This window comes from Mauremys mutica, chromosome 5 (genome assembly GCF_020497125.1).
Source record: "Mauremys mutica isolate MM-2020 ecotype Southern chromosome 5, ASM2049712v1, whole genome shotgun sequence".
Taxonomy (NCBI): domain Eukaryota; kingdom Metazoa; phylum Chordata; order Testudines; family Geoemydidae; genus Mauremys; species Mauremys mutica.
In genome coordinates, this window is record NC_059076.1 from 92,976,096 (window position 1) to 93,042,903 (window position 66,808).

General features: G+C 39.8%; 1 protein-coding gene across 1 annotated transcript; it reads left to right on the forward strand.

Annotated features, from left to right (window-relative positions):
- The first annotated feature begins 14,948 nt into the window (after window positions 1-14,948).
- CHIC2 (cysteine rich hydrophobic domain 2) lies at window positions 14,949-60,139 on the forward strand. Its single transcript, XM_045018164.1, has 6 exons — window positions 14,949-15,459; window positions 35,198-35,252; window positions 35,443-35,598; window positions 55,066-55,122; window positions 55,289-55,348; window positions 58,542-60,139. Exons 1-6 carry the CDS (start codon window positions 15,341-15,343, stop codon window positions 58,590-58,592), a joined length of 498 nt encoding a protein of 165 aa, XP_044874099.1. The 5' UTR covers window positions 14,949-15,340; the 3' UTR covers window positions 58,593-60,139.
- The last annotated feature ends 6,669 nt before the right edge of the window (window positions 60,140-66,808 follow it).

Here is a 66,808-nt window from a genome sequence, read left to right on the forward strand (position 1 = left end):
TGAGGTAATGATTTGGCATTGTACATTTGTCATTTTTAAAGGACTTCTTAAAATCTTGAACTTGCATTAGGACTGTCGCATGTTTGCCTTTAAAAATATATTTTATACTTTGCAAACCTAACATGAACAAAAATATATGAAAACATGTCAAGGTGATGAACATTTTTGCAAGAACACCTAACATTTCATAGGTGCTTTTTTGTGTGTGCGCATAATATGGTGTGATCACAAACAAAGTAAGCAAGGACTCTGTCATATTATAGCTCTCTCTCATGAAATAAGTGACCACACACATTTCCTATTTCAGTGATTCTTAGTACTAAGAACAGGAAAAAAAAATCAGTGGAATGCTTAAAAGCATCTGAGAGTTTATCTTGGCAGCATATAACGTGGAACACAAGTAGTTCTTTAAGTCAGGCATATTACACATTCTTTCTGGATTAGGGGATTCTACCCTCAATAATGTGTTGTGTCATGTGGTCCTTAAGAGCGGCAGCATCCAACTGCACCAGTCCACAGATCTGAAGTTACAAGGGATCTATTCTTCACTATACTTTACTATATTTTAAGGCAGGGATCAGCAACCTTTCAGAAGTGGTGTGCAGAGTCTTCATTTATTCACTCTATAATTTAAGGTTTTGCATGCCAGTAATACATTTTAACATTTTTAGAAGGTCTCTTTCTATAAGTCTATAATATATAACTAAACTATTGTTGTATGTAAAGTAAATAAGGTTTTTAAAATGTTTAAGCTTCATTTAAAATTGAATTAAAATGCAGAGCCCCCCGGACCGGTGGCCAGGACCCAGGCAGTGTGAGGTTGCCTACCCTTGTTTTAAGGGCATTGAAAAGGAGGATATCTGCTTTTTTGCTTTGTAAGCGATCTATTCTTTACTGTACTTTACATGGGGCTTATAAAGAGTCTCTTTCAAGAAGAGACGACACCTCTACATAAATACCTTTTGAACCCTCTCCTCATTAGTGTGACATACAAGGTCTAGCTTCTTATATTATAAAGGAAAAACAAAATAAATGACTTGACCAGAGCAAAAAGGACAGAGAAAAACATGAAGAAAATTGAATCTACTCTCATATCTTTTTGCTGTAAGGGCCCAGTTCTGCACCATTAAAGTGAGTGACAAAACACCTGTAAACTTCAATGGTTCAAAATCAAGCCTCAGTTGAGAGTATCTCTTCCCTTTTTTGTTTACAAAGAGCATTTTTATACACATAACTGTAGATTCATAAGGAGATTGCAAACTAAAGGATGCATCAACATAAACAGCTCAGCAAACCTAGACAGGGAAATTACATCAATTCTAATTAATGACATGGATTCTTTTTACTGGGCTAATAGTGAATTGTATCTACTTTTCATTTCTTGACTGTGCCCTTCCATGTCTTTATTAATACCTTAAACTCAACCCTTTTTACTTTTCTGCTCATGGTTTGGATTTTTTGTTTGTTTAATGTTATATAATTAAACTACATTGACTGTTAGCTCCTTTTCCTGTTTTCCCTATTTTGGATTGTTTTTGTTGGTACCTTGAGAAGAAAACCGTCAGACCCCTTTGATGATCAATTTCTTTCTCCATGGGACCTTACGCATTAAGTTTTCCTATTTTTCATTAGTCTGCCTTTTCAAGTCTATTCTTCTTTCCTGCTGCTTTCATCCTTCCCCACGCCTAGTGTTATCACTCTGACATTTTGTGAGCACTGATGCCCAGCTATTACCCAACCAATTAATTCATGTTCATTTGTATCTGATCTAAAGTAGTGTCTACTTTCTCCTTCTATCCTTTTAAACAAAATGATGTTGATAGCATTTGAGATGTACTGCAGGCCTTGAATTTTGCTATCCTACTTTTCAATTCAGATAGCTAGATAAGTAAAGTCTCTCTTCCAACATCACTATCATTTCTTGGGGTGTGGGCACTGTTTATCTTTCTCCCTAGACATACTTTGTCCACCTCTTTTTTCTGATTTGTTGACTTTCATAGTTTATCCCCTTAATGAATTCCCTTCCATTCCTTATCTTAACTCAGATACTTGCTATATTTTGACTAGGCAACATGAGCCGTCTTTTCTTTCTCTGCCTCTGTGACACAGACTTTTCTTCTTGTAGATTTTCTAGCTCTCATCCCCCACACTTCTGTCCTCTAGTGTCCGTGCCTTGTTGTGGCGGGACAGCTTGCGTGCTCTAACAATCCCCAGAGTCTGTATCGGCGGGGACTTTTTGTTCCTGGTAGGTTTTACCATGCCGGATTGGTCTGTGGGGGAGAGGCCAGACAAAACAGACACCCTGGTCCTCTAGGTTGGGGGTTAGGCAGAGTGCTAACAACCCTGTCCTATAAAAAAACAAAATATGTTATGGAAATAGCGACGGAGCAATCGACCATTATTGTGTATGATGGCCTTCAGGAGTCAATGACCTGTATAAACTGCCAGTGGTGAAAGCCGAAAAGAAGCTACTGGCATGAAAACTGAAGTGCTCAACACCAAGACAAAAACCAAACTTGTTTTTTGGAACATATGGACAATGAATGAAGCAGGGAAGCTAGCTCAGGTCACAGCAGAGAGGAGACGCTACAGCTTACACATCCTGGGTGTCGGCGAGAGCAGACGGATGGGATCAGGAAGATTAACAACAGCCTCGGGAGAAACTTTTCTGTTTTCTGGACGGAATGATGGACAACACCATGAGGGTGTTGCCATCCTTTTGAAGATGGGAGTGGAGCATTCCCTGCTTGAATGGAAATCCATCAGCAGTAGATTTATGAGAGCCAGACTGAAAGGGAAACATAATATCAACCTGATTCAATGTTATGCGCTGACAAATGACAGTGATGAAGAAGTAAAGGACAAATTCTATCTTACATTACAGGCGGCATTAGAGAGAGTACCATGCCATGACCTAACTATCTTCATGGGAGACCTGAATGCCAAGGTTGGTAAGGACAATACAAAACAATGACAGAGCAATGGGAAGATATGGGTGTGGCACCATGAATGAAAACGGAGAAAGGCTTGTTGATTTCGGTAATATGAATGACCCAGTTATCTGCGAAAGCCTATTTGAACATCATGACATTCACAAGCTGACATGGTGTTCTCCAAACGGCAGAGATAAGAACCAGATTGACCATATCATGATCAATGGCAAATGGTGACGCTCACTGACAGATGTTAAAGTGAGAAGAGGTGCAGATGTTGGCAGCGAACTCCACCTTGTGACAGCCTCCATCAAGCTAAAACTGAGAAGTGTGGGTCCACCGAACAAGGGACATAGAGTGTTATGATATTGACAAGCTAAAGTCCCTTGAAATACAGAAAGCCTTCATTCTGCAGTTAAAAAAACAGGTTTCAAGCACTTGCAGACCTTGATGAAGAGGAGGGGAATGCAGATGAGGAGATCAACAAGAAGTGGGACAAAGTAACAGTAATTTATAAACAGAGCAGTGAAGCCTGTCTAGACTACAGGCAGAAGAGACGGAAGGAGTGGATTACACCCAGCACATGGAACGTCATAGAAACCAGACGAGCCCTGAAAAAGAAAGTTTTAAACACAAAATCCCAGAAGCTAAAGGACGAATACCACAAGCAGTATAGCAAGGCACACCAGGAGGTCAAACACCTTGTGAGAGCAGACAAACAGCATTATATTGATAATCTGGCAACACAAGCAGAGGATGCAGCTGCTCGTGGTGAATAAGGAACCATCTACAAAATGACGCGGCTTATCAGTGGTAAACGGCAGACACCAACAAACACTCTCATCAGGAACAAACAAGGACACCTACTAACAACCAAAAAAGAACAAGAAATGCGCTGGACAGAGCATTTCAAAGAATTGCTGAACAGGAAGCCACCTAAGGAGGAAGCAAACAACCAGGAGGCAGAAGAAGATCTTGATATCACCACAGGCACCCCAACTAAGGAAGAGATAATTCAAGCCATGAAATCCTTAAAAATAGGAAAGTTCCTGGCAAGGATAACTCGAATACAGAATTGTTCAAAGTAAATCCTAAATTAGCAGTATCTATCCTGGCTCCTCTATTTACAGCAGTCTGGTAAAGGGAAAAAGTGCCAGATGAGTGGACCAATGGGGTTATAGTGAAGATACCAAAGAAAGGCACTCTCAGTGACTGTAATAACTGGCGTGGTATCACACTTTTATCTGTGCCAAGCCAAGTACTATATAAGATCATAGTCCAGCATATATCAGAAGCAGTTGATAGCATTCTCAGAAAAGAGCAAGCTGGTTTTCAGAAAGGGGGTGGATGCACAGACCAGATCTTTGCTCTACGAAACATAATAGAACAGTACTTATACTGGCAACGGCAACTCTACATAAATTTCACAGACTTTGAGAAGGCTTTTGATAGCATTCACAGGACCAGCCTATGGCACATTCTGCAGGCATATGGAATTCCTTTCTCTATAATCAATGTAATCAAAAGCTTCTATTTCAACTTTACATGCAGCGTTGATCACAGTGAGCTCAGTTTAGAAGTCAAAACAGGAGTATGTCGGGGTGTGTCATGTCTGCAATCCTCTTCAACGTTGCCATTGACAGGGTAATGCAGTGTACAACAGAAGACAAGCCAAGAGGCATTAAATGGACACTCTTCTCATCCCCTGAAGACCTGAACTTCGCAGATGATGTCGCTTTCCTATCACATACCCAATACCATATACAAGAAAAAACAACTCAACTCAACACATTCAGCCAGTAAATTGGACAGAAAATCAACCACAATAAGACAGATATCATGACCTTTAATATTGCCTCACTATCACCAGTACGGATAGAGGATTATGTTCTCACCAATGTAGAAACATTCACATACTTGGGCATCACCATCAGCCAGGATGGTGGAACAAGCCAGGACATCCGGAACAAAATCAGTAAAGCCAGGAACACCTTCAGGAACTTAAATACAGTCTGGAAATCATCAAAATACAACACCAAACCCAAACACAAGATGTTCAGAGCTATGTACTTTCAACACTAATTTATAGTGCAGAATGCAGGGGAATGAGAAAGTATGACATGTCGAAACTGTGTTCATTCCATACAACCTGCCTCGGAAAAATCATCCTTATCTTTTGGTCCAGAACAATCTCAAACCAAGATCTATTGACACAGTGCAGCCAAGAGGATCTGAGCACCATCAGTGCCAGGAGGCGCTGGAGATGGATCGGTCATGTGCTTCGAATGGAAACTGATTTCATCACCAGAGTAGGAATAAGATGGACACCTGAAGGCAAGCGAAAATGAGGCAGCCCAAAAACAACATGGCGAAGAGCTGTGGAAGCTGAGCTGAAAAACCTGGGGAACAGCTGGGGAACCATCGAAAGACTTGCCAGAAACAGACAGGAGTGGAGGAGCTTCGTCACTGCCCTAAATGCCAGAGGCGTAATAGGAACATGATGATGATCCCCCACACTTCTCATCTCACTCCTGAATAGAAGCTATTTTAGTTTTTGGGGGGGGGTGTTATTTTTTGTTTTTACACATCTTTCATCATCTTATCCCTATCATTCCTCTTTCTCTCTTCCTTTTGATATCTCTCAGTTCCATCCTGAAAATATCTTTGAGGATCTGGGCCATATATTTTATGTTGAAGGCTATCCAAAACCAATGCAAGTAATCAAGGCAAGGAAGTTTAAATAAGTATCAGTGACACTTTGAATAGGCTTGTGGGGAGCTGTGTAAGAATTAGGGAGGCCAGAGATGCCTAGGGCATAGGCCAGGGTTTCAGCAGAAGAAATGGCAGGGGAAAGGATGTACAGTGAAACCCTGCTATAACGTGATAATTGGGGTCCAAAAAATTCGATTGCAATAAATGCAAGGTTGCTTTATAGTGGGGTTACGAACATTTACCATTTCAAGCCGGTCAGTTTAAGTCTTGTAAAAAACAACAACAACGGTTATCCCAGTGTGTTTTAAATACAAAAGTAGTAATTTAGTTACATGTACATGAAAGAAACATGTGAAATCGACTATACCAATCATTGCGCAGAGTGCAAAGTTAATCTGGTTGCATGACTCCATAATTTTAAATTTCATCACTTCTTAAAAAAGCTATCTAGTGTAGTCTGCTTATTTGCTGTGGACTGTTGGCTTCTAGCAAAGTCAAGAATGCTTCTGAGTTGGAGGATTTTGACACTGTCCATGTCTTGAGTTTCCAGCCACCTCAAACTGGCTTCTAGGTGCTGTACTGCCTCGGACACTTTTGATAGGGGAGTTGAGGTGCCATCATTGTAGTTGTCGTCATTAGCGCCACTGGTTTCGGGCTCTGGTGGTGCAGTTTCATTCTTCTTGCTGACATTTGCAACAATTTCATCATCTGAGATGTGTTCATATATGAGGCAGATGTCATCTGCTGAAAACCAGTTGAGGATATCATGATGACTGTGCTCATATTCTCTGATTGCTTCTTCGGCTAAACGTACGTCGTCTTCAATGAATCTTGTAAATTCAGGCTTGTCGTTGTTACCATCATCGTGTGTAGATGATGGAAAAGCTGGACCAAGCCCCTTTATGCAGCATTGTTCAATGCAACATGCAGAGATAGCGTCTCAGGCTGTCTCGCCGAGGTGACAGACTTCTTTCAAGTTGAGTGATGCCAGTGATGTGTCGATGGAGGAGTTGTTATCCACTACCATCCGCTTGATCATTTCGCGACGATCGATTTGCTTAAATACCGATATGATGCCTTGGTCCAGTGGCTGGATTTCTGACGTAGTCTTCTTCAGGAGATAAGAGACTTTAATCTTGCAGTCATGACTGACAAGATTTTCCGCTGGGGGGGTGGGCAGGGCAATTATTCAGTAGGAGGAGAGCTTTTTCCTCCTGCTTGAGTTTTTGCAAATGAGCCCGAATGGCTGGCACGAAAGTTTTATGGAACCAGTCTTTAAATATGGACCTATTCATCCATGCATTCTTGCTGTTAGTGTATTCAGAGGGAAGGGCCTTCATATTAACATAACTATTCAGGGTCAGGCCTGAAAAAAGAAGTTGTTGCTGACAGCTTTGCTCTGCTGCTTGGCAGTAGGAGGAGTTTAAAGTACAGGTTTACTCCTGGACCTGCTGTTTGTTCTTTCATGCCCTTCTTGAATGAAGCAATTTATCTTTAGAAGCCCGTATCCTTGCTAATTAGCAAGAAAAATGATAGGGAGAAACAAAGGAAAGGGGAAGATCTTCACAAGTATGGGAGAAGGAGTGAGGCAAAGAAAGAAGAGGCAAGGGGGAGGTAAAGAGGAAGAAGTTAAAGATGAGTATGGCGGAAAGCATGAAGGAAGGGAAGGAATAAGGAGAAAAATGGAAGAAGAAAGGAAAGCAATAAGGCACAGAAACAGAAGAAAAAGAAAGAGAAATCACGGAGCAAGAGAAGAAAAGAGGGCAATAGAAGTAAGGAAAGGAGCACAGGAAAAGAAGCAAAACAGGGGGAAGGGAACAGGGAGAGGAAAAAAGAGGGAAGAAGAAAGGAGGTAACCACTTATTGGTAGTTAAGATCTTGGTAGGTGGGAAGACAGCTTACTGCAGCAACTCACCCCCAGATACAAAGATAGATGTTGAAAACAAATACATTGGGTGTTGGAAAGGGAAATGCTAGTAATACCTAAGTTATCACATGTATATTTTTGCCATAGGCCCTGCACCTTTACACAGGATTTCCAGTCCAACTACTGTCATTTAGATACCAATGTAGTAGGTGCCTTATAGATATAAGATGCTAATACAAAACTGTAGTTGTTCATAGTGTTCCCAGGGGAGTGACAGGTCTGAGTTGCTTGCATTTAACCTACTGAAAGTCATTGTAAGCAGGGCCAGTAGTGGAAAAATGGTCAGGTGGTTAAGGTGCTAGCATAGAAGTCGGCAGATCCAGGTTCAATTTCCTGCTCCATTAGATATCTTGGGCAAGTCACTTAGCCTCTCTGTGCCCCAGTTCACCATTTGTAAAATGGGGATAATAGCAATTCCTTATGCACAGGGGTGTTGTGAGAATAACTACATAAAAGATTGTGAGGTGCTCAGATACCATGTTAATAGGGTCACAAGTACTTTATATTAAGGTTGCCCAACACTCCCAATTAGAAGACTGTTTTCAGTTGTCTAAAACTTTGCCCAATTTTAAGTGTTTGGGATAAAATTTTCCGTGCCAAGTGTCTGCCACTGACAATTATTTTGAAGTTTGTCAAAAAGGTTAACACTTTTCCAAGAATGAGGCAAGGAAAAATAGATTGTTTTGACATTTAAATTATTTTGGGCAACCCTTTCTTTGAGAAGTGCTAGAGCCCTGTGCTTTGGAGCAGAGACTTGAAATTTGAAAGTGGGGAGGCAGGTGCTTTGTGTCAGGGATGTGCCTTTTGCCATCCCCAAGAAAATTCATCCAATTTTTGCCAAGTTGTAAGCCTCTGAAAAATCACAGTTGGCATGTTCAGTAGAGAATTCTTGGGGTTTAGCAGAGAAAATCTCCAGAGATTCTGTTCTCACTGAGCATGATTCAGAAATGGATACTAGGATTGGTTGGGAAAGGAGACTGGGATGAGAAGTGGAGACTAGGACTGAGTAGGTAAGAAGAGTGAGACTGTGATAAGGAGTCCGGGGTGGGGAAAGAGACAAGAAAGGGACAGGATGGAGAGGACAAGACATAATGGGACAAGCCTGGGGGGAATGGGCAGAAGAACCATTGCCCAGTAGGACACATTGACCGCCAGAGCCTGAAATGGAAAGCAAGAATCCAGAGTCTCACCATTCCTCTGCTAGTGTGTCATAACCCCTTTTGGGACTAGTCCACACAGAGGATGTCAACTTACTACTGCTATGATTTGCTCTGTTAGTTCAAGTGGCAGAGGTCTGTGCAGTGGAGCTAAAGGTTCCAAATCAGGGGATGAACCCATATAGGTGTCAACATGATGCCACACGACAGAAGTTCTGTTTTTTCAGGGTTTTTTTTTTTAAACTGAAAAAAACTGCACAAAAACTATGTTAAAAGAACATTATTAAGTTTGTAAAGTCAAGCACTCAAAAGTTAGGAAATGCCAGAAATGAGGTTGCCTGCCTCATTTGCTCCAGAAGTTGGAAGGTGCCTCCATAACCCACTAGTGCAGATGCAGCCTACAGCTAGAAAAGCATTTTTTCTTTCAGTGGAAGACCACCACTGCCCCAAATTAAGTTAGCTACATAGACAAACATTCTTCATTGACACAGCTGCATCTATACTCTAGGCTAGGTCGGCATAACTGTGTCAGTTAGGGGTGCGTTTTTTCACACCCCTGACCAACATATGTATGTTAACCTAATTTATAAGTGTAGACCAAGCCTTAGATTCCTAGCTGGTCTTGCATGTGGCCTGCGTTTTGAGCAGTACCTCCTATTATCAAAGCTATCTATTCTGTAAAGAAGCTTAATCACTTTTTATATTTATCCTGAATGAAAGGTAGCTATGTTACACCTACTACTTTACCAATGTTTCATGCAACCCCCAGAACAATAATATGATCAAGTTTTACAATGGCCCAGTGTAGCATTTGGACAGCAGTCAACACATAAAGAACATTTCTATCAGTGACTATCATAAATGCCTGTTGAAAATACTAGGTGAAATCCATTTTTGTGAGATTCAGGCAGCAAATTGGCAATCAATATTCTTGATCAATTCACCCTTTCATGGCAGCCTATTACACAAAGGCTATAGACCCATCAACTAAGCACAGGATCTAAACTTTCTGCACACTTCATAGTCTATTAGTTTACTCTGTCCAAACCAAAGATAATTCTCCCTTTCTAAAATGCCATCCTGTTCCCACTAAATACTACACCAGCACAACAGCCAAGATTCTGTTACTAAAAGCCTATTATATTGCTAGAATTTTGCACCCTTTACATTAACTTCCAGTTTTGACAAGTGTTAATGGTGCAAAGGAAAAACCAAAAGTTTTTTTTACAAACAAAACCCCCCAAAATGTATAGAGTCCTAAATATTGTGGGGAGTGGGGATGGTCTTCTAATTGTTTTGGGTCTTTTTTAAGCACATTATAAATGCAAGTCTTGTCACTAGTGTTCTTCCTGGAAGACACTATGTATTTTTGAAGAACTAGTAAGTTTATGACATCACCAGTACCAAGAAAGTGAAATCTAAATAACTGAGCGTGGATGAGATTTTCTGTCAAATTGTATTTCATTGCTTTTTTTAAGGCAACTATTTAATCCAAATAAAAGTTGGGAGAAAAGTTCTCATTGTTTAGAGTTGAAGCAGAAGCGCGCTGAACGAGGGCTAACAAAGCTCCAGTTCCATTTCTCTGCTCCTCCAACAAGAAATCCAGCAAAACCAGCGAAGGCAAAAAACTTGCTATTTTAAGGTAAAAAACAAACAGGAAAACCCCTGCCCTGCTTCATACTTCATAAAGAAGAAAAAGAAGGGTGCAAACTGGGGCATTCACCTTTAAAAGAAAAAATGGTGCTTAAAAAAAGCCCACTCATCAATGTTGCCATGTGGGTGATGAAAAGGTCCCAAGGTTGCTATAGATAGCTAAAGGGCACGGGCAGAGGCAGATTAAGATTTATTGGGGCCCTGGGCAGAAAACACCTGGGACCCCTCCACCCCATTAAAAAAACAAATGTATCAAAATGCATTAATACAAAGACTCCATGCATGCCCTTTAAATTTCACATTTCTTTTAAAGAGATTACATGTTGGTGTCATTTTGATTCTGTGACTTGTAACCCATCTACTGAACTGAGAGTAATTTAGGAAACTAATTACAGCCAGACTTTGCTTTTCAATCCCAGTAACATCAGTACATAGCAATGGAAAAAATGTGCTACAAGTAATATACTATAAATGTCTCTCTTTAATGTACCCATTACACTTACATTTTAATAATATTATCTATCATATTGTGTATCCAAAAATAAGCATACAAAACATATCATAAAAATGTACGTCTTTCCTTTTAAATGATTGTTCGCTTCTGAATTTTGAGGGAGGAAAAAATCATGTATAATATCATCAAAGTCCATTTGTCGAGCCAGTTCTGACTCAACTTCCATTAGAGACAAGGCATTCAAATGTCTTTGATGTACTGTTGATCTCAGTTCATTTTTTATCCTTGCCAGCTTGGAAACCGTATGTTCTCCTTCACAATTTGTAACTGGTAGGGTCATGAAAATTCTGAGAGCAATGTATGTATTAGGGAATGTTGACTGAAGGCCACTTTGCTTTAAAACTTGCAGCAAATGGGCTGGAGATTTGTCAGGCTCATCCTGTACAAAGAATTTGAATTGTATGAGTTCATCAGGAAAATGTTGTTCCAAGTCATCAGGGTAAACTGCAGCAAGTTCAGCAGCATGCTTGTGAATGTCAGAAATGTCCAGCAAGTTGTTTTCAAATAGTACTCCAAAGTGGTCATTCAACAACTTATAGGCATCCTGTCAGTGATGAAGATAAGCTACATAAAAAGTCTCAGTGCGAAACTTTTGACTTTCCTACAGTAAAACTTCAGGTCCTCCTGATTCATCTGGTAACTGTTTTTGTTTTCAGTAACAATTCAGATCAGTTTGATAATTCTGTGAAAGAGCCTTGCATGGCTTTGTAGCAGCATTTTCAAAAATCTTGAATTAATCTCATAGAGAAGCCACAAATAATTGTAGTGATTGCAGTAAGTGAACTGCTGTATTCAGGTTGATGTCACTTTTCTGTAACGGCAAGCTGGTCATTTTAAAACGTTGAAGAATATGTCCCAAAATTGTGCCATAACGGCTGTTTCCAAATGTTCCATTTTTCTCTGAAGGGAAGCCGCTTCCAGTTGGGTGTCAAGTTACTGGTTCATATCTTTTGACATGCTTTCTAGGGCATGCTGAATTGTATTATACTTCTGACACAGGGCCCTTGTAGAATCTGTCCAACTGCTCCATCATGAGTCAGACAGACTTTTGACTGTCAAGAATGAGTGGCTCCTATCATCATGGAAAACCTGTTTCCATTGATATGTAGAGGCTGAACAGAAAACATAAAGTGACTGCAGAAACCAGAAAAAATTAACTGCATTTGAACAACAGTTGTTAATACTATTGACTCCCACTAAATTTAAAGAATGAGCAGCACAAGGAACGTAGACAATAAGAGAGTTTAGTCCATTTAGATGTGCCTGCAGATCGTTATATCATCCCAACATATTGCTGACATTGCCATGTTTGTCCATGGCAATTAGATATGTCCAAACCCAAGCTGTTTGTCATCGCAAGTACTCAATCAGCAAGGCTTGTACCTGTACAAGTCTCTAGCAGCTCAAATCCAATGAATCATTCTACAATTTGTCCCTCTGACTTGACAAATCTGCATACAAAAGTGAGCTGATCAACATGCAACATCAACTGTGTTAAATCCCCAATAACTGAAAAATATTTGACTTGTTGAAGTTCTGCAACTATTTTAACTTTCTGGCCCATCAAATCAATGAATTCTTCACAAGTAGTCGATGACAGATAAGAGGTACTGCCTTTACCCTTCTGTTCCAATTTAGCGATCCAATTTGATCCAAAAATGGATCGTATTGAGCAACTAGCACCAAAATCCCCAAATAATTACCATTATGTGGTGAACCTAACAGCCTAAGGCTCTGGAGGAGGGGGGAGGAGGTCTGAGGCAGGGGATTGAGGTGCAGGCTCTGGGAGGGAGTTTGGATAAAGAAGGGGTGAGAGGTTGGACTCTGGGAGGGAGTTTGGGTGGGGGGGGATGTCTGGGGTGCAGGCTCCAGGCTGGGGCAGAAGGTGCAGCAGGGAGTGAGGGGTGCAGGCTCTGGGAGGGCGGGGGGCAGGAGGGGGTGTGTGGGAAGGGGGTGGGGGTCCAGGCTCTGGGAAGGAATTTGGGTGCTGGGTGCATGCTCCAGACTGGGGCAGAGGGTGGGGGTGTAGGAGGGGGTGAGGGGTGCAGGCTCTGAGAGAGAGTTTGGGATGGGAGGCATTGCGAAGGGAGGGAGTGCAGGCTCTGGGAAGGAATTTGAGGGCAGGAGGGGGTGTGGAAAGAGATGGGGGTGCAGGCTCTGGGAGTTTGGGGATGGGAGGGGGTGCAGGCTCTGGGCAGAAGTTTGGGGACAGGAAGGGGTGCAGAGGGATGGAGTTTGGGGACAGGGAGGGGTATGGGAAAGGGGTTGGGGTGCAGGCTCTGGGAGGGGGATAGGGGGTGCAGTGCTTACCTGGGGCTCCCAGTTACGGCAGGCCGGGGGGGTCTCCGTGCACTGCTACCCCCAGGCTCTGCCCCTGCAGCTTCCTATTGGCCACAGGGGTGCTTGGGGTGGGAGAAGCGCACATAGACACAGACCCAACCTGCCCAGGGGCTGCAGGGAGGGGCCAGCAGCCATGTGGAATGAGCAGGCAGGAAGCCATTCAGCTGCGCTGCCGGTGATGGGTGGGGGCCCAGGGCTGTTTTAAATCTCCCGGGGTATGCACGGTGTGTGTGCGCGCGTGCCTGGGGGCAGAAGGCAGGGCCGAGTGAGAGACCCAGCCTCAAACATTGCTGGAGCCAGGCCTCAGGCCAAGAATATTCCTGGCTCCCAGGCACCACGGGCCCATAGAACTCACCATTGTTTAAAAATACACATTTCTGTTAAATTAGTAATTCTGATGTAATTAGTGAGAGAAAGGGATGGTGGGGGGGTTTCTTGGATTTTTTATTTTCTTAGGTTTATTGATGTAATGACATCCTCAGTTGCATCTTCAAAGCATGCTCCACTCTCCTGCATCATGTGCAGACCTGGCCAAGTTGGAGATGAGTGACAATTTTACCCTATTCATCTTGGGGCAGTGCCAAGAATCTGTAGGTTTCTGAGAGCCTGGTGGAGGGAATATCTAAAAGGCTATGAACCTTCATGGTTTAGGACATGAGTCAACCTCCAACTGTTGCCCCCACTTGGGAACCCCATAACTGCACCTTCCTCAAATCAGGGTACAGCAGGGCAGCAGTCTGTGGAGCAAGGGGCTTCGGATGGGAAAGCAGGGTGGACAGGATTCCCCCCACCTTCCCTCGGCACTGTTACCCACCTCCAGAGGTGGATTAAGAGGAGGCCCTGGACCTTCCACCTGCCCTGGGGCAGGAGCACAGGCTGCTCTTGGGCTCCCCAGTCCCTCACCCAGGGCAGGTGGAGGGCCTGGGCTCCCCAGTTGTGCAGGCTCCCTGGGTGGCTATTACCACAGCCAAGGGCAGTGGTCCCCAAAGTGTGGGGTGTGCCTCCTGGGAGGCAGAGCGGAATGTTTGGGGGGGTGTGGCAGGGCCCGAGTCAGCCTCCACAAGGAGGGTGGGGAGGGAGCACTAGCCAGCCCTGCTCTGCCACCAGCCCTGCTCCCAGCCATGGTTTTGCTCCTGGCCACACTCCAGCCGCACCTCTAGCCCTGCTCCTAGCTACAACCCCACTCCCAGCTCCACTGCAGCCCCTGGCTTTAGGGGTGGGGAACGGACACAGACCAGGTAAGGGGGCCACGCAACCAAAAAAGTTTGGGGATCCCTGGCTGAGGGTAATCATACCTTCCATTTTGGCTCTACATGTCCCAACTTTTTGGCAAAACTGGGCACTTGTCTCATTTGCTCTTGCCAACTGATCACCAGTTTGCAAAGGCAAATTATACAAATGCCCAGTTTTACCAAAAAAAGGGGTTGAGGAGGGGTGAGAGGCGGGCCTCAGTCCAGCCCTGTGTGGGGGACGAGGGGGCTTGGGCAAGTGGCTCAGGCCAGCTCCAAGGGTGGCAGGGAAAGGGCGAGGGGACGCAAACCTACCCACTGTACCACAGGCTCCATCACCTTCCAACCTGGCTGGGGGGGGGGGGGGGGCGCAGGGGGAAGGAGCAGCAGGGGGCGTGGCCAGAGTGACAACGCTCCTGAGGGGTCCCCAAATTGGCCGGGCCTGGGCGTTAACCCACCACTGGGTAAAGGCAACATTTGCCCATCTCCCCTAATTACCGCCCAAGCCCCCTCCAGACACCTTTGACCCCTGACCCTGCCGAACTATCCCAGACAGGAGCCACGCCCGCCCTCCCGCCTCGCGCCTAACCGCCGCCCCCAGCCGCGCGCTCGCAGCCCCCGAGAGAGCCGGGGCCGCGCGCAGCAGCCCGCACCCGCAAGCTCTCGCGAGGCCGCGGCGGCGCCGTTGCTGTGGTTCCCTCGGCTGGGGCGGTGCTAGCGTTGGCGCCGCGGCCCGGCCCGGATGTTGTTGTTTCTCCCCCTCCCCGGATAATGACGGGCGCTTCCTGCCCCTGAGCCGCAACGACGCCGGCTCAGCCTCGCCGGGGGACCCCGGCCGCCTGCCCGCTCCTTTCCGCACACAGCGCGGCCCGGCCATGGCGGATTTCGACGAGATCTACGAGGAGGAGGAGGACGAGGAGCGGGCGCTGGAGGAGCAGCTGCTGAAATACTCGCCCGACCCGGTGGTGGTGCGCGGCTCTGGCCATGTCACCGTGTAAGGGCCGCGCCGGGGGGAAGGGAGGGGGGTAGGCCGCGGGCACGCGATGGGGCCGGGGCGCGGGGGGAATGTGGCGAGCCTGGGCTCCGCGGGGGAGGGGGCAGAGTTGTGCCCCGTCCAGCCGCTGCTCTGGGAGCTGGATCGGCCCTGCCGGTGCCCCAGGGGGTGTGATGCGATTGGCGGTGCCTGCTGTGTGCCAGCTGTTTGGAAAGGGCCTGGCGGAAAGCTCCGCTGCTGCAAGGAGCCAGCCTGCGAGTCTGGCTTTGAACTTCCAGCCCAAGTCAGGGGGGAGTGTGGCTCCTTCCTCCCTGTCCCCTCTTCGCAGCCAACCGTGGGGGCACCTGTGGCGTTTCCCCTGCACCGCATCTTGCATTTTGTCACGTTGTAAAGCCCTCAGTGCTGTTGGCTAGAAACCTTCACAGGCAGATCGTTTATTGAGACATTAAGGAAACAAAGCTGACCTGGGTTGTGATTAACAGAGGTATGTAAAGTATGAAATCCAATGATGAGCTGTCAGGAAGTGGGACATTTGGTTACTATTTTTTTTTTTTACAAGTACATGACCTGTAGTCCTGTAGTTGTTTATATTGCTGTTAGTCACTGTTTCAGCCTCCTCCTTTATCAAGCGTCAACGTTCTGATGTGGTCTGAAAAGTCTTAGTAAATACAGTAAGAGCGGCTAACCAGTCTGACAAGCACACCCAAAACAATGTCATTAGCTTTTTGGCATGTGATGAGGGTGACCCACTTTTGCTATGGGTTCCTTTTTTTGGGCCAGGTATCAGTGAGAATCTGGTGGTGACTAAAATAAAAGTGTATTTAAGTTTTCAATAATTTCACAGGCTAGGTTGTTTTCTGTGATCTATTCTATTAGGAGCTCTATTTAAAACAAATCACTTAGTGCTTATGAATGGTACTGCATATTCTTGGAAACTAAAAAAAAATCTGCAAAAGATAGAATAGGGGAAGCACCAGCTTCTTCTTGTTGTATTCACTACTGAACAGGGCTGGATTTGAGGAAGCAGCACAGAAGTTAAAGGCCCTGTATCCTATTATCAGAGGTGATTCAAAGCTATCCAAGATATTGGGGTTAACTTTTCATTAATATTGTTTTACTATGTTGTTAATGTCAGGGAAAGTATCAATGCAGAAATATATTGATTTGGTGGTGAGAAATCAGAAAGCTTACATAAGGCCTAAGTGCTCTTTGGGAGAGATGTTAGGGGTGAGAAGATGTTGAAAGGAAGGGAATGATTTGTTTGTAGGTCAGTTTGAATACACCTCTGGTTTGTACTTGTTACCATCCAATAGCATACGTGAAATAATCCATTTCTAGTGGACGGTTGATCATATACTATATTAAAATCATAACTATCATTGCTCACTAGTTGGCAACCTTTTCATTATTCTCATCAAAAAGGCAAAGAACTAAAGGAAATTAAGACAGTACTCTTTTCTCTTCCTTGATTGTGGGTCCTGTGGGCCAAGATCAAGGCCCATTGGTGGGAAAGCCTGGAAAAGCCTTCACACTTTTGGCTCATAGAAGGAATTTGGCTCTGGGCTGTCAGTCCTGCCAACTAGTCATGTGAATTGTTTTAATAATAATAATAATAAAAAAATCTCCTAATCTCTAGTACTTGATCTTTTGGGTGGCCAAAAGAGTGCCTATTTTGAGTGGTCTGCATCTGGTTTGTATATCCCACCCAGTATTAAATATGCTCTGAATGTCCTCAGCCGCTCATTTTCTCTCTCTCTCTCTCTTCACCCTAAATTACGTCAATTGAATGTAATTCCGTGACATCAGAGAAGACTGAAAATTCCTATTGGAGTCTTTCACCTCTTTCCTTCTAATCAAATTGCAACCCATTTGTAATTCCTACTTCTGTATCATTGTGTTTCCTTAAATGAGGACTTTGACACTAGAGATAAATTTCAAACATATTTGGGATAAGATATAAAAGCTATTTTTCATTTAGATTTTTGTTATAGAACTTGTATGCAAAGCATTCTTCTTCCTTGATTTACAGAAACGTGCATTTTAGAGGTCTGGAAAATTTTATCACAGATCTAGCAAGCAAAAGGAATACTTATGGTCCTCTCACTGATTCTGCAGTTTAAAACAGTTGCTGACTGTGTTTGTTTTTAAATAAAGGCTTCCTCCTTCATAGTCTATTGTCTTATCCTTTCTCATCTTGCATTGGAGTCATAATGTTGAATTTGTATTATCAGTCATTTTCATGACTACAGATTAATGTCACAAAGACAGAATTATTACTTGAACATCATCCACCAGGAGGAGAAAATGGGTTATGTGCAAGAAAGTCCTTTGTTAAAACTATTTTAAAAAATAACAAAGGAAATGCAGGTGAATACTGTGCAAATGAAAAGTTTAATGCAGGAGTAATCAATTAGTTTTTGTCAAGGTCCAGACTCCAGAGAAAATGTTGTTGTTGTTGTTTTTGTATTAAATCAATAAAAAGATTGTTATCAATTCAAAAGTGTCTGGTGGTCCAGATTTGGCCCGCGGTCCACCTATTGACTATCCCTGGTTTAATATCTAAAGACTTTCCAAGTTAGCTTTCTAAACAGACTTCTCCTTTAAAACAAGCTAGAACTATATGCAGAATGGCCCAAATAGAGTAAGAGGTTAAAGTCTGTTGTCATTTTAAAACATTTTTCCCACCATTTATTTCAGGTCTACAACTTTCAGACCACCAGATTCTACTTGGGATGGTACCACAGTATGTGCACTGCTGGTGACACTCCTACTATTTCATTCTACTACTGAGCATCCCTCGTTTTTAAATATGACCTGTTTCTCTAAAGTTCTAATATCTTTAAACTTGGCAAACCATAAAAAGTTATTTAAATCAGGGAGTCAACCATTAAAGTACTTACTTTTATATCTGTAGGTGAGCTCCAGTTTTTAGTGGGGAGTGGGTGATAGGGATGATATTGCTAGCAAAATATGCGTGCTAGAATGTCTTACCAACTAGCAGTTGGTGTTCTCTGTTGGGTATGAAAATTATGTACCTGGAAAAAAAGGAGAAAAAGTTATGTTTTCATTGACAAATTTGCTCAGTGTTCCTATTCTTTGATTATTTGAGGCATTTATAAAGTTCAAAGTTTATATGTTATAAAATTGTTTGACTTTTTGTAAAATATGTGTTTTCAGGTTGTCTTTCAATTAATGGATTTCAGGTTATTTGCCTATTGTACGTTGTATTTGAAATTGATGTATGTATCAGTAACAAAGTATAGAAGGTCAGGTGTATTAATTAAAAACGTGATTTAAATCAGTGAAAAAGCTTGATTTTTAAACTTACTTTTGTGTTTCCAAAAGAGAGGTTGGTTTTCATCTGTTGACAAGAGTCAAAACATTTTCATTATCTATTTCATAGAATCATAGAACTGGAAGGGACCTCATCTAGTTCAGTCTCCTGCACTCTAGGCAGGACTAAGTATTATCTAGACCATTCCTGACAGATATTTGTCCAGCCTGCTCTTAAAAATCTCCAGTGATGGAGGTTCCACAACCTCCCTAGGCAATTTATTCCAGTGCTTAACCACTCTGACAGGAAATTTTTCCTGATGTCCAACCTAAACCTCCCTTGCTGCAATTTAAGCCCATTGCTTCTTAGCCTATCCTCAGAGGTTAAGAAGAACAATTTTTCTCCCTCCTCCTTATAACAAACTTTTATGTACTTTAAAACTGTTATCATGTCCCTCCTCAGTCTTCTCTTCTCCAGACTAAACAAACCCAATTTTTTCAATCTTCCAGCGTAGGTCATGTTTTCTAGACCTTTAATCATTTTTGCTCTTCTTCTCTGGACTTTCTCCAATTTGTCCACATCTTTCCTGAAATGTGACGCCCAGAACTGGACACAATACTCCAGCTCAGGCCTAATCAACACGGGCTTTAGAGCCGAAGAATTACTTCTCGTGTCTTGCTTATAATTCTCCTGCTAATATATCCCAGAATGATGTTTGCTTTTTTTGCAACAGTGTTACACTGTTAACTCATATTTAGCTTGTCATCCACTATGACCCCCCCCAGATCCCTTTCCGCAGTACTCCTCCCTGCCAGTCGTTTCCCATTTTGTATGTGTGCAACTGATTGTTCTGACCTAAGTGGAGTACTTTGCATTTGTCCTTATTGAATTTCATCCTGTTTACTTCAGACCATTTCTCCAGTCTGTCCAGATCATTTTGAATTTTATTCCTATCCTCCAAAGCACTTGCCACCCCTCCCAGCGTAGTATCGTCCGCAAACTTTATAAGTGCACTCTCTATGCCATTATCTAACTTGTTGATGAAGATATTGAACAGAACCGGACCCAGAACCGATCCCTGTGGGACCCCACTCATTATGCCCTCCCAGCATGACTGTGAACCACTGATGATTACTCTCTGGGAATGATTTTCCAACCAGTTATGCACCCACCTTATAGTAGCTCCATCTAGTTTGTGTTTCCCTATTTTGTTTATGAGACGGTCATGGGAGACGGTATCAAAAGCCTTACTAAAGTCAAGATATACCACATCTACTGCTTCCCCCCAGCTACTAGGCTTGTTACCCTGTCAAAGAAAGCTATCAGGTTGATTGGACATGATTTGTTCTTGACAAATCCATGCTGACTGTTATTTATCACCTTATTATCTTCTAGGTGTTTGCAGATTGCTTAATTATTTGCTCCATTATCTTTTTGGGCACAGAAGTTAAGATGACTGGTCTGTAATTCCCCAGGTTGCCCGTATTTCTCTTTTTATAGATGGGCACTATATTTGCCCTTTTCCAGTCTTCTGGAATGTCTCACGTCTTCCATGACTTTTCAAAGATAATTGCTAATGGCTCAGATATCTCCTCAGTCAGCTCCTTGAGTATTCTAGGATGCATTTCATCAGGCCCTGGTGATTTGAAGATGTATTGGAAGTGTAGGCTTATTCCTCCCAAGGCCCCAGTCCTGCCAAGAGAATTGCAGAACTTAATTTATTTTCTGTGGGTTTCTGCATTGGTCTCAGGGGTCACCTGCATGCTTCTTTTGGCAAAACTGGGACCTAAAAGGTGAGAGTTTGTCTGATAATGCATCCGTGCCTTGTGCAAGCAGTGTCTTGTTTTAATAAATAAATTATATTTCTTCAGAGGCTATTAGTAAAAATTGGGGAATTATATATTTCTCATTTTCTTGAGAGTAACTTATTCATCAAACTATTGCATATTTCCATCCCATAACATATTTGGGAATACACCCAAACAACCTTAACCTGTCCTGTGATACCAGGCAATAACCATTCAGCAATAATTAATGCAGTTTAATGTTGTGGTCCCAGATTAACTGGAATTTATTTAAAAAGACACCTTAAGGTTGTTGCAGAATTGGGGGTTCATATTTTCCCCCACCATATCACTACCCGGCACAGTTAAGACTACTTAAGTTCCTTATTTTCATATTTCCATACCCTAATATGTTTGGGTTTCTTTTAAGTTTAACTTTAATTCTGAATTTTCTGGGTATTTAATGCTTGTTTTGTAGATAAATATTATATTCTTGTTGCATTTAACCTTAAGTTACTGATACATATGCTCCACTTCAACTCAGTTTTAAAGTAGGTTTATTTTTCCCTCTGGAAATGTTGGATGATTTTTTTTAAATTAAAATCTTTACACATGAATATGAACCAAAAAACCCTTAAAATGTAGCTACAAAGGTATTTATTTCTAACAATTTGAAATTTGTGTCGTTTTCACCTCCAATAAAAGTTAAAATATTTCTTTTTTTAACGAGGGCCAGATTCAGCAGTCCATTCAGTCTGCTTTGCACTGCTCTGAAGCAGCGCAATAGCATTCAAAGTGTACTAGCCAGTTAAATTGGGTTTACAGCTGCTTTGCAAAGCAACTGGAGTGTACAGGTGAATGTGGTCCTTAGTATTCTATTGTCTTCTTGGCTTATCTTCTGAGATTCAGAATAACTTTAAAAAAAAATATGAGAATTTAACAGGTAAATTTCCAGGATATAAAACTGTTGAATGTGACTATAGTGGTTGAAAAGAAATAGATATTCACTTGAAAAAAATTAAGCAGTGAAAACATGGAAGCACACTGGGTAGCAAGGGGGCATGAGGTGGAGGAGAGCAAGACTGTGGGAATTATAGAGGGATTGTGATGGAGGATTATGAGGAAATTGAAGGGAGGAAGCATTCAGTGATGGGTTTCAGTGGAGGAGCAGGACACAGGGATTCAGGGGCAATGTTGAGAGTAGTGAGGACTAGCCAGGTATGTACATGCTCATGGTGGGGCCTCTCCCCCAGGCAGGTTCTTCCTCATTACTGTGAGTAACTAGCACTAACCCTAGGGTGAAGTGAGTCTTGTGCTGAGGGAGGGCCAGGGCCCCTCACTGGACCAGCCCCCTGGGCCACCTCCCTGTGCGCTGTCATTTCATGCTCTTTGTATTTATTTTTTGTTTTATTTCATCCTGTGATTACACTAGAGTTTAGTATGGGGCACCCATTGAATCGGGAGGGTACTTCCACCATTATCAGAATGTGAGGTGGTTAGGGGAACAGAGCATGGGTGGGAGCAGAGGGGGAAGCAGGGATGTGTGTGGACCTGCAGGGATGTAGGCAGGGGCGGCTCCAGGCACCAGCACGCCAAGTGCATGCCTAGGGCGGCAAGCCACGGGGGGCGCTCTGCCGGTTGCCGCAAGTTGCGGCAGGCAGGTTGCCTTCGGCGGCATGCCTGCGGAGGGTCCGCTGGTCCCGCGGCTTCAGCAGACCTCCCGCAGGCCGCCGCCGAATCTGCGGGACCGGGGACCTCCCGCAGGCAAGCCGCTGAAGGCAGCCTGCCTGCCGTGCTTGGGGCGGCAAAATACCTAGAGCCGCCCCTGGATGTAGGCTGTGTCTATTTAGGCAGGACTGATAGCACCACCTGTTGATAAGGTTACCAGGCATGTCTCATTTTAAGACCCCGTTCTCAGTTGCTCATAAGTTTTCCAGGCTTTAACTGTTTGGGATGAATTTTTCCATGCTGGATCCCATGCAAGATTCCCGAGTTTCACCATTCCTCTGCTGTCAACAACTGTTTGTAAATCCCAATAGCAAAGTGGGTGTTTTATCCACCTTTAGTGCTGGGAATTTAGAGGATAACTTATTACTGCTATCATTTACTCAGTCTGCTCAAGTAGCAGAGATCTGTACAGTGGAGCTAAAGGTTCCAAACCTGTTGAAGGCAGTATGACGCCACATGATGGAATTTCTGGTCTTACAGTTGGCTTTTTTAAAACTTAGGAAATTACACGGAAAAATAACTACATTTAAAGAACATTAAGGTTGCAAAGTCGAGTGTCAGAAGTTAGGAAATGCACAATTAGAGTTGGCCTTCTAATATTAATCCCCCGCAGCGCCCCCCCACCCCGTGCATATGCACTATGATATGGTCTCTAATTATATGGTCACATATAATTTTTTTCCACAGAACCCAGCCTCACTCAGTGCAGATGATGGAGGGTGCTCATCAAATGAGCTGCTATTCCATATTTTGTTTTCCCATTGTTCAGTGTGTGGCCATTGTTGTATTGAGCTCAATGTAGGAACACAACCTAACAGTTTTACTACCAGTGGTTCCAAGGCTACAAGGTAAGATCCCCTACTCCTAGGGGAGCATATCATATAGGAGGCTTTGGAATTCATTATGTAGTTAGATTATGGTAGGGGAGAGAATCAAGACTGATTACGTCTGAGATTTAGAAAGTTCTTCCTTCTTGTAGAATGTCAAGTATTTCAGTGCTTAGTAATTGATAGGTACCATCTTTTTGTTTTGTGTTTGCACAATAAGGTCTTGATCCATGACTAGGGCTCCTAAGTACTACAGTAATACAAATAATAAACAAATTGAGAACAGATTGATTTAATTCAGAATATTGTTTCAGAGTTATATTTGTAATCTTTGAGACTGAAAACGTAGTTTAGAGGATCTCTTCCTTTTATATGTTTCTTATCATAGGTGCTAAAAAAGAATCACCATGCAGTCCCTTTCAGGATGGATTATTTTTAAAACAAAAAAAAGTCAGTTTAAATAGGATATTTTAATTTTAAAAAATACATTCAATTTGTTGTAAAATTAACTTTAAGGTTAAACTCACTAATTTATAATTATTTAAATAAATTGAGAATGATAGCTTAGCAAGTTGAAGTGGATTGATATTTTGTAGTATCTACGGTAGATGTAAAAAGACCATTTTCAAAATTTGTATATGTTTGTTTTAATTTTGAGAAGCTGATCAGTATGGAGAAAGCAGGAAAACTAGTTTTTCTTTGCCAATCAGTGGACAAAAACCAGATCTCTCAATGCCAGTTTCTCTGTTTATATAATCAGTTTACCGAAACGTGGGTTTTCTTTTGTTTTATTTGGTTTTTATTATATATCATATCAGCAAGTTTGAGTACAATGAAGTGTTTTGTTTTCAACTGCAGCTAATGAAAACAATATTCTGAGGAAGGCAAAATCAGCTAATAATCTGTACTGACATGAATGCAGTTTAGTTAGTTATTTTGTTATAGATGAAAAGTATTAACCATTTAAAAACAAAACAAAAAACCATAGGCATGTGACAATGCAAGAGTGTGGAGTATCTTGTTGAACAATTACTCTAAAAGCAAGACATTTTTCATGATAGTTGTACCTTTCTGATTTAATGATGATGATGATAAAGCTTACGTTACACAGCACCAGTCATGGCTCCATCATTAAGGTTGAATTTAGGTTTGCACTTAAAGGAGGTATTCATACCTCTAGGATGAATACAGGATATCCTCCCTAAAATCACAGCACTTACTCTTCAAATACCAAATAAATTTTCATGTACATCAATTTTTTTGAGTTAAAATTAATTAAAAATGGGTCCTTTAGGAAATTTAACATTCTGTGTTAAACTGTTTTTGTCCCAAATACTTTAACAGAAGAAAGACTCTTCAAACTTATATAATTAAAACGCAACAAACACTTGTGCATAGACTACAGTTGATGAAATTAGATACCAATCAAGGTAGATTAAAGAAAAATCAATTTAAAAAAATAAAAATCCAATTTTGAAATCAGATTTTTAAAATTAAATTAAAGATTTTCTTTTTAAAAATAAACCTATTTAATTTAAATATGAAGTTATGACAATCTGTATTAAGGCATCAGTTCACTATAATCTACTGTAATCACTTAAATTTTAAAAAGTAATATTCAAACATTACATTTTCTGCCAATGTTTTAAACAAAGTCAAACCACTGAACTAAAGAAAGTCAAAGTCAGTGGCTAAGATCTTGAAACCAGAGTTTGTTGAAGGGCTAACCCATTTCTGTTTCTTCAGCTAGCTCAGTTCAATGACTACTAGTTCATTCAAACTTGAAAAACTGATTGGGAATGAAAAAGGAAAGGTTGTTTTCCTCTACCAGTCTAGGAATAAAAATAACGTGTGAGAGGATGAGGTCTACTAGATCTATAATCTTGTAGGTCAGGGTAACCAGAAACTATCAGTTCAATACACTAACTACAGCTGATTCTGCCTTTGTTTGATAAATCAGTTTAAGTGCAAAACCTGTTCTGATAAATTTACTTTTTTTCTTGTGTCCAACACATTTAAAGGAGTTTTATTTCATTAACAAAATGCAGTTTTAAAATGTTATTTTGTGAATTTAACTGAATTCAAATTTCCATCCAAATGCAGCTTGACACAAATCACAAGTAAAAAATTTTTTAGTAAATAAGAAATGTGTAATTCATCATTTTTTAACACAAAAAGTGTAAAAATCAAGAATTTGAATAAATGTTTGTTAAGCTATATACAGTAAAAGCTGTGATATCCGACCGTGTGCCAGCCGGAAAGCTCTATAAACCAGCATTTCTAATCTTCATAGAAAGTCCAGTTTATAGTCCGGTTGGTGCGAGGCCAGCAGGCTCTCTACCTGGCTCTGCGTGGCTCCCCGGAAGTAGCGACATGTCCCTGCTGCTCCTAGGCAGAGGAACAGCCACGAGGAGTTTGGAGTGTGGGAGGGGGTGCGGGGCTGGGGGTTGGGGCACTGGAGCGGGTGTGGGTCACAGGCTCTGGGAGGGAGTTTGGGTGCAGGAGGGGACTCGGGGCAGGGGATTGGGGTGTGGGAGGGGTTTTGGGGTGCTGGATCCGGGCAGTGCTTACCTCGGGCGGCTTCCCAGAAGCAGCGACATGTCCCTACTCCTCCTAGGCGGAGGCGCGGTAGGCGGCTCTGCGCACTGCTTCCAACCACAGATGCCGTGCCCTCAGCTCCCTCTGGCTGCAATTCCCAGCCAATGGGAGCTGTGGAGTCAGTGCTTGGGGCAGGGCAGGGGCAGTGCGCAGAGCCATCTGCCATGCCGCTCCCTAGGAGCAGAAGGGACAGGTTGCCGCTTGCGGGGAGTGGCCTGAGGTGAGCACCCCCTATATCTGGCACCTCAAAACCCCTCCCAAACTCCCTCCCTCTTAGTCAACCGGAATTTTTCACTTACTGGCACCTCCCACTTCCCAAGCATGCCGGATAACAAAGCTTTTACTGTAATTACTCAAAAGTGTATATGGTGTATCCTCCTGGTTAGCAAAATACCAAATGTAGTGTAAAGTCTATGTTTAATGGCAATTCAACATGTTTTGATGATTACCAACCAAAGGGAACCAACCTTTCTTTAGGAAAATAACTAAAAAATAAAAAATGCAAAATGAGATAAAAATAGGGGATTTAAATCAGAATTATTTAAATCAATCCAGTCTGGTAGCTACTATGCTAAATTACTAATGGTTGTTGTTTCTAATTGTTATGATTATATCTATTCATATAGATATAATAATTACACACACAAAACACTCTACATTAAAAGAGCATTAAGGTTGCAAAGTCAAGTGTTCAAAAGTTATGGAAAGCCAAAATTAAGGTTGCCTGTGCAACCCTGATTCAGCCCCCTTGTGTGTATGCATTATGAGAATCTTTAACTAGATGATCAAATACGACTTTTTCCACAGGACTCCTATCTCATTCTGTGTACATAATGGACCTGCTTTTGGGATGAATCAGGGTTGTGTAGGTTAAGAGAGTTCTTTGTAGGATCCTGGCCTCCTTTTGTTGCAGAAGTTGGAAGATGTTTAGTGAATGAGATGGGACTGCAGGAAGAGAGAGGATGAACTCGTGATTAAAACAGTTGAATGCTTTCCTGGATAACTGGATTCTGTCCTTGCCTTGGCCACAGAGTCCCTATGGGTATGTCTACACTACACCTGGGAGTGAGCCTGCATGCCCAGATAGATAGAGTTGCAATAGTGGGGCTTGAGCACACTTAAAAATAGCAGTGTGGCTGTTGTTACACCAGCAGAGGCTCAGGTTAGTCATCCAGCTGCAGTGTAGACATAGCCTATTATCAGGGGTAGGCAACCTATGGCATGAATGCCAAAGGCGGCACACGAGCTGATTTTCAGTGGCACTCACACTGCCTGGGTCCTGGCCACTGGTCCAGGGGGCTCTGCATTCTAATTTAATTTTAAATGAAGCTTCTTAAACATTTAAAAAACCTTATTTACTTTACATACAACAATAGTTGGGTTATATACTATAGACTTATAGAAAGAGACCTTCTAAAAATGTTAAAATGTATTACTGGCACGCAAAACCTTAAATTAGAGTGAATAAATGAAGACTTGGCACACCACTTCTGAAAGGTTGCCGACCGCTGCCGTATATGATGCTAGGAAAGTCACTGAAATCAAACTTTTTACAGGTGGTCACTAATTGTGGGTATGAGAGAGATGGCAATTTCTGCAAGATCTTTGAAAAACCTTATTGAATTAAGTTTAAGGGCTTGGCTACACTTACAAATTTGCAGCGCTGCAGCAGGGTGTGAAAACACACCCTCTCCAGCGCTGCAAATTGCGGCGCTGCAAAGCGCCAGTGTAGTCAAAGCCCCAGCGCTGGGAGCGCGGCTCCCAGCGCTGTCCGTTATTCCCCACAGGGAGGTGGAGTACGGACAGCGCTGGGAGAGCTTTCTCCCAGCGCTGGTGCTTTGACTACACTTAGCGCTTCAAAGCGCTGCCGCGGCAGCGCTTTGAAGTGTAAGTGTAGCCAAAGCCTAAGTATCTTTGGAGACCATTCTATTAAATGTGCAAAGCAGGGTGGATTTGATTTGAATCATGATTTAAATCACTAGTCAGGAAGATTTGATTTAATCATTGATTTCTACATAAAAGTGCATTCTTGTTTGTTGTTATAACCTTAATACATATTCTTCACAACTCAGGGATAGATGTAGGTTTAATTTTTAGAAGGTACACACTATATTTTTAAGTGATTTATTTTGAAAACTTTTCAGATTAGTTTTACAGCTATATCAGAAAATGAATGATTGTTTGGTTTTTCATTTACCAATGGTAATTGAAGCAGATATTTATGAAGGCATTGGGAGGTGAACTATCTCCAGTTCAACAGGTTAATCATTAATATTTGGAGGATTTTCTTACCATGGTGTATTAGGAGGAGAACATCACCAGACAGACATTTACATTGTTTTATTTAACTAAAACAACATTATGTAATCTGAATTTTTTTCTTCAACAGCAAACATATATAATATTTTAACAAAACAAGCATATGAATTTTTGAATTTAGTTAAACATTCAAGTTTTTTAATATCAGGTTTGTTTTTGTTTAAATTGTTTTTAACTACAGTAGTTAAATGAAATATTAAAAAACAAATTAAATCGACTATGTCAGCCAGGTCAATTTAAAATATTGGCTTCTGCAGCTAACTCAGTCGTCTTCACCTTCATTTTCCTGTTTGTTCATAATCTGGAAAAGAAAAACAAGCTTTCCTCCTTTTTCAGGTCCCAAACGATTTCTCAGTTTGGAATGAATTAGTCCAAAGGAAGAAAATATTATTTCTACACTGGCAGAAGGAGCTACTGCTGTTAAAAGTGAGATCCAAGTGCTTAAGTGACTTCCACCAGCTCACTGGTGTGACTTTCTTTAAAACATTATCAGCAAACATGTATTTCTTGAATGGTTCACCTTTAGCTCTGAAGTTTATTATAGTTGGCATTATGGAGGGATATCTGTCATAGCCAACTCCTCCTCTTCAGCTGTTAAGGTTTGACCCTGGTACTGAGTATTGAGAATATTTGCAAGAAAATGAGCTGGTAGTGCTTGTCCCATCTATTTTTTCACGATTTTGTTCCCAAACTGTCATCAGATTAGGCCAATTCTTGCTATAGTGCTCAAAACAGTCAACTACTGAGTTCCATCACACATCTTGTGGGAGAGTTAGCTTGGTTCCTTCCACTTTTTTCAGAGCATCTGGTGCAAAGTGGTTGTTACGGAAGTATTTTGCAATTTCAACAACATTAGCCTTTATTTCTGGAACACTGAAGTCTTTGGCTAGGGGGAGCATCAAATGAGTACTGCAACCATATGTTATTTGCTTGGGACTGTCTTCACTCTCATCTAAATAATTTCTTCTCATCTTGGATACATTTGCAGCATTGTCTGTGACCAAGCTGCGTACTAGACATTTGCATTTTTTTTCAGTTTGTTATAGCTTTTACTGCTACTTCTTGTAAGTATTCTGCTGTGTGTGAGCATTTCCTGATGTATCAATTGTTTCTGTAAGGAGGACATTCCCTTCTTCTGTTGTCACACAAGCACGTACAACAGGATCATTGTGGACATTGCTCCACCCATCAAGACTCAGGTTAATAATTTTACCCTCTAGGCCTTTTGCACACTGCTCAATTTCTCTTTCATACACTTTATCCAGCAATTTGCCTGTGACATCTGCTCTGTTACCTGGATTGTATCCTGGTCTTAATGACTGAACCATGTTAATGAAGTGTGGGTTCTCAATCATACGGAAAGGAGCATTTGTTGCATAAACAGACCGGGCAATTTTTTCATCAGTTACCTCTTTTTGTAATCTGGTTATTATCACAAACTTATCTATGGTTGTTTCTGGAAGATGGCGATTTTCTTTCTTTATTTATTTATTTTTGCTACAGGTGATCTACAGTGGCTATGTGACATACATGATGTGACTGAAACACTATCATTGGCAGATAACTCTGAAACTATAGAAAATGATGGTGATCTTGAAGCTGGATAGTCTTGAGAATCCTGTATGTTGATTAATAACAAGATTAATAACAAGAACTATTGTTATAAGCTGTAAAAGCAGCAAAGAGTCCTGTGGCACCTTATAGACTAACAGACATATTGGAGCATGAGCTTTCATGGGTGAATACCCACTTCGTCAGATGCATCAGATGTTATAAGCTGGGGAAGCATCAGTTGGAAGTAACAGAGGAGGAGAAGGACCTCGGAGTATTTGTCACAGGATGACTATGAGCCGCCAATGTGATATGGCCATAAAAAAAAGCTAATGCGGTTTTAGGATGCATCAGGCGAGGTATTTCCAGCAAAGATAAGGAGGTGTTAGTACCATTATATAAGGCACTGGTGAGACCTCATCTGGAATACTGTGTGCAGTTCTGGTCTCCCATGTTTAAGAAGGATGAATTCAAACTGGAACAGGTTCAGAGACGGGCTACTAGGATGATCCGAGGAATGGAAAACCTGTCTTATGAAAGGAGACTGAAAGAGCTTTGCTTATTTAGCCTAACCAAAAGAAGGTTGAGGGGGGATATGATTGCTCTTTATAAATATATCAGAGGGATTAATATTAGGGAGGGAGAGGAATTATTTAAGCTTAGTACCAATGTGGACACAAGAACAAATGGATATAAACTGGACACTAGGAACTTTAGACTTGAAATTAGACGAAGGTTTCTAACCATTAGAGGAGTGAAGTTCTGGAACAGCCTACCAAGGGGAGTAGTGGGGGCAAAAGACATATCTGGCTTTAAGACTAAGCTTGATAAATTTATGGAGGGAATGGTATGATGGGATAGCCTAACTTTGGCAATTAATTTGGCAATTGATCTTTGATTATCAGCAGGTAAGTATGCCCAGTGGTCTGTGATGGGATGTTAGATGGGTTGGGATCTGAGTTACTACAGAGAATTCTTTCCTGGGTGCTGGCTGATGAGTCTTGCCCACATGCTCAGGGTTTAACTGATGGCCATATTTGGGGTCGGGAAGGAATTTTCCTCCAGGGCAGATTGGCAGAGGCCCTGGAGGTTTTTCGCCTTCCTCTGCAGCATGGGGCATGGGTCACTTTCTGGAGGCTTCTCTGCAGCATGAGGTCTTCAAACCGCAATTTGGGGACTTCGATAACTCAGACATAGGCTAGGGGTTTGTTATAGAAGTGGATGGGTGGGATTCTGTGGCCTGCATTGTGCAGGAGGTCAGACTAGATGATCATAATGGTCCCTTCTGACCTTAAAGTCTATGAGTCTATGAGTATTGGTTGATCACAGGATAACTATGAGTCGCCAATGTGATATGGCTGTGAAAAAGCTAATGCGGTCTTGGGATGCATCAGGCGAGAAATTTCCAATAGAGATAAGGAGGTGTTAGTACCGTTATACAAGGCACTGGTGAGACCTCATCTGGAATAATGTGTGGACATCTGGTCTCCCATGATTAAGAAGGATGAATTCAAACTGGAACAGGTTCAGAGAAGGGCTACTAGGATGATCCAAGGAATGGAAAACCTGTCTTATGAAAGGAGACTCAAAGAGCTTGGCTTGTTTAGCCTAACCAAAAGAAGGCTGAGGGGACATATGATTGCTCTCTATAAATATATCAGAGAAATAAATACCAGGGAGGGAGAGGAAGTATTTAAGCTCAGTACCAATGTGGATACAAGAACAAATGGATATAAACTGGCCATCAGGAAGTTTAGACTTGAAATTAGATGAAGGTTTGTAACCATCAGAGGAATGAAGCTCTGGAACAGCCTTCCAAGGGGAGTAGTGGGGGCAAAAGACATACCTGGCTTCAAGACTAAGCTTGATAAGTTTATGGAGGGGATGGTATAATAGGATAGCCTAATTTTGGCAATTAATTGGTCTTTGACTACTAGCGGTAAATATGCCCAATGGCTTTTGATGGGATGTTAGATGGGGTGGAATCTGAGTTACTACAGAGAATTCTTTCCTGGGTGTCTGGCTGGTCAGTCTTGCCCACATGCTCAGGGTTTAGCTGATTGCCATATTTGGGGTCGGGAAGGAATTTTCCTCCAGAGCAGATTCCCAGAACCCTGGGGGTTTTTCACCTTCCTCTGCAGCATGGGGCACGGGTCACTTGCTGGAAGGTTCTCTGTACCTTGAAGTCTTTAAACCATGATTTGAGGACTTTAATGGCTCAGACACAGGTTTGATATAGGAGTGGGTGGGTGAGAATCTGTGGCCTGCATTTTGCAGGAGGTCAGACTAGATGATCATAATGGTCCTTCTGACCTTAAAGTCTATGATTCTGTGATTCATTTTTGCAGTTAACAAGCATGTTATCTCTGGAGACACACATGCACAGTTTAAGAACTGCACAACTAAGCATCTCTGATGGTATCTTCTAGACTGAGCACTGAGTCCCATTGGGTAGATAGAAAGACTAACCTAAATAATCTCTACAGAAGTCCCTGGAACCCCATAAGATTGGGTCCCTAATCCATGAACTATTGGAACTCATTTTTTAAACATTATATGAATATATTATCTCATACTATAGAATTAGAATTTATCATCCCTATTCCACAATGAGATATCTTTGAACTATAATGTATCTTAATTAAAACTATCTTTAGATAGGTTTTTTCCTCAAAAAGCATTTTATCAAAAAAATCTGATTTAAAGAAATCATTGATTTTTTTTTAATCTACCCTGATCCCAATCAGTACCACTGTAGAACAAGAGTTAGAGAACAGCAGACCAAAGGAGTTTTTGAGCATGGATTTCCAGTTGGGTTATATATAGTAAGACTTCTAGATCAAGATGCAGACCTATTTTTAAGCACCTTGTTCTATTCTGTATCTCTTCGTAACATTTATTTTTTCCATATTATTTGTGTAATCTTCTGGCCATTTCAGCCCACTTAGTAGGTATGTTAATCATGTGAAGTAGCAGTCATTGAGTAGCTGTACTGTCACAAAGTAACCTGCATGGGGGAATGATTTCTTTAACGCCTTCCCTTACTCTCAAACCTCAGGGGAACTTTTCTGCACACAGTCCAACTGCTCAAGCTTTTCTTTGGGGTCAATATTTGTGTCCTGGACAATTTAACCTCTGTTTCAGGTTGTCTGTAGATTCAGTTCAATAATACTATGTAGTTTGGAAGGCTATCATAATTATAAGGGCTAGAAATTTAACTTTATAAAATGTAACTTTATAAAAATAAAAGCTTAAATTCTACACAGGCTTCTGGGAAAGGCCACCATTTGCCAAGTAAAGTTTCCTACAGGATATTGGTGAGTGGATTTGTCAGGTTTTGTATATTATATTCTGGAATTTCTTCTACAACATTACAGTATGTACAGTCTTCAATTTTGCCTCAGATTCACAGGAAGTCTGTTTAGTAGTTTAAAGTTGGCAAGTTGAAACTTCTCATCTAGTTCTTGAGATCTGTTCAAAGCTAGAATAGTTTACAGTGTTAGACCACCTCACCTCAAACATTAAACATTAATAACTTAAAAACTATCCAGTCAGATTTCGTTGGAGTTGTCTGGCTTTGTAGAACTCAGTGAGGATTAATAATCAAGTCAAGAGAGAAGACTCTTAGGCCTCAGTCCTGCAACTTGTCCATGTGGGTGAACACTTCAAAGAGCCAAATGAAATCTGTAGGGCTCCACATGGCACAGGGCTTCCCCCCCATGAAATAAGTTGCTGAACTTTATGTACTATAGCTATATGTTTTTTTTCATTTCTAGAATGACAGAGCTTTCTAAGAAACACCAATGCAATATATTTTCCTAAAATATAGCACAGCAGTGCATACCCAGTAGGACAAATTAATTGAATTAATATGTAATTGTCATATTTATGTATTGCTGTGTAATCTAACTCTGTTGCCATTGCATAGTTGCTCATAAGATGTATCGCTGACGTGATTCATGCAGCTTGGGCTGTAGTATTTGTGGACTTAGCTTGACTTTACATATTTTGTGGGGGGGTTTAAACTTAAGTGTTGACCGTTAAATAGGTGCTGTCAACTTTAATTTCTTTCAAAATGACTTAAAAAAAGTTTCTGATAATGTCCTTTAATTATGTCCTAAAATAGTTCTTTGAAAAATTAACTTTGTTTTTGCTCCCTTATTTATGCATAGAACAGTGACAGTGGCTGGTCCTGAATGTAAAAACCCTGAACATGCTCCCCTTCCTTTCTTTTCAAGGTGCATCCACACTAGGGAAAAAAGGTGTTTTTACCATTTGGTATGAAAAGACATCTTTTTTCCTAGTGAAGACAAAGCTTCAGTGCATACAACAGCCTGTTCAGCATCAGCTTTGCCATGACTTCCACTGGTAAACACCCTCTTGCAGGGTTTGGGGAAGGGCTGGCACCATCAACAAACAGTAAGGCCTTGTCTGGATTTAAAACCTATACCAGCAAATCTGTCAGTCAGGAGTGTGAAAAATCCCACACCCCTGACTCAACATAGCTGTGGCAACAAAACCCTAGTGTAGATGCAGCTGTGCCGACATAAGAGTGCACAGGCACTGACTCTCAGCTTTCCCAGGGGGTGCTCCACTCCCACTCTGCCCTGAGGCCCCACTCCCACTCCGCTGCTCCCCCAAGGCTCCACCCCGCCCACCTCTTCCCAAACCTGCCCCACCTCTCCCCAAGGCTCCGCTCTGCCTTGACTCTTCCTTCCCCCGCTCCTCCTCCTCCTCCCCCCACAGCGCCTCCCACCCACCACCGAACAGTTAATTGGTGTCAGGTGGGATGCGTTGAGGGGGCCCGCTGAACAACTGATCGGCAGGGGACTGGTGGGTGCTGAGCACCCACTATTTTTTTTTCCATGGGTACTCCAGCCCTAGAGCACCCACAGAGTCGATGACTATGTAAGAGTGCTTCTGTCGGCATAACTAATGTGGCTCAGGAAGGTTTCTACACCAGCAGTAAAACTCCTGTAGGAGTATACTGTGTCTACACTGAAAGGTTATGCTGACATAGGCTCTTTAGTGTAGACATAGCCAAAAGTACATTACATAAAGTAGTGGTTCTGAAACTTTTTTTTTGCGGACCACTTGAAAATTGCAGAGGATCTCGGCGGACCACTTAATGATCTTTCCAAATGTTGTTTGTACTGTTAGCTAACTATTGTGAAGTGCTTTGGATAAAAGCGCTATATAAAAAAACCCCTTAATAATGTTTTTTTGTTCTACAAATAAAAGCACACAACTTGTATTTTAATATCAGTAGTCTTATCTTTCTAATACAATGTGCCCTCTCTTCCCTTCTGCAGCAGCCCCCAAGCTAGGGCTGGGAAGGAAGGGTGTCTCTCCCTCTCTCCCCCGTCAGAGAGCTGGGGCTGGGAAGGAGGGCCATCTTTCCTTGGCAGCCACAGCCCTGGAGCTGGGGAAAGTCACCTCTTTCTCTGGCCACCGGAGCCCTGCATGTCTCAAATTCCCCCCCCACCCCCTCTTCCCACCCCACTGCCCCCTCCCACCTAACCCTTCAGATGGAAATGTGTTTTTTTTTTTTTAAGTTTGTTTGCTTTTGCAAAGGAACCTTCGTGATGAGGTATTAATCTCTTCATTGAATGATTGTGTTTCTGGTATGATCTACCTTTTTTTCCCCCTCCCCCCAGATTTGGACTGAGCAACAAATTTGAAGCAGAATTCCCTTCTTCTTTAACTGGAAAGGTGAGTATCTATGGATAAGTCTCAATTAGAAATTTACTATAACAGCCTCTAAAACTTAGAATTTGGGTAACAAGATTTTGCTACTAGAAAAGCTTGGTATTTGGGTTTCTACAAATAGTTGAGCTTTGCAGGAATACTCATCATTTAAATTATATTGCAGTAGTAGTGGATTATTTTTCTTTCTTCACAGGTTGCACCTGAGGAATTTAAAGCCAGCATCAGCAGAGTTAACAGTTGTCTTAAGAAGAACCTTCCAATTAATGTTCGATGGCTACTTTGTGGCTGCCTTTGTTGCTGCTGTACATTAGGTTGTAGTATGTGGCCAGTTATTTGCCTCAGTAAAAGAGTAAGTTGGACTATTATCATTTGGCATTATCTGTTGTAAATCTGGAAATTGTGATTGGGTTCATTTGTGTATTAGTTATTTTTTTCATTTTCAAAACTCTGTATGTTAGGTCTGGTCCACGCAGCAGCAAAATGACAAAAGGCGTGAATTAAGCTTATTTAGTTATTTCAGTACAAGTTGTGTGTAGACCAGACCTTAATATTACAGTGGAAACTGTACAGAACCAGTTTAGTGTACTTAAGCAAGTATATGCTATTTTGAATGTTTCAGGTAGCACAGCTATATATATACATTTTTATTAGGGCTGTCAATTGCCGTTAACTCACGCAATTAACTAAAAAAAATCGCTATTAATCGCACTTATAACAATAGAATACCAATTGAAATTTATTAAATATTTTTGGATGTTTTTCTACATTTTCAATATTGATTTCAATTACAACACACAATACAGAGTGCACAGTGCTCACTTTATATTATTATTTTTATTATAAATATATGCACTGTAAAATGATAAACAAAAGAAATAGTATTTTTCAATTCACCTCATACAAGTACTGAAGTGCAATCTCTTTATCCTGAAAGTGTAACTTACAAATTCAGATTTTTTTTGGTTACATAACTGCACTCAAAAACAAAACAGTGTAACACTTTAGAGCCTACAAGTCCACTCAGTCCTACTTCTTATTCTGACAATCACTAAGACAAACAAGTTTGTTTACATTGATGGGAGGTAATGCTGCCAGCTTATTTACAGTGTCGCCTGAAAGTGAGAACAGGTGTTTGCATGGCACTTTTGTAGCTGGATATGCTAAACATTCATATGACGCCTTCCAGAGGACATGCTTCCATGCTGATGATGCTCGTTTAAAAAATAACTGGTCAATTAAATTTGTGACTGTACTCCTTGGGGGGAGAATTGTATATCTCCAGCTCTGTTTTACCCGCATTCTGCATATAGTTCATGTTATAACAATCTCGGATGATGACCCAGCACATGTTCATTTTAAGAACACTTTCACAGCAGATTTGACAATGCAAAGAAGGTACTGATGTGATATTTCTAAAAATAGCTACAGCACTTAACCCAAGCTTTAAGAATCTGAAGTGCCTTCCAAAATCTGAGAGGGACAAGGTGTGGAGTGTGCTTTTAGAAGTCTTAAAAGAGCAACACTCCCGTGTGGAAACTACAGAACCCGAACCACCAAAAAAAAACCCACCAACCTTCTGCTGGTGGCATCTGACTCAGATGATGAAAATGAACATGCATCAGTCCACACTGCTTTGGATCGTTATTGAGCAGAACCCATCATCAGCATGGAAGCATGTCCTCTGGAATGGTGGTTGAAGCATGAAGGGACATATGAATCTTTAGCTCATCTGGCACGTAAATATCTTGCAATGCCGGCTACAACAGTGCCATGAGAATGCCTGTTCTCATTTTCAGGTGATATTATAAACAAGAGGCAGGCAGCATTATCTCCTGCAAATTGTAACCAGCCTTGTTTGTCTGATTGGCTGACCAAGAAGTAATACTGAGTGGACTTGTAGGCTCTAAAGTTTTACGTTGTTTTATTTTTGAATGCAGTTTTTTTTTGTACATAATTCTACATTTGTAAATTCAACTTTCATGATAAAGAGATTGCACTACAGTACTTGTATAAGGCGAATTGAAAAACAGGTTTTTTTGTTTTTTACAGTGCAAATATTTGTAATAGAATACAAAGTATACAGTGCTCACTTTTTTTTGTGTTGTAATTGAAATTAAAATATTTGAAAATGTAGTAAACATACAAAAATATTTAATATAAATGGCATTCTATTGTTGTTTAACAGCGCTATTAATCAAGATTAATTTTTTTTAATTGCTTGACAGCCCTAATTTTTATACATACACGAATAACAATTTTACTTCAGAAAATAACTTTCAATAATACAAATAAATACAAGAACTTCTGTTACTTCAGCTTTTCCATAATGTCCTGTTTGTACTTGTCAAAAAATTAGTTATTTAGAGATATTGGTTGAAATGAGTTTTAAGTTTTGAAGAGCTATTGATTATACTGACAAACTGATTACACTCCTATTGATTACAGATTTTTTTAGTGTCTCTCATTTCAAAAGGCCTTTTTTAAAGATATAAGTCAAATGAAGTGATCTGTGATCAGAATATTGGATTTTCTTTCCAGATTCTAAACGACAAAAATACTTTAGTGTGTTAATGTCTAGACTTTGTGCTGGAGTCCACACTTCATTGCTTCTGTAGGCTGTGTACATTGCATACATCAGGGGCTCCTTATATTCCTTCCCAACTAGTGCTCTGTGTGTCACTCTCCCATCCTCTTCTGTTTCAAGGATTCTATGCAAACCCCCTTTCCCATGCAAGGGACTCTGCGTAGCCCCCATGTCCCTCTCCCCTCATTCCACTCTCCCATGCCAGTTACTCTGTCCCCCCCGCCCAGGTCCTTTGGGCCTCCATATCTGGGTCCCCTAATACCCACAGCATGCAAAGGTTTTAATATTACAGACAGACAAATGAAGAAATGCCTTCGAGCTGAGCGTAAGACGTCATTTCTCTCAGCTGGTAAATCAAGACTGAGCTCTTAAATTACAGTAAGCATGTTTTTTGTTTGTGATTTAAGATTAAAACCAAAATAATTTTAAATTGGTTCTTCCACTTATCTTTTAAAATAGTTCAGGGTCATGAGGTTCTGTTTTTTTCTGTGCTATGGTTGATGACATCACTAAAACCTAAAACAGTTAAAGGAGCTTGCTTGGGATTAGATATTAGTGATATCCTCAAATATTGCAGAAGCTATGCAGGCACTTAAGACCCACATGTATTGGTAAGTAAAAAGCATTTTTAAAACAGCTTCTCTTACCAGTATTCTTAGAATACATGTTGGTGTACGTAATGAAGCCTGAAGAAGAGACTCTCTTTATTAGGCAACCTTCTGTCTTAAGAAGCCTCCCCAAAGTGTCTCCATTTTTGTTCTTTTATTAGTTAAGCAGTGACTTTTTTTCAGTCCCCTGAGTGATTGCTTAGGACCAGTTTTATTATATGCAAAATAAAATTAAGGTACATTAACCTTCATTAGAGCTGATCCTGCTTCTGTTGGAGTCAATTAAAAACTCCAGTTGACTTCAGTGGGAAAAGGGTCAAACCTTTGGCTTTTGTCAGGGCTTGAAACTGCCACCAGCTCCCATGGCTCCTTTCTGTTAGACTACTTGAAGATGGTCGTATGTCCAAGCCCCAAAACACTATTACAGTTGACAGTGATTAACCACTTGGATGGCAGCCTCAGTAGAGATGCCATGGACTGAATGTGCTTGATCTATCTTCTCAGCCCAAAAGGTCCTTTTGCAGTCAGGCCTGTGGTGCAACAGAAGGGAAACTTGCACTGCTACTACTGAGGCTGAACTTGTTCTGTGGATAAACAGATGCATGGCATGCTGACCCCGCAGTCTTGCTGTGACCCATTTCTTCTCCATACTGGATCAACCTTAGTGTGCTGTTGCAGCAGGAAGTCATTAGCAACATGTAATAGTGTGGTAGGCTCTAAGATTCTGAATAAGGATGCTGGTTTCCTTGTAATTATCCTAATGTGAAGTGCTTCCGCCCTGCATAAAGAGGCAGAAAATTATAGCTGAGTTATACTGACAGATGCATCTTATCTCAAATCAGGATATGAGAGGTTGGAGTATATGAGACTGAGGGAAGTAGGGTTTGGGAGGAAAAGCAGTCCTGCAGGGAAATCCTAGAAACTAACAAGTTTGAGGAAAGTTTCACCTCTGGCTTGTTATGTTTGTTGTTGTTTGAGTTACCAATAAAGGCAAGGTGTACCAAGGGGATAAGTTTGGGGGCGGGGGAGGGTGTGTGTGTGTGTGTGTGTCTCTCTCTCTCTCTCTCTCGCTCTCTTTTTAATATATTCTGTTCAGAGCAGGATGGTGTCAGTGGTAGGATAAAACACTTTGTACAAGGAGGGAAAATGAGCAGCTTTGTGAATACTTAATAGAAACAATGACAGCAAACCTGGGTTGCAGCGCCCACAGGCATGGCAACTGCAGTTCTGGGGTTGGCCCACATGCACCACTCACGATGCCAGGAAATCCAGTCTCTTCCTTAGCGAAACTGGAACCAGAAGATAACCCAGAAACATGTCTGGTTACATGAAGAGGGTTCAGCCAGGTACCTTTGTCTTACACCTAACAAGCTAAGTGACTCATTAGCTCAGGCTTGTCACCCAGAAAATAGAGACATAGATGGATCTAATAATGGATCTTTACTTACAAAGTCTGCCTGCAAGAGTGCAGATGTGGCAGAATAATGTGTTCACACTGGCAGAGGCTGTGCAGTAAACAGAGAGCATCTTGGAGGCTGATCCATCAGAGAGACCGCAGCCGCAGTGTAGAACTGAGAGGGCTTCATTATTTGTCCAAATGACTGTCATGGAGAAGAATAAAATGACTTAGGGCCTCCGAGAGAAACTAGAAAGGACAAGGATGCTCCTCCAAACTGAGATCCTTAATCCTAGATCTGGCTGGGGGAGAATTCAGGAATTGAGGAAGACAACCACAGGCTGTCCTCCCACAACTGCCTTGCAAACCCTGGTGTAAGTTGCGTGAAAGAAAGGTGATGGGTGGGGCATGTTGGGGGCGTGAGGGGCTGGAGCCACAGTGTGTAGAGATTCTGGGCAGTGCTGCTTCCCATAGATGTCTGGTAACAGACTATTATAGTTTAGGCAGCGCTCCAAGATGAAGATGTGCTGGGGTCCACGCTGACCCCCCAGAACAGCCCTGAATCTGGAAGGTGCACTTTAGGTTCCCCCCTTTCCCCTAGGTTGTGAGTGTTGCAACTTTTAGAGGTTCAACACAGTATCTTGTCCCCAGACTCTAGAAGAAAACCACCAAGTCCCTCCTTTTCTGTTTCACTTGTGATCAACAGACACACACATGAATATGTATTCTGAGCATTGATGGGGCATAAGTATGAGGAAACATAATCTTGCTGTGGTAATAGTTTTTAGCTTGTATGTAATGTACCTATGCAGCTAGGTGTGAGGGATGTTCTCCTAGTAGATGTGGACTGTGTCCAAACATTAGTGAGGGACAGTTTGGTTAGAACTGAGCAGCACAACCCATTCAGGTCATCTTTGTCCTTCGGAACTTGTATACCCATTTCTCATTGTGTAATCCCCCTACAAAGGAGTAAAATAAATGGGCTTCAGAGTGAGGTATCCACTGGCCCATTAGATGCTAAAATAGTTACCAATTTATGCTGTTAAAATTTGGAGGAAACTTGGCAGGGAAAATTTGAGGGAAAGGGATAGAAGACGGGAGCATTGCAAGAGGGAGGTGGTCGTAAGAAGGAAGGCACTAAGATGCACAGTAAAAGATAGCAGAGGAAAAACAGAAGATAAATGTATCCTTTGCCAGAGATAGCACCTCTCTTGTCAGTCGACAAAAAAAGCCAGTTCAACCACCAAGAAATAGCAGGAACAATAGGGGTTTGCTGATTCACCTATTGTTAGCTTGTTTTTTTGTTTTTTTTTAATATGACCTTTATTTCTAAAATGTGTTCACTGCTTTTCACATTTTGTCTTTGGAGGCGTATGTTTCCACTTACACAAACTTAGGAATTAAACCCTGCAGAGGACTTCAATTTTCAGGGCTCTCAATCCCCCAGAATTCTGGAGTACTAAATTTACCTTTAAACATGTTAAAAATGGGAGTATGGACTGGATTCCACTAGCCCTTCTGTGCTGGGGACTGGTTGTAGACTAGCTTTGCTAGTTCAACTGCTCATCATAGTAGTAGTAATCAAGATGCGTTAGATTGTAAATTCTTTGGAGCACGGACTTTCTACTTATGTATTTCTACAGCACCTAGCATAAAGAGATCCCACAAAACTGGGCGACTAGGCAACAAAATGGCGATGAAATTCAATGTTGATAAATGCAAAGTAATGCACATTGGAAAACATAATCTCAACTATGCATGCTAAATGATGGAGTCAAGTGACTGCACATGTCCATTCCTCTGTAGATGTGTGTGCAGTGGTGTGAGGCACCAGAGGGTGCTTGCACTGCCCTGACTGGTACTGCTGAGGGAAAAATCTCCAACCACTGTGCATAAGGTGCACACATACACCTACAGTGGAATGGTATGTGCTACGTATCTCGAAGAACAACAGTTACAGAAAGGTAAGTAATCATTTTTTACCACTCAAGAAAGAGATCGAGTCCTCGTGGACAGTTCTCTGAAAACATCTATTCACTGTGCAGTGGCAGTCAGAAAAACTAACAGAATGTTAGGAACCATTACGAAAGGGATAGATAATAAAATAATATAATGCCACTGTATAAATACATGGTACACCCCACCTTTTTACTGCATGCAGTTCTGGTCACCCCATCTCAAAAAATATATATGAGAGTTGGGAAAAGTACAGAGAGAGGCAACAAAAATGATTAGGGGAATGGAACAGCTTCCATATTAGGAGAAATTAAAAAGAATGGGAGTGTTCATCTTAGAAAAGAGATGACTAAAGGGGGGTTATGATAGAGGTCTGTAAAGTCAGGAATGGTGTGGAGAAAGTAAATAAGGAAGTATTTATCCCTTCACATAACTAGGGCCCTACCAAATTCATGGTCGTGAAAAATGCATCACGGACTGTGAAATCTGGTCTTTTGTATACTTTTACATTATACTATACAGATTTATTGGAGACCAGCATTTCTCAAACTGGGGATCCGGCCCCAAAAGGGGGCTGTAGGAAGTGGTGTTGCAAGGTTATTGTATTGCCACCCTTCTGCACTGCCCTCAGAGCTGGGTGGCAGGAGAGTGGCGGCTGCTGTCCAGGCACACGGCTCTGAAGGCCGTGCCCCACCAGGAGCAGCAAAGACATAAGGGTGGCAATTCCATACTACGCCACCCTTGTGCGCTGCCTTCAGAGCTGGGCAGCTGGATAATGGTGGCTGCTGGCCAAGGGCCCAGCTCTAAAGGCAGCACAGAAGTAAGGTTGGCAATACCACAACCCCTCCACAACCCTCTTTTGGATCAGGACCCCTACAGTTACAATACCATGAAATTTCAGATTTAAATATCTGAAATCATGAAATTTCTGATTTTTTTTTTAAAAATCCTATGACTGTGAAATTGACCAAAGTGGACCATGAATTTGGTAGGGCCCTACGCATAACATAGAAACCAGGGGTCGTCAAATGAAATTAATAGGCAGCAGGCTTAAAACAAAAGGAAGTACTTCTTCACACAATGCACAGTCAACCTGTGGAATTTATTGCCAGGGGGATGTTGTGAAGGCCAAAAGTATAACTGGTTTCCAAAAAGAATTAGATAAGTTCATGGAGGATAGGTCCATCAATGGCCATTAGCCAAGATGGTCAGGGACTCAAGCCCATGCTCTGGGTGTCCCTAAACCTCTGACTGCCAGAAGCTGGGACTGGACGACAGGAGATGGATCACTTGATAATTGCTCTGTTTTGTTGATTCTCCCTGAAGCATCTAGCACTGGCCACTGTTGAAAAGCAGGGTATTGGGCTAGATAGACAATTGGTCTGACTCAGTATGGCCATTCTTATGTTCATATTGTGTGTCTCTCCATGAATGTTAAAATATTATGTTGGCACTTTCTGGAGATTACTGACACATTTCACTTGTCAAAAGTTAATGAAGGAAGGTGTATTTTCAATTGTCCATATGCACCTAAAGCTTACAATTGGAGATTCACTGATATTTGCATGAATCATTTGGAAAAATGATGCAATATGCCAGTATGTAGGCTCTATAAACTAATGTGATTCATGTCAATTTCTAGTGACTTTGTTTTGGTATTTTAACTTGATCTGTTTTTTCATGACTCCCCAGAGGTAAAACAGTAATAATAATGGAAGAAGCTTGGAAAACAGTGTTTTGGATTTTTCTGGCTTTGTCTCAGTCAGATAAACACACTTGTATGGTTTTACTGGTTTTCATTGTTTTACAATACAGCTGATATTTATCAGAATATAGATTCATCACTATCTGATTGTTCTGTCTACAACTATCTTAAAGCATCTCTAGGTTTTTCAGTATTCTCAATTGTATATTGTATTTTTCTTTAATGTCCTATAAAGCCCTAAATGTTTTTAGGTCTTACTGAGTCTCTGTTCTTTTGATTTCATGGTAGCTGCCATCAACAGTGACTTGAACTAACAGTCCTTTGACTTTTAAAAATAATGTAAAGCTGGCAGGGCATTTTTAGTAGTGGGTCCTTGGCTCAGGAAATCACTACTCCACTTTTGTGGTATCAAAACCCAGTTTTGATAAACTGCAGGGCACTCTGCAAAGACCTTTTTTGGGAAGTAGAAAAGTGAGTGAGGTTTTGGAGTAAATGGCTGAGGGACTGCAAAATCGAACTCTGGTGTGGGAGTGTCTACCCTCACAGGCCCACCAGTAGAATTTTTGTTTTCTCACCCTGTTCCCAACTCTACTGCTGGTCCAGGCCACTTTTGAAAGGGCTAGACCGCAACATACCCAGTCTACTCCTATGGATAAAGAGGGCAAAGGTCTGGACCTGTTGGGGAGAAAGTTTTGTCATTTAGCCTCCAGTTTAGGATAGCCAATTACGACTTCCTGAACTACGCCAAGTTTCAAGTATCAGAGGGGTAGCCGTGTTAGTCTGGATCTGTAAAAGCAACAAAGAGTCCTGTGGCACTTTATAGACTAACTGACGTTTTGGAGCATGAGCTTTCGTGGGTGAATACTCACTTCGTCGGATGCATATCGGATACATGCATCCGACGAAGTGGGTATTCACCCACGAAAGCTCATGCGCCAAAACATCTGTTTAGTTTATAAGGTGCCACAGGACTCCTTGTTGCTTATGCCACAGTGCTCAGTGGTTTGAGCATTGGCCTGCTAAACCCAGGGTTGTGAGTTCAATCCTTGAGGGGGCCATTTAGGGATCTGGGGCAAAAATCTGTCTGGGGATTGGTCCTGCTTTGAGCAGGGGGTTGGACTAGATGACCTCCTGAGGTCCCTTCCAACTGTGTGATTCTGTGACTGTCTTTTGCAACCTTTTTTTGTTAAATATTATTTTTGGCATGAAAGAACATCAATATGAATATGAAGTAAATTGCAAGATATCAATGATATATAACTTTTGTGTATTAAAGTTCATTTTTCTCATATTTCAAAAATAATGTTCTAAAGTTGATTCAAAATACAACATAATAGAAAGTCTATAAGGAATGCTACTTATGTGAACATTAGATCATCATTTTATGTATTCTGAATAAAGTTTGTTTCAATTTAGGTGCAGGATATGTAAGAGCAGTCATTTTTTGAAAATGTTATAGTGAATACTTTGAATGCTGACTTACTGATCTTTCTGAATTAATTGCATTTGTATGTTGGAATTATGCCTTTGAACACTTTTAACAGTAATCCATAAGGATATACATGTCTACATACCATGGCAATATTTGAAATGTTTTAGATATAAACAAACTACAATATGTAGTACAAAAAAAAAAAAAAAGTTTTGTTGACCCTAACATTAGCTTAAAAAAATAAAATCAATAAACATTTAAATAGTGATGTGGACCTAGTAGTTTATAGGCACTAATTATGGTGATGGCTATAATCCCAGCAAAGTGCAATTAACCAATCTAAAACTGAAAGTACACAAAAGAAAAGGAGAGCAAATATACAGTAATGCAGAGATTGTAAGAACATAAGACTAATAAATTACGCTGGAATGATTTATGTTTGAATGAAATAAGTCTGGCATAAAAGGAAATGTCCTCTTTTGGCCCTAATGACAAGGAAGCAAAAAAGAATATATTGGTGAAAGCAGAAAAGAAAAAAACTTGAGCCATCCTAGAGGCGCTGTAGCTAGAGCTATGAAAATAACCTGATTCGTTTTTTTTGGTTTATCATCAGTTCTGAAAAATTGGGCAGGAAGGGTAAAATTAGTTTGACCCAAACTGAAAATGACAGTTCTTAGCGTTTTTGGCAAATTGAAAAAGTTGGGAACAATTTGTTTCTGGTTGAATTAAATGTTTTGTTTTGGGGGCACTTTTAACTTTATTTTCTTTACAGGGGAAAAAAAAAAAGATTAGATTGACAAAACCTGTGGTGCTGGTACAGCCCGTTCCCCTCCTTTATGATGGCACTCACCTGGGATGTGTGGCACACCAGGGACTTGAACCCAAATTTCCCCCCTCCGAGATGGGTGCCCAACTATAGGGTATTCATTGGTAGGTCTCGCTTAATCTCTGCTGTGGAAGTTGTTCCACTTTGTATGAAATTGTTAAATAGTCATTGGCACAGGGACTGGAACCCTGCCAGCTCAGTGTCCTAGCCACCAGGCTATAGAGTCATTCAGTCTCACTCTGGCCCAGTTACTGGTTTACCAGAGTGGAGTTGTGATTTAACAGGCCAGAGTTGCGGAGGATTAAAACGTTTCATGTTGCTTAGGGAGAGGAAGATCATAAATGGCTTTTTTTTGTCCCCATCTTTGCATGTACATCCCAAATTTTTCCCACCAGTGCACCTTCCATGGGACAGCACAACTGCCTTGGTAGGCAGCAGGTTCCCTTCCATGCCAGCCACATCCCATGGTCCCATATGCATCCCTGCTTCTTTTCCTTAATTCCACACAACCCATCTCACTCCTACCAGAGCACCAGGCTGTAGCCCCTGAGACGCTGGGATTGGTGGAGCAGGGATGTGAAGTGGTAGGGAGAGCACAGTTTTATAAAGAGTGCATGGAGAAGTGGTGCTTGAGCTGAACGGGGAACCTGTGGTGGAATAAGCAGAGCGGAGGGGGGCTGCACTCTGACGAATGGGGGAATCCTCTGTATTTTACTTTTTTCATCCCAAACAAGCCCAATGCGCTCTATGCCCTTACCAATCCAGCTTTTAGGTATTCACATATATCTTGATGGTAGATGAGGGTTGTGGTTGATGGTGATGCTCATTGGCAGAAGTGTGTTGAGGAACGGGGTTGTGGGAGATCATGGGAGGAGTCAGCTCTGTGCAAGGCCAGAAGGAGAAGTGAAATGAGTGGGGGAGGGGGGTCCGGCATAGGAAAGATATTAGAAAGTCTGTAAGATTTCCCCAGAGACACACTTGCTTAGTTTACAGTTAAGGTTGCTCAAGTGCACAGCCTCTCAACACAAACAATAAAACCAAAGGAAATTACAAGTACATAATCCAACTGCACACTTCAGTTCCGCGTTCAATTTACCTATCATGCCACCTATATCACCCCACAACTATACAGACCTCCCTAGGTTCAAATGAATGACACTGTGTTGATATACTACATTGCTAAACGCTAACTGTTAACTCTCTACAATGATATTTTCACAAGATTACAAAATTGAGTCTCTTTTCATAACTCTTAACTGCATTACTTTCTCGTAAATTTCCTACACAAATATCATCCCTCAGTTGTTTTACTTCTCTCACTGTATTACCACCATATCATAGTTCAGATATAACAACCACGTGTTTAACTGTTCCCACAATCTAACCTAAACACATTTCTCTAACTAATATGGTAAGAATTGAGGTAAGCATTTGGTTGTAAGAGGGAAATCTATGTGATTTTTTTTTTTTTTTTTTTTTTTTTTTGGTAATCTGGGATGGTGAGGTATGTTGAAAATTGGGGGTGAAATGTATTTAACTTGTGACTTCCTTGGCTTTCATTGTGTTGGTAGGATGTGTATCTGAGCAACTTTAACTGGAAGCTAACGCATATTTGTATCAGAGTAGCAGCCATGTTAGTCTGTATCTGCAAAAAGAACAGGAGTACTTGTGGCACCTTGGAGACTAAAATTTATTTGAGCATAAGCTTAGGTGGGCTACAGCACTCTTCACTGGATGCATGTTGTGGAAAATACAGTAGGAAGATATAGATATAGATATACACACACACAGAGAACATGAAACAATGGGTATTACCATACACACTATAAGGAGAGTGATCAGTTAAGGTGAGCTATTATCAGCAGGAGAGAAATAGAACTGTTTGTAGTGGTAATGAAAATGGCCCATTTCCAGCAATTGACAAGGAGATGTAACCACACAACAAAAACACTAACCCAGGAACCTATCCTTGCAACAAAGCCCATTGCCAACTCTGACCACATATCTATTCAGGGGATACCATCATAGGACCTAATCACATCAGCCACGCCATCAGGGGCTCGTTCACCTGCACATCTACCAATGTGATATATGCCAGCAATGCCCCTCTGCCATGTACATTGGCCAAACCGGACAGTCTCTACGTAAAAGAATAAATGGACACAAATCAGACGTCAAGAATTATAACATTCAAAAACCAGTTGGAGAACACTTCAATCTCCCTGGCCACTTGATTACAGACCTAAAAGTCGCAATATTACAACAAAAAAACTTCAAAAACAGATTCCAAGGAGAGACTGCTGAATTGGAATTAATTTTCAAATTGGACACCATCAAATTAGGCTTGAATAAAGACTGGGAGTGGATGGGCCATTACATAAAGGAAAACGATTTCCCCATGTTTCCCCCCCCCCCCCCACACACACAGAGTTCCTTACATCTCCCTGTCAATTGCTGGAAATGGGCCATTTCATTACCACTACAACAGTTCTTTTTCTCTCCTGCTGATAATAGCTCACCTTAACTGATCACTCTCCTTATAGTCTGCATGGTAACACCCATTGTTTCATGTTCTCTCTGTGTGTGTGTGATGTGTATATGTATGTATGTGTGTATATATATATATATATATATGTATATATATATATATATATATATAAAATAATCTTCCTACTGTATTTTCCACTCCATGCATCCGATGAAGTGGGCTGTAGTCCACGAAAGCTTATGCTCAAATAAATTTGTTAGTCTCTAAGGTGCCACAAGTACTCCTGTATGGAGATAAACAAGAAGTTGTGTGTAAAACTTCCTTTTTAGGACGAAAGGAGCATAGGTCAGGGTACAGATAAGATAAGGAGCCTTTCTGTCTAGGTATTTAGTACAACTCCTGTCCAGATGCATAGCCACAAAGGCCATAGTGTTTCAAAGTCCCATCTAAGAAGTCAAGCACACGCATAAGTCTTTACAGGATCAGGGTATTATTATTTGATTATGTAAAGGCTTATGTAAAATAAATGGTGGTCTTGGTGCAGTTCTTTTTGGACATGTTAGCACCCTTGTTGGCAATTTCAGGAAAGAAGCCAAAGATCAGATGGACATGAAAAATGAACCTCCCTATCAACCCCAGAGGAATGTGAACAAAATGAATGGGTAGGATGAGAAAGATGCATTACTACTGGCCTTGTCCCTGTTCTGTTTGTTGAATAAAGGGCTTCATTCTCCAGGACTGTCGCTGTTACCATTTATGAACAATAAATACAGTCCTCTAAATATTTACAAAAATATAGTATGACTAATCCTTAGGAATCCACACCTTAAAGTATAGGGAGGTGCTCAAATAACATGATGGGTGCCAGGTCATTATAATTTAATATTTGCATTGCAGTAACAACTAGAGGCCTCCATCAGGAATTGGGTCCCGATTCAGCTAGATGCTGTAAACATGTGTGGAGAAGGGAGTAGGTTAACTTGAAATTGAATTATACGAGAGGTTATAGGATAAGTGTTAAGCAAAATTGTAGGATGGGGTATGTTGTGTTCTTTTCAATCTTTGTTCCACAGAGACACAGAGGCTTGGACTGGTGGATGGAAGCTCCACCCAGACTGATCATTTGGAACTTTGAGGGGTTTGAATTTGAAGGATCATTGTTTGGCTCCTGAGGAGAGGGGGATCTAGATTGTGATCATCAAGGGAAGCACTGCAGAGGTTTTACAAGATTATGCTTTCCCTAGTGGAGTAAGAAGTAGAAGGGTTACTGAATGCAACTGTTATGTATGTTATGTTTACTCTGGTTAAATAAGTTTAGTGGTTTTTCAAACCCCGTAGTTGGAGGCATAGTCAATCAGTGGGTTTTGAAGAGATCTTCAGTAACATAGTGTTATGAAAAGCAGGCAGAATCACTGACAAGAGGAAGATTAGAGGGGTAAAAGGGCTATTCTAACGATACAGAAACACCAGTGTTGAATAAGGTACATGCCCAAGAAGAAGCAGGTTGTCACCTCATATAACAGAAAGATCTTACAGTCTACGTAATTTTAATAGATAACACTTCATGATCATGGGAGACTTTAACTTCCCAGATATAGACTGGAGGACAAGTGCTAGTAATAGTAATAGGGCTCAGATTTTCCTAGATGCAATAGCTGATGGATTCCTTCACCAAGTAGTTGCTGAACCAACAAGAGGGGATGCCATTTTAGATTTGGTTTTGGTGAGTAGTGAGGACCTCATAGAAGAAATGGTTGTAGGGGACAACCTTGGTTCGAGCGATCATGAGCTAATTCAGTTTAAACTAAATGGAAGGATAAACAAAAATAGAACTGTGACTAGGGTTTTTTATTTCAAAAGGGCTAACTTAAAAAAATTAAGGAAATTAATTAGGGAAGTGGATTGGACTGAAGAACTTGGGGATCTAAAGGTGGAGGAGGCCTGGAATTACTTGACGTCAAAGTTGCAGAAACTAGCAGAAGCCTGCATCCCAAGAAAGGGGAAAAAATTCATAGGTAGGAGTTGTAGACCAAGCTGGATGAACAAGCATCTCAGAGAGGGGATTAAGAAAAAGCAGAAAGCCTACAAGGAGTGGAAGATGGGAGTGATCACCAAGGAAAGCTACCTTGTTGAGGTCAGAACATTTGGGGATAAAGTGAGAAAGGCCAAAATCCATGTAGAGTTGGACCTTGCAAAGGGAATTAAAACCAATAGTAGAAGGTTCTATAGCCATATAAATAAGAAGAAAACAAAGAAAGAAGTGGGACCGCTAAACATGGAGGATGGACTGGAGGTTAAGGGTAATCTAGGCCTGGCCCACATATCTAAACAAATACTTTGCCTCAGTCTTTAATGAGGCTAATGAAGAGTTTAGGGATAATGGTAGGATGATAAATGGGAATGAGGATATGGAGGTAGATATTACCACATCCGAGGTTGAAGCCAGACTCAAACAGCTTAATGGGACTAAATCGGGGGGCCCAGATAATCTTCATCCAAGAATATTAAAGGAACTAGCACATGAAATTGCAAGCCCATTAGCAAGAATTTTTAATGAATCTGTAAACTCAGGGGTTGTACCATATGACTGGAAAATTGCTAACATAGTTCCTATCTTTAAGAAAGGGGAAAAAAGTGATCCAGGCAACTACAGGCCTGTTAGTTTGACATCTGTAGTATGCAAGGTCTTGGAAAAAATTTTGAAAGAGAAAGCAGTTAAGGACATTGAGGTCAATGGTAAATGGGACAAAATACAACATGGTTTTACAAAAGGTAGATCGTGCCAAACCAACCTGATCTCCTTCTTTGAGAAGGTAACAGATTTGTTAGACAAAGAAAACACAGTGGATCTAATTTACCTCGATTTCAGTAAGGCATTTGATATGGTTCCACATGGGGAATTATTAGCTAAATTGGAAAAGATGGAGATCAATATGAAAATTGAAAGGTGGATAAGGAACTGGTTAAAGGGGAGACTACAACGGGTTAAGAAAGATTCTCTGCATCTTGAAGTCTTTAAACCATGATTTGAGGACTTCAGTGGCTCAGACACAGGTTTGATACAGGAGTGGGTGGGTGAGATTCTGTGGCCTGCATTGTGCAGGAGATCAGACTAGATGATCATCATGGTCCCTTCTGACCTTTAAGTCTATGATTCTATGATTCATTGGTGGCTGATAATGACAGTCATTTTGCACCTGAAAAACCACAGAAATTAAATAACGCAACATAGCTTTTTAGCTAAAGGACTCAACTTTGTTCCCTTTGTAGACAATGGCAAAACTCCCATTGACTTAAATGGGAGCAATATCAGGCTGAAAGTGTTTATTTTGGCTTTAGATTTCCTGGTGGTTGGCCAAATAATTTTTCAAAGGAGACCATCAAACATGCACATTTTAGAAGCTAACAACTCTAACTGCATCTAAGAATTTAAGATGCTATAGTTTCATTTTACTGAAATGTCTGCTTAAATTCTACATCCAACCAGTTATTTGAAGATGAATTTATATTATGCCATTTTTTTTTAATGGAGGGTAAAGGTCTTCTGATTTGTCACATCATCTGTCTGTCCTTTAACAATTTAAAAAAAAATTAAAATCAACTTGAATTGGTAGTTTAGTTTTGTTGAAATATTGATTTTAATTTTTTTTAAATGTGGACAGGATGAAATCTTCTTAATAACTAAAGCTTTCTTCCACTTAATTTGTGCTTTTGTTGCTACTAACAAATAATTTGCAGTATGGGCTTTCTGTACACCATTGATAGAATCTATGTGCTTGTCATCCCAGTATGCTGGAAATGTTACTCTCAAATCAAGGGTTTCTTTCTGGTTTTGTATGTCCTCACCTGCTCCTCACTGTAAATCATTGAGATGTCAAGTGTAGTGATTAATTAAGCTGCACGTGCAAGTGCTTTTTTTCACCTGTCAAGTAGGAAAGAAGACTTGCTATAGACAATTGTGTGATGCTGTTTAATTCACTTCTTTTTCCCCAAGCTGTGGAGTTTGCAGTAATGTTTTACATTTAAATTTTCATTCACATTTTTATAGCTGTAATTCACTGTTGGTTTACGAATTTTAAATCTCACAAGGCATAGTTACAGAGGGATATAAAGTATTATAGTAGCAGTGTTACATAAGTGAGCAAGACTAACTGTATAATATAGTGTTATCAAATGTTATATAGTCAAAGGTGTACTAGATAGAGTAGTTTTAATTGGATACAATAGATTACAGTTTTTTAAATAAATTGATTAAACCTATGCCACTAGCCTAACAGGTTTAATATTTGTGGTGATACTTTTACTGTAATGAAGGATCTTTTAATATTTTATGGCAAGTACTTTCGGTCCATTCTGTGTGCAAGATTTTAATAGTGTATGCTCAGTTTCTTGTGTATATGTATTATATGCCTTGTATAGTACACTATCTATCTGTATGTGTGTAAATGCGCACATGTGTATGTGTACAATTTTACTGGAATTTGGAAAGCTTGAATGTTTGTTCCACTCTTTTTCAAGCAAGTAGTAAAATTAAATTGTATTGTGATCTTAATCTATTATTAAAAGGTCCGGGAAAGGAAGATTACAAGGTAGATTCAGGTTTTGAATCAGTTTTGCCATTGGTTTAGCAGCGGGTGGGCAGGCAGATGCCTGCTCAGAGTAGAACCTATTGCCATTTTTCACCATTGATAGAGTAGCCTTTCAGAGTCAATGAGCTCTGTCAATGTGAGCTTGTCAAGGCTACAACTTCATAGACCTGAGAGGCGGTTTGAGAGGTCAGCCCTTTTCAGGTTTGCTGTGATGCAAATGAACTTTAATGCTTAAACAACTATTGGAATTTTTATGTCTGCTCCTTGTTCTTTTTTCTTCACAAAGTCATTGACGAGACATTCAGTGCTTTTTAAATTGGAAGTTGCATTGTGCTAAAGACCTAGTACAGATTTACGGAGGGCTGAAAGCAGTTAGATCATGTTCTTTTCATGGTGCGATTAGAATCAAATCGATTTCCCTACAGCCTTCAGCATTCAGATGGCAATTTTAACAAAGCTTGGGGGCTAGACAAGGGACAAAACGACTGAACTGAATGTTAATTACACTCTGCAGCCTTATTTTCTTTTGATTTGGAGCTGACTGGCAACTAAATTAACAAAAGTGTGACCATAACTGCTGCCCTATTTTCATTTAAAAGGAGAGCAGACTCTAAAAGGCTATCTTTACAAAGAAACAAGTTAGGTCTGCTGATCATAGTTAAAGGACACTGTCTTAAAAATAGTAGTAGTTATAATAATAATTAATAATAATAATAAACAAAAAGAAACCCTGAATTCCAAAAACGGATGAAATAAATTTAGTCACTGACAAAGCCACCTCTTCTTGTAATGTCTGCTTTTAAAATATAATGTAGTAGAAACACAACCCAATAATGATTATTCATAGATTATAATTAATTTATTTTTAATCATATGACCATAGCTCAGGCTTAAACATGTTTGATGTTGAAAGGTTGTATGGTAACTAGAGAGCAAGTAGCTGACTTTAAATAAATATTAACATTTTGCATTTGAAATGCCAAGCCAACCATTTGAAAACAGTTGTTTATTTTTTATTTTATTCAGCTCATACTTGCTTGACACACAGATTTCTAGTTTGTGATTGTTAGTGTTTGTTTATACTACCTCTGTTATTTTGCAATAATAACAGCAAGATGCTTCCCCCTTCATCCCCATTGCTTTGTAAGGAAGCTGCAGCTGCACTAAGTTGCAGTTGATCCTTGTCAGTACTGCGTCCTTTTGCACCTGCAGCTCTGTTGGTCTCATCTTAACACCTGGCATCATGAATTATCCTCTTTTATTCGTACTTGCTAGCAAATCCCATTAAGGGCTGAGCAGTATACATTGCGGCAGTCAAATGACCATAAATGTCAGAGTACATTTCTAAAATGTAAGTATAACTAAATTATTATACTCAGAAACTCAAAATATCACTAGGCATGAAGCTGTACTTCAAAACAGCTGGTTTTCATTACATTTTGCATACATGAAGATTGATTGAGAAGTTATTAGAATTGCATAGATGCAAAATTTCAATTGTAAAGATTTATGAAGGTTTAGATTTCAAAATATCAGAATACTTTGCATGAAATGTCAAATGTAAAAGCACCAATATCCACATTTTGAGAATCTGAAATACTGACATTGCACTGCATTTTTGTGTAAATCATAGATTTTTTTTTTTAACCACTTAGCATTTTTGCTCTGTATTTGGATTTCCCTGGCTTTCTGTATTTGGATTTTCCTGGCTAGTTTTCAGAGCTAAAGATATAAAAGATTTTCTTTACGGTATTGGTTAGATAGAATATTAGATATTTATACTTGACCTCTTGCGTTATAAAATAAAGTTTACAGCATCTTTCAGCTGTTCAAATAGTGATGTTTTGGAAGCAGTATATTCACATTCTTACCGAGACTTGAAAATTGTCTGAAAATTGCTGTTGAGTACTCTTAGGAGACATTTTTAATTCCAAGCAATTAAAACATATGTATGAACCGTTGTGCTCAAAAGTTGTAATGCTTTTTTCACATTGTCCCATAGTTAGTTTTTTACTTTTTAAAAAACTGTTTAATGTTTTTTACTTTTTAAAAATCTGTTTAATATTTTTGCTCTAGTTACTGTTTAATATTACAGAAAGTCTGATAGTATTGCAGACCACCCTGTACTCAGTCACTGTCCTATACCTCTCCCCTTTTCACACAAAAGCAGCTGCAAAACAAAGTTTTTCTAAAACCAGTCAAGAGTAAAATTCTTTCTCATTTGTCTTCCAGACACGAAGATCGATTGAGAAGTTATTAGAATGGGAAAACAATAGGTTATACCACAAGGTGAGTGCCGCAGGGAGCAGCTTCGTACTGTTGGAGTCTGAATTGCACAGTATGGAAACAGATGCTTTTGTTGAACGAAAAATATGAAAGGTGGACAAATGGGCTAGTCTGTGTGCTGCAATAAAATACAGCTCATTTTTCTTCTTTTTCTTTCCTCCTTGTCTAGCTGTGCTTGCATTGGAGACTGAGCAAAAGGAAATGTGAAACGAATAACATGATGGAATATGTAAGTTAAAGGGCTGTTTTGTGAGTTTCTCTATTAAATGATCATTTATTTTGCTTCTGATCTTATTCTTTTCATGATTATTAATCAGTAAAGGTGTCAGGAGCTTAATCGCCTGAGTGCAAGGATTTTCTACGGTTCACAGATGCATGGTTTCATGTGCAGGACTGATTTATAAAGTTATGAATGACTTGAAAACAAGGCTTCACTGTGTTCTGAAAAATAATAAATTAATTGCCAAGATAAAATAGCTTGAACGTGTGTTGATGGAGTGTGAAATTTTAGATGCTGTATAAAGAATAACCACAACTTTGGTTACGCAGCAAGTCAGATATGGCTGTTTTATATAATGCTAATCAAGTCTAAAAGTATGGAAGAAGACCTTTCAGCTAAGCTGTTGGAGCTTAAGAAACCTTTAGCCTTTATAGATATTAACTGCCCCATATCTCAACTGTCTTGAAAGTATCTTTATCTTTAATAGGGTCACTAAAATATTTTTAAAGTCAGTCTTATAAGTAAGCTACAAAAGACACCTCAGTTTGGTTTTTATTCCCTAAGAAGTTCTCAAGTTATAGAAATATATACGCTGAAAAGTTGCATGCCTTCTACAGTCAGTCAGTATGGGATTTCAGTTTGCTCACCTAGCTGCTTTCTTGCTCTTTTATTTGTTTTCTGTTTTATTACTGTTTTCAAAAGCTTTTGAGTGCAGTCAAGGGAGAATGAGTGTGGTGAGATGAGTCTGTTAAATTGATTAAATCATTGAAATATATAGGATTTCCTTAATAGGAGAAGCGAGTGGACCAGGAAGGGGTTAACGATTGAAAATAAAGACTAACCTTGGAGAAATACTTAGGATAGCACTTCTTAAATATGCATGGTCTTTTGTTATGTGATATTTGGTCTATTCTTTGAAACAATAAAGCCATCATAGGCAGCATATAAAAAGATTGGTTAAAATAGTTTTTAAATAATTAGAAATTATCTTAAAATCATCTTTTTCACTGCTAGCATTCCCCTTTCTTTCATTTTCACACTAAATCCTATTTCTAGCCTGAAACATAAAAGATTTTTAATGTCTCTTTTCACAGACTAGCTCTATTCACTAAACTGAATAAGTAGATTTTTGTATCATTATCTATTATATAAAACATGTTAATTTATGATGAGATACATGATATTTCACTATAAAAAGAAAATTTCAGTAAGCTGTTTTGAGCTTGACCTATATGACGATGTCCTGCTTTTTCATCACGGAATGCTTCTGTTTTTCTACAGAAGTAGTTAGCATTGTCACCTCAAATCCTTTACAGATGAAACTGAAACTAAGCAAAAGAGGCGACAGGTTTTTTTTACTAATTTTGGAGGGTGGCGTATTAGAGTTTAAACAAATGTTCACCTTTTATTAGGTGAACTTGTCTGAAATTATAATCACTTTTTATATAGTGGACATTCTGTTAACTAAAGATTTTAAATCAATTGGCCTACTGACAGGAGTAAAGTTAAGCTTGTGCGTAAGTGTTTGCAGGATCAAGATCTAAGAGTGAGAAATATTTTTAAAAGCTTCTAACAGGTTAGCTGTAGAAATATTTAATATAGTTATTTTAATCCAACATTGATTTTCCACAGAACTTGTTCCATTCTTTCGTCTGTAACTAGTTAAGATGCTGGTCGTATTAAAGCTGTTTTGAATTTTCCATTTATAAGTTAACTTTAAAAAGAATTGAGGGCGGGGAGGGGAAATTAAGCTAAGACTTTAAAAAAATTAATGCCGAAAGTGAGACTCCCATATCCATATTTAGGCATCTAAATAGGGCTTGTCTACAAGAAGGTTTTATCTGTTGGTCCTGATGCTAAAGAGCGTACAAGTTGTTTCACTCCACCAGTATAAAAAATGACTTGCACCTCTTCAGCTTATTCTAGTTTGAAACATGGTCTGAATTTCAAAAGCGTTCAGTACCCAGCAGCCCAATTGAGGTCAGTGGTGCTCAAACTACTTACTTAGGTGCCTAAATTTATATTTAGAAGCCTAACTTTAAGGCTTTGAAAATCTTGGCCTCAGTGATCAAATCCGTGGATTAAACATCCCCCCTTTCCCCTCCCCCCCCCACTCATACACACCTTTTTATAAAAGACAGATGAAGCATTTATCCTTTAAACAGCCAACTAGTTTTCTCCTATACACCCAAATGTACCTACTAAGAGTCAGCTTTTTGTCTTTTTCAGGTAATAGGCTTTTTATATGATAGGTTTTTGATGATGAAACATTGTATTATTTCAAAAACTTTTAGGAATGCAATTTTAATTGATTAGACGAAAGGCTACCTCCTTTTACCAGCGTGCTTTGAATTGCACAGTTAGAAACCAATAAAATTCAATTACATTCCTTTGTTGAACAGAGTAGAGTGTTAGGAGTCCCAATCTTACTGATGTGTCAGTAATTTTATGGACAATTTTATGGAGGAGGAAAGTTTTGAAAGGGTAGTTTTTCTTAAGATGCCTTTCAACACACACTAAGGGGTAGATTATATTCAGATATGTTATACTGATGGCCTCCTATAGCAAAATGGCTCACACATTAGAATCTCGGTCTGAATATTCATGTTGAAATATAAGTCAAGTTTCTTTTTACCTACCTGAGAATTTGATATGGAGATGGCCTTGAAATATGTAAGACGGAAGATTAGTGGAATAGTAATTAGTATTTTTTATGGAAAATCATTGAAACTATAAGCATGTATTTTTAATTTTCAATTGATTGCAAAACTGATCTGAACTGAGAACAACAATTGATAGTTTGGTTATGAAGTTATTCTTACATGTAGTCATCTTCTCTTTTTAACATTCATGTCTTTACATTTTGTTAGAAAAAAATTGAGCCAGTTAGCTGAGTTTGTCAATGAATAATTAGCTGGTGGCTTATTTTAACATGACCTGTGAACCATACGTTTCTCTCTCCCATCTGATACTCTGGCTGTTAAGGTTTACTGCCCTTAGATAGGCACATGATGTGTATGTCATTTCCTAGTGGTCCCTTTCCTAAAAAGGATAACATGGCCCTTGATTGTTCATTCCATCCCCTTTCCCCACATTTTTAGATAAATGTAAACAAATTTTGTAAGTGGTTGCTGTGATGAACTTCAGTTAATGGATAAGATTGATGCCAAGTTTCATTAAATTTGTTTTTCTTTTTATACAGGTCATTCTGATAGAATTTTTACCAAAGACACCGATTTTTCGACCAGATTAGCATTTGCTTTATTTATAGAGACTTATCCAAGTATGTTGTCTTTCCAATGGTGCCTTGCTTGGTGCTCTCCTGGTGGTGATATAGCATTGGTTCTACAGATTATTGTGGTGTTTTTTGTTCTTTGTTTTTTAATAACAGCATGTTCTAAGTGCATTTTGTCAAAATTTGCAAAAGTCATTTCATGCAAATGTTAAGTACTACTTAAGTTATTACTTGTACTTATTATGTTTGTTAATGTATCTTGATTTTCAGAGTCTTTTATATGTGTGTATATATACATAACATAAATATACAGCTGAAAATAGCGTACAAGCGAGCAGATTTTTTTTAACCCATAATACCCATAATGAGTTGACTGTAAATTGTGGAAGTTCTTTTAATCTTTTACCTGTTTACCAAGTAACTTCTATGACCCTCTCCAGATTTTGCCCGTGACATGCTAGTTGTATGTTCTCCCCCCCCTTTTGGGGGGGAGGAGAGGAGGGACGAAGGGAATATCAGCCAGCCACCTCTACTGGGATAATAAGCAGTGCTTGTTTGAAACTGTCCATTTTGGAACCCAAATGTCAATGCACCATTAGAAGTCTCTGTGCTCTTTTGTGAAGAAATCTATCAGCTGGTTCTGAAGAAGTTCTACCTTAAAGGTTAATAAACCAGAATTCAAAGTATTTTACTCAGACTAGAAAAATCATGGAAAGGTTTGCATGCATCTAATGATTACTAGAGCTCAGGATCACAAAAATACATTAGTATTGCAACTTATAATGTATATATCTTAATTCAGGTTAATGCCATGTAACAGCTTTACTCTTTACTTCTTATTGTTTACCAGATCCTGTACACAAGGGTGCAAAAATATTTGTTTCAGTAAATTTATTGTCCCAAGAAAATCTTTTTTGGGTTTTTTAGGGGTTTTTTTAAATGCATTTATAACCTCACACAGGCAGTTGTTTGAGAGAAATCTTGAAAAATACAGTTCCAGACACACATGCAGACGGATGCCATGTATCACAAAATTAGTCAAAGCAGGGTACACTGGACAATAGTGAGAACTTAAGAAATGTATTGGATAAATATTTATTGCACCCTGATTTCTTCCCATTTAGGTTTACAAGGTTTATTTTCTGCACAAATATGATTTAAAAAAAACCTGGATATGTGATGTATGCTTGGGTCAGGCCAGTTCTATTTCATTCTGTTACTTATCTCACTTTGTTGTACATATCTTCATATATGTTTGTTTTTAATAGCTACTCAGTAATCTTATTTTTTAGTTTGTTCTTTGTATGTCTGAAATTACCGTACATGAACATTAATGTATGCTAAGAAACTGTTCCTCATACATCTGTGGTAGCAAGCAATAATGTGAATTACTATGACAAACAAATATACTCTGCTTAATATTCGTATGAATGAAAAGTTGATATGAATACCTTTCTTTTTTTACTCTTTTTAATACAAGTTTCATTTCTCATTAATATATACAAGTACCTGGATGTTATGAACTATTTTTGTATACTTATTCTCTATAAATCTTCACTAGTGAATGTTGTATTCATTGTTTGATATTGGGAGCTGTCTAGAAAGATCAAGGGTTTTCTCTGAATTATCTTAATCTGTGTTCTCTCTATATATGCCCCAGAATAGAGATCTTCCATTACTCAGCTCTTGTGTTTTTTGTGTAAGCTGCAGGTATGTTTTACTGTTATCAAAGTTCTCAATGGACTGTATAAAATAGCTCTTTCATAGACGTATTGTTGAGTATGTGTTATCCCTTCCAGTTCTCCACTGGTATTTCATTAATGAAGAAGTGGCTGAAAGATTTTCACTTGAGGCATATCTCTTGTAAAGTTCCTATATGTGGTACTACCCTGTGTTAACACAAGAGCCATGACTGCTCAAGGTGTCAAATTTGTATTAACCAAATGGATGTCAGTCTAATTTTATCAGACTTTGCAGCTCATTTTTGAAACTTCTGAATCACCCTTTGAATATCTGTTGTAGAATTCCAAATTAGAGCTTTTGTAGATCAGAAACTTTGGAAATTCCTTGATATGAAGGACAAGTCAAAATATATGAAATGGTCTAAGAAGCAATTCTCATCACACTCAATGTCTCTGACTTGGTTTGGACTTCAGAGAGACTCAGGAGTTTGGGATCATTGAGGCAGTTATGGCTGACCAAGATTTTTAAATCTTTGTGGTTTCTCCTGTCAAAGTAGACCATTCATCCAGTAGTAGTTATAAAACTTTACACAAATCCCTTAACCCCTGAACAAAAATCATAGAAATTGGAGATGGAAAAGACCTTAAAAAGTCATCAAGTTAATCTCCGTAGCGGCCAGTAGGGATTTTTTTTAACATAATTTCTAGTGTTTTGTCCACTAGGCAGTATGTTTACATGTCTCTAGCAGTGGTTTCATTTTCTACAAGTCCAACTACCAAAATTAAACAGTTTATAGTTTGGGCAGGCCACAAGACAATGGTAAGGCGAAAAGGGAATTAAAATGCTACTTTCTTTTGCAGGATATTTTCAGTCTGCCCTTTTATAATTGAAAAGCAGTTAACACACTAGACTAGTCTGCTATAAAGGATAGCCTGAAAATATCCTACAAAAGAAAGTAACCTTTCTGAATCCGTTTAACTAGTTAACTTTGCTTGAACTGTGAAGGCTGGATATGCACTTAAGATTTCTCATTTGTATTCTTTTTAATTAACACAGTATCTAGTTATGCTTTTTAACCTTTAGCGGGAAAAACTGGTGCTAAGGGCATCGATGACTCTATTTGAAAGTTATTTTAGGTAGTTGATTGTAAATGCAGTTGCCTTTAATTGTTTGGCCAGGATTTCTCTTTCTTTCCATAGTATAAGCAAAGAAAATCAGTTGTCTCCATCATCAAAAGATGCACTGTAGTTATTGGGGAAAGGTTCCCACTCCAGAGGGCTTTGAATCAGGCCCTGCATGAGAAGTCCTGATGGTACAATATATCTGCAAGAACCCTTAGCAGCTGGCCATTGGTTAAGGTTTAAAGCTTCAAGTGCTATTTGCAGAGTTTGCAGTCAGCTGTTAATCAGAGGAGGGAATCTTTATAGATAAAAGTTACATAAAGCTAGTAAGCATTTCAAAATCCCTTTGGTAAGGGTACTTTTTAATAAATTTTACAAGTAAATCCAAGAGTCCGTTACACCCATCAGAATAACGGAACTTTTCATTACCATATGCTGTGGATTCTGAGGACTTGTAGTAGTAGAGTTCTAAATATCATAGGAAAGGGTTAAAAACTGTTTTTCTCCAGATTGCAACATTGAAATTGATAACTAACTCATGATTTTTATCACAAGCTCCTGGAGGCAGGTGATTAGGTTAGAATCTCAGCTTTTTTTCTTTTTTTAAAGTAAATTTCTAGCCCTCCTGTTTGCAGGTAACAGCTTGAATATATGAACCCTAAGGGCTCAGAAACTAGAAGGAAAAGGAAAAGAACCCCACATGTATTTATTTTTTTAAATCAAGAGACATTTAAACAAATCTATCTTTGAGGGGGAGTGCCTCATGATTTTTGAATACTTGAGATTAGTAATCCCGCAGATTGCTTAAGAAAGCTTAATACTGAACAATTTAAAGAGATATATATAAATGGGACATGTACCTCTTAAGTCTGGTAACCTGTGCCTGCAGGAAAAAACAGTGATGGGAAGGACGTTAGCAAATATATATATATCAGTGGCTGTAGTCTACATTTGAAAGCACTGCGTTTTTGTAAATAAGGTCCTTCTTCCTATCTGAGGTCAACATTTTTAATGTGAAGGATACTTAAAATTAAGCAAGGATGCATCCTAGTCTCAAAAGATGTCTTGGATTCATTGTAGCAGCCCAGTAGTATGGGTAGTGCCTTCAGCTGGTTGGCTTTGGATCCATGACTAAAACCAAGTTCTTGCTTAATTTGCTATTGAAAGGACAGTGTTTTAGAAGATAAATCTGTATTCATCATAATTACTAATTTGCTCCAATTTCTGTGATTCTTTCTCCAAAAGCATCCTTCCCATCCTGTTTAGTGTACACTATATAATGATTTTGTTGGCCACACTTAGCTGAAAATATAATTCCTGAGGCATTAATAGGAAAGATAACAGAGCTAATAGGCTGAATGGGCCTGTCTACATGAAGGCTTATTTACAAATTGCTTCCCATAAGATTACTTGGACTTTAGTATGCATGACCATTTAAAATGTAATCAGCCTGTGGCCAAGGCAGCCCACTTCACTGTGTGGTGTGAGGATGTTAAACACAATGAGCATTTTAGATCACCAGATAAGGATAGATGAATTCCCTTGCTGTAAATGCAGAACCTGAATGTTTCCCAGGAAGACTAGTTCCACACTGAAATGCTTTCCATATGCTTCCCTTTTCTATGACAGGTATGTTTGCAAACTGGGTGCGCCAGGATTTTCTGGTAATGATGAACGCAAATGTTCTTTTTGCTGGGAGACTTAATCAGCGGGTGCCAGTGGAAAAAAGTGCAGTGGAAAAAAGTGCAGTGGAAGCAAATGCTCTTGCTACTGTGTGATGTGACTCATGTGCCATGTCCTCAGTTAATGCAGTGCTCTAGTTTGCCACCAGATTAATATATTCAGTTTTGTTAGTAACAGCATGTCAAACTTTGGACTTTGTTATTGTCCACTGATATAGCATAATTCTTTTCCTCTGGAATCTCCTGGAAAAATGAGTCAATGTGATTTGGTATGTTTTGAGACTGGTTGTTAAAAAAGAATCCTCTAACTGAGTTATGTGTATTAAATTTAATTTTGTCAGTATATATCCCCACCACATCACAGCTGGATGAAATGGATTTTTTGTAACCTAGATTGTTTTGTTTAATTGGAAGACACTCTTTTAAAAGTTCATCCAGGCTTATTTCCTTGATACTGCTTCGTTAAAATCAGCTTGCCTTGGAGAAAATGAAGTTACTCTCCCATTTATCCTCAGGAGTCAAGCATTTGTGAACGTTACAATGAGGCAATGGTGCAGTCAAGGTAATTGTAATAAATTTTAGTTAGGAAGGCAAGGTGCAAAAGGCTGAACATAGAACTTGGTAACAGAACTCTGAGTGTACTTCAAAATGGGTTTCTTTCTGTATCAAACGGTATTGAAGGATGAAGGTTATGTCAAGGCTAATTGAATCCCTTTCCTAAGCTTTTGTAGACAGTGTTCTAATTCCCACTACATTTTGGGTCTCCAGCAAGTGCCTCATTAACCTTTTTGGCTGTGCCCTAATTGATAGAGATTTTACCAGCTATGCTACTTATGAGAAACACTTCCACCTTAAAGATAAAGCATCTTCTACCTTTCTGTTAACTGGGTATCTTTAGTTTAAAACTTAAGATATCTAGCTCAAAAAGGAATCAAGGATAAAAGTGGGGCAGCCTTAATTACACACCAATCTTTTCCAAAGCTAGAGCCTGTAATTCATGGTTAATTGTTTTCAAAGAAAAATCTTAACTTGTGCATACAGCTCCTGTCATGTGACAACATATATAAAACCCAAGAGTTAGGATCCAGTGAGGATAGCTAAGATTCAGGTAAATGAAGTAGATTTTGTAGCTAGTTGTCTTTTATTGAAAAGGAACTGTTAAATGTTCACCTTTAAGGGGCAGATGTTACATTTTTTAATGGTCCTTGCAGTTTAATTTTCTCTCTGTAAGAAATATTGAAAATTACTTTGCCTCAAATGTCAAAAACTAGGATCCGTCATTGTAATCTAAAAATGTTGGTTCAATCATTTTTATTTTATAAAAATGGGGTGGCTAATCCATTTTATAGACCATGTTTTAGCAGCCTTTTATAAATCAAAATATGGTGGTGCAGTGTAATCCTAAAATACTTTAAGGTGGGTCTGCGTATGGAGGAATTTTCTCAACAAGTTTTAAAAGTTAGTTTGTGATCTCTTATGTTATGGTTGCAACACACTGCCTAATCCATCAGAATATGCTTTGTATATATTTTAAAATAGGTTTTTTTCAGAGAGTAAATTGTTTCAAGGAAATTTGAGTAGTTCAGCATTAAAATGTGTAATTTATTTGGTTTCCCTAAAAGACCTAAATTTTGCAGTGAAAATGCTGACCTAGGTTCAACTAAAATAAAGACAATTCACTGTAGATTGTATGGGCTAAATTAATCCCTCTGTAACTCAGTTGATTAAGTGAAGTTCCAGAGAGTTACCTTTGGCTGTATATGGTTAGTAAAATCTTGTGAAACACATTATAAATCAGTAATCCTAAAAATGACAGAGATCTGTCAAACTGGCCAAATAAACAAACTTGTTAAAATAACCACACTGCATCAGTCTATGTTTAAAAAAATGAAAGCAATAAATGTACTTTACATTAAGATTTAGTAGCAGTCTCCCAAATACCTAAATTCAAAAGTAATCATGTCACTTAAGGATATCCTGGTAATAAACAGTTGAGAATATTAGAAAGATAGGATTGCTGTGACTTGACTATATTAACATTACTCTTCAGATATTTTAAATCCAGAAGGAGTGACTGAAAGCTTAAAGGCCAGTACTATGTTAATGAGGAGGGGAGAGAAATGAGTGAGGAGAGGATAGTTTAAAAACTGCACAATTGTAATTATGCATATTTAACAGTATTTAACCACATCTGCTATTACTGAAGTTAATCTCTTGTTGAATTTTACAACTTTATTTAATGCATCAACTTTCTGTTAGTTTTTTCTGGCCTGACCCAGGATTGGAATGGATTCAAATACAAAACCTTTTTAAAGCAGTTAAGTTGTATGTATTACAAACTAATAAAATAATTGTGAAGCTATCTACTCAGGCTTATTTTCTTTTATAAAATATGTGAAAGCTATTTTATGGCATAATAGCTTATTTTAAGTCTTGAGAGACAAGGTGGGCTAGGTAAGAGCTTTTATTGGACCAACTTCAGACAGTGAAAGACAAGCTTTCCTTCTTACACAGAGCTTCTCTTCAGGTCTGTTTTAAATCAGTTAATACTTTAAATCTGATTTAGAGAGAACAGTAAATCACTCAAAATTGATTTTTCATTCATAAACTCTCTAGAACTGCAGTATTCAAACTGGATAGTCTTGCTTACACTGAATTTTTCAAACTAGCTTTTATTTAACTCTGTGGCTGAAGTTTTTAAGTATTTCATTCCAGAGTGCTATTGGTATTACTTGGTATATATTACCATTATGGTGGAGTAAATAACACCATACTTAAGGCTGTGTTTCAACGTTGTTTTATATATTACTTACTTACACAGTTAATATATAATTTCCATGCAATTGACAAAGTCACCAGCTTATTCCCATAAGAATCATTATTGTTTCATTACTTCATATTAGGCAAATCTCCCAGACTGTCTTACAAAACCTAGTAATGTTCCTTAAACTGAACCTTAATAAGCAATATTAACTCTACTTCTATCCAGTGCTTTGAGGAGAGCATTGAATTTAATTAGCCAACTTATTTCTTTATGTATGAAACATTTAACCCTCTTCGGTTACTCTGCGTAGGAAATCCCTAACAGCCTCTTTTTAGATATATTTTAAAAACTCCCTGGAACTATTCTAAAGCATGCAGGGTGTTGTAATTTCAGCTTGCAAAGCGGTATGATACAATGTTGCTGAGCAGAAAAGCGCACGATAGATTTAATGTAGCCAATTGTGTACTTTTGAAAAAAAGAGTAACTGTTCAGTGTGAGTTAATTTTGGATTTTTTCAGCATCTCTCTTTTAGGCTTTGTGCTGCATTCTTCTAGACAAATGCGTATTCCATGTGGGCCACTGTTCTGCTAAATGCTCTCAGTTCTCCCTTTGCAATCAAGATTATGTTGCTAAGGAGATTTTGCTTTTATTGGTGCCATTGATTTGTGTTAATACGTTTTGAATACCTCTCGGTATTCTTCCGTAGACAAGGCCAAAAGAAAAACTTCCCCGAGTTTCCCGATTTACATTACAAATGGAGCGGTGGTGTAATGAAGCCGATATAAAGTGGGCAGTTGAAAGGGAACTAAAGAAGGGCACTCAAGTGAGAAATGAAGAAATGTGCCGAGTGCAGTCTGCGGGCCGCCTTCGGCCCAGCTGCAGGAACTGGCTCAGGCCAGAGGCAGAGGGAGAAGAGCGAGCGCCTCCCTCCGCAAAGACCACCCACTCGCTGCTCTCCGGGGATTACCTCGCTGCGCACAAAGC

Coding starts and splice junctions, on each gene's coding strand:
- CHIC2 (XM_045018164.1), top strand. CDS start 15,341: ATGGCGGATTTCGACGAGATCTACGAGGAGGAGGAGGACGAGGAGCGG. Junction 55,123..55,288: donor ACAATAGGTTATACCACAAG/GTGAGTGCCGCA, acceptor CTCCTTGTCTAG/CTGTGCTTGCATTGGAGACT. Junction 55,349..58,541: donor CGAATAACATGATGGAATAT/GTAAGTTAAAGG, acceptor CTTTTTATACAG/GTCATTCTGATAGAATTTTT.